This window comes from Polyodon spathula, chromosome 19, assembly GCF_017654505.1.
Source record: "Polyodon spathula isolate WHYD16114869_AA chromosome 19, ASM1765450v1, whole genome shotgun sequence".
Classification (NCBI taxonomy): domain Eukaryota; kingdom Metazoa; phylum Chordata; class Actinopteri; order Acipenseriformes; family Polyodontidae; genus Polyodon; species Polyodon spathula.
The window spans coordinates 33274437-33346177 of record NC_054552.1 but is presented as its reverse complement, the minus strand read 5'-3'; the positions used below and the strand labels follow the sequence as shown (position 1 = coordinate 33346177).

General features: G+C 41.5%; 4 protein-coding genes and 1 pseudogene across 5 annotated transcripts; 2 read left to right on the top strand and 3 right to left on the bottom strand.

The window, feature by feature from the left end:
• The first annotated feature begins 27681 nt into the window (after nucleotides 1-27681).
• On the top strand, nucleotides 27682-42370 carry LOC121294760 (zinc finger protein 710-like). 2 transcript variants are annotated; one of them, XM_041218836.1, is made up of 6 exons: nucleotides 27682-27774; nucleotides 28453-28548; nucleotides 36148-37638; nucleotides 38807-38998; nucleotides 39348-39522; nucleotides 39788-42370. In XM_041218836.1, the coding sequence occupies exons 3-6, from the start codon at nucleotides 36187-36189 to the stop codon at nucleotides 39979-39981; spliced, it is 2013 nt and encodes a 670-aa protein (XP_041074770.1). In that variant the 5' UTR covers nucleotides 27682-27774; nucleotides 28453-28548; nucleotides 36148-36186; the 3' UTR covers nucleotides 39982-42370. The 2 variants fall into 2 exon arrangements, with proteins under 2 accessions (XP_041074770.1, XP_041074769.1); XM_041218835.1 differs by lacking the exon at nucleotides 27682-27774 and having other exon boundaries at nucleotides 28356-28548.
• Nucleotides 42371-42969: 599 nt separating this feature from the next.
• Nucleotides 42970-52390, bottom strand: LOC121294761 (isocitrate dehydrogenase [NADP], mitochondrial). The gene is made up of 11 exons (XM_041218837.1): nucleotides 52158-52390; nucleotides 49160-49251; nucleotides 46789-46954; nucleotides 46488-46648; nucleotides 46062-46205; nucleotides 45586-45722; nucleotides 45341-45492; nucleotides 45125-45237; nucleotides 44165-44262; nucleotides 43623-43715; nucleotides 42970-43329 (listed from the first exon to the last, which is right to left on the bottom strand). The coding sequence occupies exons 1-11, from the start codon at nucleotides 52270-52272 to the stop codon at nucleotides 43242-43244; spliced, it is 1359 nt and encodes a 452-aa protein (XP_041074771.1). The 5' UTR covers nucleotides 52273-52390; the 3' UTR covers nucleotides 42970-43241.
• Nucleotides 52391-54976: 2586 nt separating this feature from the next.
• Nucleotides 54977-58317, bottom strand: LOC121294763 (transmembrane emp24 domain-containing protein 3-like). Its single transcript, XM_041218838.1, has 3 exons — nucleotides 57933-58317; nucleotides 56612-56860; nucleotides 54977-56339 (listed from the first exon to the last, which is right to left on the bottom strand). The coding sequence occupies exons 1-3, from the start codon at nucleotides 58098-58100 to the stop codon at nucleotides 56106-56108; spliced, it is 651 nt and encodes a 216-aa protein (XP_041074772.1). The 5' UTR covers nucleotides 58101-58317; the 3' UTR covers nucleotides 54977-56105.
• A 1622-nt stretch (nucleotides 58318-59939) lies between these two features.
• LOC121294762 lies at nucleotides 59940-63920 on the top strand (annotated as a pseudogene).
• Nucleotides 63921-65399: 1479 nt separating this feature from the next.
• Nucleotides 65400-69430, bottom strand: LOC121295017 (ankyrin repeat domain-containing protein 34C-like). The gene is made up of 2 exons (XM_041219289.1): nucleotides 69030-69430; nucleotides 65400-67533 (listed from the first exon to the last, which is right to left on the bottom strand). Exon 2 carries the CDS (start codon nucleotides 67480-67482, stop codon nucleotides 65863-65865), a length of 1620 nt encoding a protein of 539 aa, XP_041075223.1. The 5' UTR covers nucleotides 67483-67533; nucleotides 69030-69430; the 3' UTR covers nucleotides 65400-65862.
• Nucleotides 69431-71741: the final 2311 nt, after the last annotated feature.

Here is a 71741-nt window from a genome sequence, read left to right as displayed (position 1 = left end):
TTAGAGTCCCAGTTTGCCCAAAAGCCACAAAAAAGTATAAAGTATATGAATCACTGAAGCATCCAGCTTCCTAAGTAAGTACTATGTAAATACACAGCAGTTAGAGACACTTAATGTAAAATGCCGTACTGGAACCAGGACCCAGAACCAAAGGTCGAGAGAAGCCCTAAGCAAAGACACCTGCAGTCCGCTGTCCAAACGCAATTCCGTTATGAAGAAACTTTGTTTTTTGTTTTTACATTTCCTGCAACGTGTCTGTTTACTTTGTTTTTTCAGCTGCTTCTCAGAAATGCATGACTGTGACGATATTGAAAGAAAGGTCAGCTTGGTAGTAAGGAGAGAATGCCAACATGACCGATCGTGCCTAGCAGTGTACGTGTGCGGACGTGACCAGCATTAAAACAGGCTGTGCTCCTCACTATCATTCTTCATGTTTGAACAGCATTCTTAAAGGAAATCACAAGGTTTATAACAGGGCAGGCACATCGCTTTTGGAAAGGGGCGGATTGAATCAAACTGAATAGAAGCCAGATACACGAATCAAAGTAAAATCCTGTTAAAAAAAACACAACAGCAGCTTTTGCACAAATAACATTTCTGAATATTTTCAAATTTCTGTAATCATTGTCACAAAGCACTCATGCCAGGGGAGTAAGAGTACCCAGAGTGTACAGCTGATATATATTGTGACACAAAAGCCAATCTGACTGCTGGTATTTTTATTACCACTGCAGTTTTACCGTGGTTATACTATGCATTAGTTACCTATGGCTTTACCATGCTTTATTACACTCTGATGTGCTTCTGCGAGGTGAAACTTTTATAGATAGTTGGCAGGTGTGGATAACAGTGTTATGACAGGTGTTTGTCCGCCCACCCCCACCCCCCCTTAAACATTGAAAATGACTTTGCAGTAAAAATTAAAACAGAATTGCCTCTGACAACAAGAGGACATGCATTTTAACTATATAGCAAAAAAAAAACTAAACAAAAACTCATTGTGGTTTCTTCACCCTTCATTCCACAGAACTGCACAGAACAAAAAAACTGCTGAAATTGTTACTTCTCCTGGGAAACTAACAAGGTCAGTTTTGCCTCAGAAACTAATTTCCATGAATGAATATTTGAATATATTTGTAACACAAAATGCACTATTATGCTGTCAACTGCTGTCTGTAATACAAAGCTGTCAAAGTCTGTACAAATTCATTCTTTAAAAAAAAACAAACATCTGGGTTCAGCCAACTGTCTGCAGTAATAATGACACTGTCAAAGGAAGTAAGCTAGCCAATACATAACTGAATACCTTCTTTAAACTTTTACACAATGAAAAATATGCAGACAATAAACCAAACCTCTATTTGTGGTAGAAAGAAAAATGAAGACAACAAGCTTGTGACTTAACCAACAATACAAACAATGCAACAGAATCAAAGAGGTGACCAATATCGACTGAGTTCAAAGGTAACAAAGGCTACGAAACCATGATCAAAGTGAACCAGATGGAACAGGCAGTGCCGTCCAATTGCATTGCTGAGTTACAGAGGTGTGTACAAGCATTGTGTGAAACTGTAAAGAAACAAAGACCGTGGCATCCTCCGAGATAATAGCTCAATTACAATATAAACCAGTAAGCACACACACGCACACACCTACACACATGCACACACACGCACACACCTACACACACGCACACACACGCACATGCACACACACACACACACACACACACACACACACACACACACACACACACCACACACACACACACGCACATGCACACGCACACACACACATGCACATGCACACCACACGCACACCACACACATACACACGCACATGCACACGCACACACACACACATGCACTTGCACACACACACGCACACGCATATGCACATGCACACGCACACACACACACACACACACACACACACACACACATGCACACACACACACGCACGCATGCATGCACCATTAAATCTAAATTAGATCTATAGGTTAAAAAAATAAATAATCAACCATCCAGTGAAGAGTAGCAGGTAAAACTACAGAAGACTCGGCATTAGATCAGATCACCATTAATGCTTCATATGTTTAAACACCTCCCTGATTCCACCACCCCAGCGCTGGCTAGATGGGTACCACATATATACAGCTAGATTTTCATTACCTGTGACCAAAAATAAGAAGAAATCTAAGCACAGATTGCCCATACTTTTCATACTATTTTTGCCATTCGTGTGTTAACAAATCTGGTCAACAATTACCAGAGGAACACTGCACTAAACTGTACCTATAGTATATAACACTAAACTGTACCTATAGTATATAACACTAAACTGTGTATTCTTGTCACCTGTCAAGGAATTTTACTAGTTCCTATTAATATTTTTACACTTCTTTTTGCAGTAATTTGAAAGCAGTCCCTGGTGTAGAGTGGGGTTGATCCATTCCATCATCCTCAATTTGATCCAAACACACACACAAGCACACAGGAAAACAGAGCATTACAGCATGCATCCTTCCGCCTACCAGACACATCTGGGCAGGTCCAAACCCAGCCAGCTGATGTCAGCCACAGGTTACCTCAAGAACCCTCTCCACCCATCCAGGACCAACAAGACCTGGGAGGGAGAGATTCCAGGAAAACATGAAACAGATTGATCGCAAATAACAGGAAAGTTAAAAACAGACAATGGCCGAGGGCTTAGGTGGGACTGTGTGCTAATGCTTCAACACTACAGTTCTGCGCATCCAGTAAAGGAACCCTATAGCCTGGAGATCGAAGGTTCGAATCCAGGCTATGTCACTGCCCACCGTGACCGGGGGTTCCTAAGGGTTCCTAAAGCTTTCCCGAAATTCTGACTAACTGTCATTCTCTGCTTGAGGCACGCCTTATTGTCCCTTGATGGTAACCTTCAGAAACCTGATGCTTTTAAGCAGAAGAAAAATGAGCTTCAATCCACTCCATGTAAGCCCACTTAAGTCCACTACAATGGGGTAATCCCTCTGGAAACCACAGGTCCTTTGAAATGACAGAAGAAAGTGCTCAGCCAAACATGATAAAAAGCAACATTGTTTCATGACTAATACACGCCTGGTCTCACTGAGAGCTGCAGGGGGCTGTATCACTTAACAGGCTCTGACTCAGGTGGGTATTGTGTTTATAACAGGATGGTATGGTGAAAAACTAGAATGATTAACTGAAATGGTTTTGATAGAATTCTGCCATCATTATATATACAGAGGAACTATATGTGACAATCTATATGGGAAGCTAAGGACCCCTAAATTATTAACGAAAAGCAGGCCCAGCATCACTTTTACATGGCCCCAAATCACTATGATTCCTTAGGGCTTAAGCTATACTATATGGCCCTACACATTTGAAAAGTATTTTCAAAATGGTTATCAAATGGTTATTCAATCTTTCAGTAGCTGTAGCTGTGGATTCTGCTTTCTTTTCTTGGTTGGCATTCACAGTAACCCCCCACTCACACACACACACTGTCAAGATTCAGCTGTCTACAATGGCTTTCAAAGGTGAGGGTGCTGACAAGCTATACCAGAGGAACACGGACTAAGGAAGTGGCTGGAGAAAGTGTCTTGTAATTGTTTCAATCAAGAATTACCCAGTGCCTTGTAAGCAGAGCAGAGCATGCTTGTTTTAGCTTTGTCTGGGTGACTTATTATATTGCAGAGCTGTTTCTAAATAGAGTTCTTAATGCAAACCACAGTGAGAGCAGGGCACCCCAGTAAAGCTATGAGAGGACCACATCAAGCTCCGAGGCTCCTGTGATGTCAGAACAGCCACACGGTCCACACTGCTCCAGCAGAGACTGGGGGGTGCAGATACACCTGCAGGAAATTACAGGGTTCACATTTGTGTTTCTTTTTGTCTTCTCTTTTGTTTTTGTTTTTTGCAAGTCAGCCGATCTTCCATGGACCAGCAAGAGATCTGTCTGAGATCTGCTGTAAAATGGCTCGACAGCCTGGATGTGAAGAGAGCCTTATGGAACGTTTCACATCCATTGTATACCCCCAGGCTGGCATTTCATTCACAGACCCCTCCAATATTATAATAGATTGATATTACAGGTTATTTTCTCCAGTTGTTTAATGAGTAATATATAGAAAAAACACAGCTGCATGCAAATTAATAGCAAACTTTAAACTTCATCAGACCATCACTAAAGATACCAAGTGCATATATTTTTGTCTTCCTAATTCTCCAAATGAACAGTTAGCAGGATTAGGACACATACATCAAATCCAATTACAGTCATACGATTTGCAAAGATGCGATTAGAATCATTATTAGAAAGACTATCAAACTCTCACAACCTATATCCAAGGCAGACTTACCTGTGCCTTCTTGAAAGCCAGAAATTCCAGGCAGAGGTCCAGAAATTACAGGCAGAGGTCAGATACAGAACCACGGTGGCACGACTAGTTTCTCTGGACTGTTGCAGCTCACTGTTTCAGCTCAGCAAAGCAGCAGGTTGACCAGCAATAAACAGATCATCAGTCTTGTCAGCTAGCTTCTGAGTTGCTACACCTGAATGTGATAAGCTTCTTAAATCTGACATCAGAGAGATGGAGATGACAGGGAGTGCATACAGAGACGCAGTCTTACTCATCTAGCTGGCGCAGCAGTGATGTTGTAAAGACACGAGATAGAAAGCAGGCTATGGGCAGTTCTTTCAGCGCTATTTTTTTTTTGGACTGCAGCTGTGTAATTTACAATGGGTTTGTTAGTGGCACGGTGAGTCATTCCAGTTAACTCTTCAAGGTGTTCAAGGGCTCAACTGCTGGGAAAAGACCACAAGGTGGGTCAAAGAGAAACTGAATTACTCTGTTAATCTAATACAATAATGCAATACATTTTTACAATACAGTTTTGTATTCTGATGGGAGATAAGAGGCAGGGTGTGTGTTATGAAATCAGTTTTGTTAATGTTTTGATAAGAAATGCAGCTGCCTGGGATCAAAGTAGCCACGATAGCTGATTGCTATAGAAACCAAGATCCCCATGGTCGTGGAACATGCTCAAATGAATGTGGTATCCAGGAGGGATGGTCTACCACATACATGTATCCTCCCCCATTTCTTTTGAGCTTCCTTCCATCTGCATATTCCAACTAGACTGGGTCCTTTGATTCCCCTGGAAGGAGTATCATCCTTTGAACACCTCAACATTGGTGCTGATCAGGTTCACCCTGTAATGCAGAATGCAGGGCAACTTTCAAGACAATGGGGCCCTTCGCCATTCCAAAAAAAACCTAGACAGCTGCTATTCTCTTTTGTAATGATTGCACTCTGCTGGTAACGCAAGTAAAGTTAGTTCTATCATCAGTGTCATTTTTTAAAACATTTGTTTTGCAGAAGGTTGTCTAAAATATGACTTCATAATACCCTAAGAGTATTGCACTTCCCCTGCAGCTGCTTCAGACCATTTAATAAATGAAATGTGTGTTGAACAATGTCCATGCTAATGGTTTCTTATGCAAGCCAAAACGCATACAACATGGGGGTGTGTGCAGCTTTTAAGTTTCAGGACGTAAGATTCAGAATTCTCAACAGATCCCCAAAATGCTGTAATTGCTTAAAGGAGAGCTGCCCTAACTAGGATCTATTTTTTAAATCCATTTTCTCACCTTGTATAAGAGTTATCAACTTTGTCACTGGCCCCTTTCTCTCATGTTGAAGATCATGTGGTTCTTTGCTAGCTTAATTCTATATTTGAATTTGGGATTTATAGATTTTAAAAGGAACTTGTTCTGTATCAGGAATCAGCAGAAACCTTTATTTGTATTGCGTTGTCTTTGAAACTAACATTAACTACTAGAGATGCTGGTTTCCATGCCTCTGGTAGAGTCTTTGATTTTCAGGCTCTCAAAGGTTTGTGGGTACACTGTTGTTTAGATGATTTATCAAGACCCGCCCATGCAGCAGACAGGTCTGATAATCCTATAACTCTGAGCCACATTGCTTTGATGACAATATTGGCAAATCAAACTTTATTGCATTTTGCAATCAAGCAGGATCGTGTTACCACAGCAAGTCAAACAGGGTTCAGGGAGGCATATACAGTTACTGCTGCATGAAGGGAACTTCTCACAGCTGGCTGGGCCACCTAAACATCAAAAGGAATTAAAGAGTTTCTAAACAGAGCGGGATGGTTTTGGAAACAGGACTTCAAAGCTCATTTCTGAAAAATGAGACGAGCCAACGGGTGTATGGTAAAAGCACTGCTTTTGTTTTGATCACAATAATCTCAATTGTGCCGCACATGCCTTTTCCCTGGGTAGAATCCAGGTGGATAAGAAAAGATTAACCTGTGACAATTATTTGAAAACTTTACATGGATATTTAAAGCTAAGTTGCATATACCAAAAAAAAAATCTGTGATCTCATAAATGATCACTTTTTTGTAAAAATGTGTCTCTCAAGCTATGCAGCACGCTTTCTGTAGAACAGCAGAATCTCGCACTTCCCTATTCCTGAGAATCTGTTTTACTGTTTAAAATAAGCATTATAGCAAGTGAACTTTTTTAGAAAGGACATGTCTAATGTGCTTGTATAACAACAACTGTAAAATATACACACATAGTGAATTGTAACTTTGGTGTGATTTGCTTTAATGAATCATTAAGTGGAGTCTGGGTAACAACACTGCTGACCGATCCACTGTTCACACCTTGGTGCAGAGTATGGAAGAAACCACATCTGCTAGGGGCCTCTGCACAGTCCTTCAAGGGTGGCTGAACCAGCATCCTGTCGAGAGCACTTGTGAACACTTCAGGCTGGTCCATTAAATCTACCTGTTCTGTGTGATCGGAACTGTTACACTCCCTTGAGCCCAGCCCACAAGACATTCTTTGAATAGGTCAGTTGGTGACCGCTGCTGGGGGCCTGCATGCATTGCTCCAGTAATAAACCAGGGATGAAACGGTGGCTTGGACCTTCCTCGACACTGATGTGGTCCAATCCGAGCCAAATTGTTTCAAATGAGGGTACTACACATCTGTAAACTGAATGTATATGCACCTGCATAGTAAATGTGTAGTACAAGAATACGCTCCAAACCCATACATATATATATATATATATATATATATATATATATATATATATATATATATATATATATATATATATATATATATATAGTGTGGGCAATGCGAAGTAAAAAAAAATACTTTTTCATTTTTTTTTTTTCATTATGTTTTATAGAATCTCTTTCAACTGTAACATTCTCCAACATTTGCACCCAAAAGTCACAGTCCTTCTGGCTCAGCACAGTCGAATCATTTTGTATAAATGACACAATAAGCTAAAGCTCAAAATTTTGACAACCCCACTTCTCCCATCACTGACAACAAGCTGGCGCATGATACTGTGCTTCCTGCAAGACCTCTCTTCAGTGGTTTACACAGTTCCAGTAATGATTAAATCCAACAGGCAAGACAGAATTATCCTTTTCCACATTATCCTGAGTCACAGGGTTGCCTGCAGCCATCTGAGACTGTGGATCGTCTCAACCATTCACGACAACACTTCTAATGCTTTTCGAATCAATGGGTCCAGACGTTATGTTCTGCACTTACCTGGGCGTCTTAGTTTACTTATATTACCGGGAGCTTTTAGTCAGATGAACAGTCGAAATGATGTAACGCTTTAAATGCCTAATCGGAAAGAGCTGCTGTCTGGAGCTATGGAACAATGCATTGAAAAAGCTGTTTATTCAGGCTGCTTGCTGGGCCTGTCAGGAATGCTGCTTTCAGTTGACTCCCGTGATAGATTGCTGAAAGCCGTACTGTACTTCTAGTTTGTTATCTGTGCAGTGCTATTGTTCTTCATATAAAAAGCTGCTGTTGAAAATGAGCAGTTTACCTTGCCTGAATCACGTGTCCCTCTATAGTCTCATTCAATCAGTCCCCTTTGCTGTGTTTTACAATATGTATACCATGCTGCTTGGATAGGATTCACCATGCTTCCACTCTGCCTTATTACAAGTATTGACTTAATTAAATGCATTAACAGCTTTACTTTCTTTTATTTTTGAGGAGGGAGATAAAAAGGATGATTTCAATGAGAAGCTGTGTCCTTCATCTTCCAGAGTGGAGGATATTGATAAAAAAAATACTCAGTTGATTTATATTTTGAGATTTGTTAGACAGCATATTACCAGTGTTACCAGTTTGTCTACAGTACAAAAAGATCATCACAGCTGTCAGTGGAATCTGTCAGTACGCTGTAATTGTACAGTGCCTTGGGGTTCTCTGTTCACTAGATGTTCTTAAGACGCTAAAACTCTCTTGTGTTGTGATAGTGGCAGGAGTACATTAGATATGGATAACAGGTGTGCAAAGAAATCTCAGTACACAAAGAAGTAAGGTATAACTTGTGTCACCAGTATGAACCAGAGCGATAAGCTATTGGGTTTGCTGATGCATTACAGAAACAACGTACAATAAGATGAAGGAGTTGCCTGTACAATGGGGAACAGGAGCAGCACTATCTATTTATGTCAGTGCTCTTCGTGAGTATATTATTGTAAGGGTTATCAAGAAATCTGAGTTGGTTTATAGCATGAGCGACTAAGAGACAATTACAACAGAGAGGGTTATAGAAAAACAGGTTTTTGGTTTCATATTTGTGTATTATACATTAATGCTGCTCGTCACGCAAGCACAGAATAATAGCCCTCCTTGCATTCACTGTAACTGCATTTAACTGTGCTCATGCTTTGTGTCAGCTATTTAAAGTACACTATAGCACACTGCTACAGCAGTAATGAGCTGTACAGCAGGTCTTTGTACCGTAATTCCTATCTGTTGTGTGCACCATAATGCTCGTGACAAGCCACTGAGAGCATGCTACTACCCTGTGTGCTCTATGCAAGCATCTTGGTCCTCTCTGGCAGCCAATGAACAAGTCTTGTTTCTGAGCTCCTTTGGCACAGCTCTCTAAAAGGTCTTTATTAAGATGACGTCAAGAGGGTCTCAGTTTGTGTTTGTTCATCATCATAGAAAATAAGATGTTCCAGTGCAATGAGGGGGTGGGAGGTGGTTGGGTGCATGACAGGACAGGATGTACTGGAGGAAGTTCAGCTGGCACTAAGGCTTTCAAATCAAGGGCAGGGCAGTGTTCTTATACCCCAGAGGCCCAATACAGGGCTGCGCCTGACAGCGAACATAAATTAGCATTGCTATCATCACTATAACACTCACTCAGTAACTCAGTAAAACGTCTGTTTTTGTGTTTATGGGTATTGTGCAAAACAGATGGAGATTTGAAAACAGAGCACTCAGTTATGAGCAGGAAATATGAAACAAATGTGTGTGATCCTTATTTTATTGCTAATTGTGCTTTTATAGTAGTTTGAGGAAATATTCCCATGAAACTATTTGAATGACATAAAACTGGCAAAAGAACTACTCTGAACAATAATGAAAGTGCTCCTTCTTGTTGTTTATGTTGTTATAAAGGCTTCATACCTCCTACAGAACAGCTCCTCTGAACCATTTCTGTATCTTACAAAGCTTCACCCCAATCCAGCGGCTACCAAAACACAGCGATATACAGCCTGCAGCCGAAAAAACTTACTTTTTTGAAAGCGAACAGATTCTTTTGAATTCAATAAAAATAAACACAGCTCCTGTGGATTTACTGCCAGAGCTAAAATTGCTTCCCAACTACACTAGCCGTAATCCAGAACATGCTGTTTGATCAGTTCAAAGAGCTTCGTTTTGTATTCTTGGGAGTCTTACAGACAGCTGATACAGTATGTAGATGATGCTCCTCAACACACAGCTCACAGCCTACCCCTCCTGTCTGCAGACCTCCCCCCTCTGCAGTGTGATTTGAATGCAGCTCAATTCCACTCTCAAACAAACTCTAGTCTTCTGGTCTCACCTCTGAGCTCTTTCTCGTAATGAATATTGAAAGAATGATGAGTTTTTAATGAAACTGCATTGTGCTCTTTAAGGTAGTGAGGTCATCTTTTTTAATATCCGAATATTGCATCCGTGTATTCATATCTGTGTATACTCTTATCTTTGCAGTGCCATTCTCTCCTATTCATGGAGTGCAATCATGTTTTTTTTTTCTTTAATTACAGACCTTCCTCTGGGTTTTGTGCCTCAGTGAGTTTTCATATCCCTTTACTTTAAACTGAGTCATTTAGACTTAATTAAATGACGCTGCTTTTGCTCTGCGGAGAGAATTATACAGTAGCATCCTTTTTTTTCTGGCTGTGTACAAAACATCCTAGAATTGATCTCTTGCCTGCTCCTGAATGACTAAACATGATATAGTATATGTGTCACGAATCTTCTGTACCTACAAGTTAATGCCTTATGGATAAATAAGTATTGCACTTAGTTACCCCACCGATCAGCAAGTAAATGTCCCCTTAATTGTTTCACAGTCTGATAGACCCCATTCCCATTTCCACTGGCCACAGTTTGAGATGGTTTCCATTACAACAAGCCTTGAAGAAAGCTGTCTTTAAAAGGATTCCTGACAGTTTGCCTGCACAGTTTATCAGATTTCTGGTATGGGCACCGAGGCTGGATTCATTCTTCAGGAGTTTGTCTGGGTGCATTAAACAATCTGAGATCTCTCTTTTACCCACCGGGTTACACACATATCTGGAACTCAGGAGCTACTGCTACAGTGATTTTATAGCAAATTTTACACACAAATACATCTTTGGGGTGTTTCAACAAACCGCTGCAACACGCCCTGGAAAGATGTGATGCATTATATCCTGCAGGCCTCTGTGTACAAGCTTGTTAAAGGACAGAAGAGCTCAGTTTGATGTTGGCAGAGCTCTGGGTGATGAAAGATTACCCACCATAATGCACCTAAACTGGCGTTCCTATTGAAGCAGGTCTCTATTTTATTTCTTAAGAACGGGCAATTCATTTATTGATGATCAGCAGGAGGTCAAACACAAATCGAATCATGAGGCACTAAGCAAGCAAAGAGTAAAGGGACAAAAAGCTTTGCTTGGAATGTTGAAGCTAGAACTCTAGAACTCTCCAATATTTTCACTCCTTTTACAGTCGCACAGCCCGTCTCAAATCTGGTACTGATGGCTTCATCCACTGTTCCATGCTGATGATGAAAACAATCAGTTGAAAGTTGGGGAAAGGTTATTTTTTATCACAGTAGTGGCTGAGACACAGATACAGTCACAAGATGAAAGGAACCTGCTGTATTCACTGCAGACTATATTGAGTTTGAGAAGATGCCCGCCTAGAAGCGGTCACCCTGACAGCATTGCCATTGGTTACAGCTGCACAGGAATCCCACTGCAAGAAGGATTTGCATTTGTCTCTTTTCTTACAGAGTGCTCTATAAGAAGAAGCCAAGATGTATGTTTTTGAGGTGATTTACACAACGCGTGTAACGAGACAACAGTCCAGACAGACAGACAGACAGACAGACAGACAGACAGTCAGCCAGTTTAGTCAAGCAGATTACAAATCCCCACCACAACTTTTGTCAGCTTTCTGAAGCTGCTGGAGTTTTAGAGTGTGGTTGTGCTAGCAGATGGACTGTTATTCCAGTTATGAAAGCAATCCCTACCCTCGAGAGCGACTGGCTTCGTACCAGGGGTGTGAACCTAGGCCTATGCCAAGAGACGTACTGAGCACATTAGATACTGGATAGCTTAGAACAGATGCAGCAAGGTTCAGGGATTAAAACATTGACACCACCCTTCTTATAAGAGCTATGGAATTAAATGCCACAGTGACTTTGAATGGAGAGACAGGTGTGAGATTTGAAGGTTAAGCAACGGTCAAAGAAGTATGCAATTCCGTATAAAGGGTAAGTCTTAATTTCAGTTATTTAACGGATGAGCTTCCTCTTATATACTGGGTGAATCTCGGCTAGCAACAATAAAGCAAATAAAATCAGAACAAACTGAGTAACAAAAAATGACTTACGTGCACAAAGCAACAGAGCTTAACAACCAGAATATATCGTTTGATCCTTTGTTAAACAGACAGCTTGGTATATGCATGAACAGTGGATGAATGAAATACAGCAGTAAGAAATACCTTGTAGAATAAATGTGGTATTGCAGATCCACTAGAGGGCAGTGCTGGGATCAGGTCATGGAGGTGTGTGGCACAGGTGCGGTTAAATCTACTTAAATCTACCTAATCAGATAATTGGGTGCTAATTGGGGAATGGACCCCTGTATAAAATGGGGAGAAGTCCTTTGTTTGGTAGGTGTTTAAGTGAAGCCAGTGAGGGAGTTACTTAGCCAGTAGCACGTGTTGTGTAACTCTTTATTTTGGCCGTTGTGCCCTGTCAGTTTGTTTGTTTTGTTCTGTTTAATTAATAAATGTGCACTCCAGCACTTAAATTGCAACTTCCCAGAGGCTGATTCTTCTTCCTGCCAGTAACAGCTTGGGCTGTGACGCTATCCTGTTACATTTGTTGTCAGAGTAGGACAGTGCCCTCTGGAGACTTGGAGCAGGACTGCAGGTAAAAAAAAAAAAAAAAAAAAAAAAAACACAACAGTGCACAAGGGATAGATTTAATCCTATCCCTGCTGCCGCGTGAGTTTCAGCTAGAGTTTTAAAAAGTTGCCAGGATCTGACGACAAACAGAATATCATCCATATGATCCAAACAACAAGAATATAATAATAATAATAATAATAATAATAATAATAATAATAATAATAATAATAATAATAATAATAATAATAGTTAGGATAATTCATATCTTACCCATACCTTGCTCTTCAAGTAATGCATTTCTAGTTTAGGGATCCAAGGGCACTCAGAGGGACATGAAGTATATACCATATTACACATGTAAGTATCTGTAACGTGAAAATTATATTTATTCCTTCTTTCTTTTGGATCAGCCTCCATGGGTCTGACAATCTACCTGACAACCACCTTTTCAAAGAGCAAATTAAGCACACAGCATCTTTATTATGACAGCTTCTTCACTGATTCAATCTGTTGATTCAGGACCAGTCTCTGTACACTACCCTGATGTCTATGAATTAAATTGGGTTTGTTGAATAGAGTCCAAGGGATCCTTCAGATTCAGCTGCTCCTTCACACATTCTGCATGGACCATGAGAGAGGCTGTCTGATATATTCCATGTTTTAGTTATCATAACCTGATATTCATAACATCACCTGCTTGAATGTGCAGACTCTGAACAGAAAGAGCAACCCAAAGGGAAGTTTATTCAGCGGAGAATCCTGTTATTATTAGACATGACCACATCAACAACTGCCAAAGGTGTAATTGCCATCTTCATGAATAACAAAGGTGTGCAACCTTTTTATCTTTTTTGAGTAAGGACTTTGTTCACAGATATAAAGATAAAAGTTACATCAAAGGATCAAAGGTTTTAACCTTGAAGGCAAAACAGCATATTTTCTTTCACAAAATGAGGCATATGCAATGAGCTTTACCTGCACAATTCCTTCGATGAGACACAAGTTATGACTTCAAAAACTCCTCTCATTGCATTTTTATAATGTTGCTCCAAGACCACAAAGAAACTTGGCTCTGTTAATGTTAATTACCAACGCAATGATTTATTAAAAACACCAGTGAATGGATTCACAGTCCCAGATTAGCACCACACTGAGGCTGTCTCATCTGTCATAACCAGAAGATAGTCACTTCATCTGTTTGACATTAAAAAGCTCTTCAAAATGAAATAGGTCCTGCATGAAAACCCAACTGTGATATCATAACAAAACAAATACAGTACTGTATGTGAACTGTTTGTAAATATACAAATACTACTGAACACGAATACTGCTCATACACTACAGCACTGCAGAGTAGTAAGGGTTAATACCCTATAGACTATAGCGCAGCCTTCAACATGTCAAAACAGATGACCTCACCATGTCCCCAGGCAGCTTTGGCTCTCATGTACTGATGAAGCCTGCAGCTGAAAAGCTTGCCAAAGCCTCCTCCCTGATGCATGTGCACAGCACCCCCTTCTCCCTTCAGCAACCCCACTGTGTTCTTTGAAAGCACAGCCTTCCCATAGTATCACATGCATGCAAATGAGCCTTTCAATCCATCCATGAAACAATTCTATTTGTGTTCTCTATTCCTATATAATAATAATAATAATAATAATAATAATAAATAATAATAATAATAATAATAATGACAAGTGATAATAATAAAAAGCATGCATTGCAACAGCTATAAATGAACGTTCTTGGTATACGATTCAATATAGTAAGTGTTCGATGTGGCAAGCATTTCTGGCAGGGTTCCTACAGCAATATATTTTAATGAAGGGTGTTTTGAAATATATATACATTCTTAATTAAGAAAGGAGTGTGCCTCCCTGAAGCGATGTAATACTGACACCTTCTTCTGTTCTGTGTAACAAGCAGGAATAATGTGTTCTTCTGATGCTTATTGGAAATGTTATTGCCTAGAGCAGCAAACAACCACAGACTCAGTCCCTTTGGTGAAGATAAAAAGTCTTCCCCTACAGACGCATAGACTTTGTTCATTATAACTTGCTATGTTTGCTTTATTGAAATGTGGTGGCCTGTATTCACTGTATTATTGCATCCGTAATCTCCTTTGGCATGTGAAGCACAGTGAAGCTGGCATGCATGCAAATTGCTGTGCCCTTTTCAGGTAGGAAAGTCATGCAGAAAGATGAGAAATGCCAATAGGTGTTTGGAGACACAGTTCTGAGTCAGCATTGTGCTGATACGCAATTGAATGTATCACTGCCGTGACAGTTCAGTCTTCCACATTCAACAGAGTGGATTGGATTCATTCTGCAAAATATTAACGTTGGCCCAGCACTTTGCTTAGCAAGCTAGTCAGAAGTTAACTAAAGTTTTAGAAACTTGGCACCTGGTCTTGATGTGATCAACTTTTTAAGCATGGTTACGAATTCGAGTAAAGGGTTTGCTATAGTAAGAGTCACAAACACGACCACATCAAACCTCCACTGAGAACAACAGGGTTTAAGACAGGAAAGAGAAACACACCCGTTCCAGGAATACACCTGCAACAATAAAAAAACATTCCACCCACAAACTGATGTGCAGGATCTGACAGCCAGCACATCCCTCATCAAACGCAATGCCATTCAGTTTATTTTAATGAAACGTTTGCAATAAATGGAATGGTGGTGTGTTAAAAGGCATTGGTATACCAACCACTGAACTGCAAAAAAACTGACCGGCACTTGGATGGACCACCTCTAAGGAAAGCTATAGTAGGTTCTGTATGAAGTGGTGTTGGCAATGCACTGACACTGTATGTCATCAGTATAGAAAGCACTGTGCTGGTGCACTGCAGGTCATGCCTGAACAAGGAGATATTGGATCTCTTCTGGTTACATATCTTCAGGTTCAAACTGGTTTTTTTTTAACATGCCAAGGTATGTCCAGTACATGCAGGTTGCTCTGGGAAGTGTATTTTGCACGGTGTAGCCATTACTAAGCGTAACCCTAAACAAACACTAAACAAATAAAAACATTTACTGCAGAGACAACTCAGATTGTGCCCACAAAAAAAAACAAAAAAACAACTTAATAATAATTTCATGTCATTCTTCATTTTTTTAACTTTTGCAAGAAATGTACCAGCTACATGTCTTGAAATAGAATATTTTGTATTTAGTAACCAATAATTACTGCACTGTAGGAATATATACCTCAGAGTTATGAAATGCATAAAGCATGTCTGTTTTTAAAACTGAAGCCACGTATACAGAGACCTCACTGTGAGATAGCCGCTGTGAAGTCTAAGGGCAGCAGCCCATGTCTTGGGAAGGTTCCCTGGTGCAGCAATGTTAAAAACCTCACTTGGTTCCCGGCTGGGAGACCCGTATGGGTTAACGTTTTTTGCAAGATCTGTAATACAAAATGTTCTACAATGCTTTCCATAGCAATCAAAACCAGAGGATAAAAGAATAATAGAAAATGATTTTCTATGCTTCATAGACCAATTTTATATTGCCTTGACTTTTTACATATTTCAGCAATTGCTGGTATTGCAATTTTAACTGTAAATATAGATTTATTGTAGGATAAACACAGAATTGATGTGTGCTGTAGTTTTTTGTATATTATTGTTTGTTTGCTTTTCAGTAAATTTTGTACACCCTATAAAATTTCCTCCTTACACAGAAGCTTTTGTCTGAAGTTAAACACATTTTGCTGTCACTAAAGTGAAATTTGTATCTATTCATGGAAGTAAAATGGACTAGCTTTCAGAGTGGGACAGTCAGTACTACATACTTAGCTGGGATTTAATACCTTGCGTCAGAAATCCTGGTTGCCAAGGTAACTGAGATCTACTGTTGATGTGCCTTGGCGAGGAGTGACATTGCACACACAATACCTCAGCTATAGTTCCTGCTGCATGAACCTACCTTTTTGTTTTCTGCCTTGGAGTCTGTTCCTGTTCTCCAGGCAACGTGTCTGTGTTAAGGTAATATGAAGATTGGTCTATATGCCATATCAGTGCTGTGCACAGCTTTATCGTTTACAGTCTAGTCAATAAAAAATGAGTGATTGATACAAAGAAGCAAAGCCCCCTGTGGTGAAGGTGAGCAAGCTGCACCAGGACCCCGCTGTGTTCAAGGCTCAGTGCTCAGCACTCACTCTTATCGACTGGGTAATTAGCAGGGGGAGGCATGCACATGCTTGAAACATGCTCACATTCTGTGGACAAACAACTGCCTTGAGCTTTACAGAAATGCAGGTTAAAGGATACTCACTTTTCTAAAGTCTGTGCTAGCCAAACTCAATTCGCGCAGAGCTGCACAGCAAAGGTACTGTGGAGCTCAATGAAATGTCCACTCAGCGCTTCCAGTGTTCCGGAGGGAAGTACTTCTGTATTCATGATATTAGACAGAACGCATATATTGTGATAACCTTCCTCTGCCTTTATTCTTAAGGTTCCAACTTTTAGCCACCGGTAGAAATTGCTTTTCATCGTATTGACACAGGGCAACCCCGGTCTTTGAAGTGCTTCACATGGTCTCGGCTTTCAGTTGAGTGCAAATGAAGTCGGGCTTGGAAACGGTATCATTTTACAGCTGTGGGCTTTAGAATAAATTATAATTGCAGGCGACGTGCCCAACAGCATGGGGCTTGGCAGGCATTTAATCAGTTTCTGCAGCTTGTATTCTAAAAACTACAAGCACAGCAGCTTCTTAGATGTTTAGCTTCAGCAACTCATATTGCAAATGAACTGAACAAAACTGTGCCAGTGTTGAAGTTAATGTGCACCAAGAACAACTTTACCATGGATTCGGAGGCCACTTCTGAGAATGCAATATCCAGAAATATATATGAGCTTATATATGAGCACCCTGGGAATTGCACAGTGCAGGTGGTGCTGCTCAGTAAGAGGCATTGCTGCAGGCTTTTAACAATCTATCCACCCTCCTCCAAGAGGTTCTGCACTCCACACTGAGGGCATGCTCTGACTAAACTAAATAACTCCCTACCGCAAGACTGATGTCCTGGCCTGAGTCAATTGTGATGTGAACTGTTCTGGTTTTGTCCAAAATTTCAGCTACTGGTTTTTGTATTTATCTTTTCCCCCCACAGGAAGAAAAAATAGCTAGTGGCGATTTTTGCTTTTGCTCACCCTCCTACAAAGTGGGAATCAACACCAGATGAAAGATGTGATTAAAAAAAAGCTTTGAAACTCCTCTTTTGTACAAACGCCTGCTGGGTTTCTGGGTAATCAGGCGGAGTGTCGATTGTACAAAGCACATGAAGACATTCTCATGCTTGATTTTATCCATTAGGGCATTTACACATTCTGCTAAAGACAGTACGTTTCAAAACAAGAAAAACAGCAAAAGAGTTTGCAGGACAGAGCTGGTGGGACGGCATCAGCCAAGACCAACAGAATAGAACGTCCTTTACGAAACACTTTAAGCTCGCTCCTGCCAAGAGCAGTTATTCAGAAGATGCAGATCTGGTCCACAGCCTCTATATTATCGTGTAGTGCTGCTGGGTTAGAGCAGAGGTCAGGGGTGGTAACGACAAGGCAACAGCTGCAGGAGCTGGGTCATTGAGACGCTCCCATGTCTTCTGCACAGATACCTATCTGTTGCGAGCTACACAGCAAAAGCTAAACTGCACAGGAGGGCATTCCGTAGCTAAAATGCTGTGTGTTTTTTAAGCATTCAGGTTCGTAGATATTACTTTATAAAATACAAGACCTATGGGATTACAGGAACAAAGTGATTGGAAATAATAACTATTATTATAATTCTATTTGTATTACATGCCTCCTGTTTTACTGGGGTAATTTGTTTACAACAGTACTAGAGATCTGCCTACATGGAGACTCAGTATTGTGACTAAAATAACTTTAACCCTTTCTTTCCTGGATACCACTGCAGTCGCCCGGATGTTGGGTTTGGGCGAATCCTAATTCCCCATCAGTTTTTTTATACTCTAACGATAGATTAGGTTATAACTGAGTTGCATTAAATCTATAAAATAAAATATAACCGTAGGGCAATGAATGCAACTGAAATAAGCTAAACAACGCAGGGAGAGTATTTTAAGCACTTTGCGTTTGTTCTGTTAGTTCTGTCCAGTGGATTTAAAATGTTACTAAGCGGTAGTTAATTTTCCAAACCCATTAATCGTATGCAGCCCAATCAATGAATCAAGTGACAGCACAGACCCTCCAGCTCCTTGTTCACCAGAATGTTGCAAATGGCCCTTAACCCTGTCATGAGGTTCCTTAGCTGCTCAGCTGGTTAATATAGTGACAAAGAGGGGGTTACACACATAGCAGGGTTCAGGTGTTTAAGATAACACAGATACAAATATATTGCATGTACAAAACCAGTATTCAAACTTCCAGACAGCCCCAAACACACCCAAATCAGGAAGACACCTTGTTGAAAATGCACTATACTGGGATGCAACATAACATGAATCTGAACTGTACTACAGTACCAGGGGAGAGTCAGGTTACAGCCTGTACATTCTAACCCATTTGAACCTCTTTACTCCTCAGCATCAGTCGGTTTCCAGTTCTACAAGCTGCTACTTTCAACACTGCAGCGCACTGTACAAACCCTGCTGTAGGAGGCTTTATAGAGAGACAGATTCCTCTGGTTGGTTCAGGACAGACAGCCCATATAAAAACCCTTACAGCGAGCTTTACATGATTAGATGCCAACCCTCTTCAGGCTTGAAAAGCGAGGCTTGCAATGAAAGCTCTTGCTGCTTTTTACCATTCAGATGCTGGCACTGTGACATGATGGGTCCCCCTGCTATTTGAAAATAATTCCAGACGTCCTGCAATCCTGCTGGGGTTGTAAGAAGAGAATGCATTTGTCAAAGCGAGGTGACTAATAATACTGCCCCTTACCGGGGCACAGCGAGAGCTGACAGATCCTTTCAGTTAGCAGCCATTTCTCTTTACCAGGTCACTTCATCTCTATTCAAAGGCAAAAAAATCAAAACTTACAATTCAGAGAGAGAAGCAGAAAATGAGCTGATGTGTCATTAAACTGTAATCTGATGCTGAGCTGTGCTTTGACATGCAGTGCTTCATTCTAAATGACTGTTGCTCATAGGCTTTTTCGAAAAGGCATCTTTATTCTATCATACAGACCTCAGCAGGGGTGAGCACTAGGTGCCTTACTGGTGAATCATTTCTCAATCTTCCTTTTCCAATGCCACTGTATTCAAGCAATCAGACTTGGCTGGTGTGGGGGAGTTGCCAGCAGAATGCACTGAGAATCTTCGGGTTCTTCACTGTGCCATGCTACTGCTGCATTCTGGAACCTCCGCTCTCTTCTGGAACCTCTTCTGTAAGGTCTGATAGCATCTAGACCTTTCAAGTGAGTTTGAACTACAACACATGTGAAGAGATTAGGTACCAGTCAGCAGCAGCAACTTCTCACCTATAGCATTGAAATAGCTGAAACTGTAACTGTATCATAGAATACTGAAATAAACTGTTTGCTACATTTAGACAAACATCACTGTCTTCTTGTCGTCACATTTGTCTAGATTTATACACACAGTTATTTTTTGTATGTCTTTCGATTGAGTGTTTAAAGTAATGGTCACAGACTTCTTAAAGCTGGCAAGTGCAGTGCTTAATAATGTGTCGAACTTCTGAAATCCGTGTCAGGGTACTGGCAGAGCATCAGCTGATCCCCGGGATCACCAGGGAAGCAGCTTCAATCCAGAGAAGCTAACAGGGCAGCAAGTTCTCAACCAGGACTGAGGCACTGGATGCTTTTTCAATTTGTATTACTGTTATTATTATTTTATCATTCCCACATGGCTGTTCCAGTTCTGAGAGCTGGGCTGTGGGATAAAGGACTGGAATTAAGGCAGGAGATTATCTGCCAAATAACTCCTACTGGAATCTGATGGAGTGCATTACTAGGATTTCACTTTTTTTTTTTTTTTTGTAAAGATGATCTCCCTCACGAGTTACTTATTTTTCAATTTAAAATATATTCCCTTTTATCCCTGTTGAAACTGTACATCGTTTCCAAAGACTTTGTTTAAAATATGTTCTAAAATCTCAAGTACGATTTCTGTTCACCTTTGCTGTGAATAGCAGTCACTTTAACCTCATCCCTAACTCTAACTAACCTTACCTCGAACTCCAACCCTCTCACCCTCGCCCTAATTCTAATGAACCAGCTGGTCGCCCGTTTTAGAGAAAGGACTGAAGCTCTACCATTTAAACCAGCAGGACTGTAAGAACAGCCTATGCAACATATTTAATGTTATTAAAAATGATAAGACAAAGTTGAAGCAGGATCCACCACAACCCCTGACCCCTGGAATAATCAGGGCAGAAAATGAGCCTGTTAAAAACATCGATACTGTACATGCTTCCTTATCAACATGTTTCTAAACAACACTGACACAGCCTGCACTTAAAACAGAACACGACCTTCCTTCAGCAAACTGGGAATTAGTCCCGCCAGTCCTGTTATTTGCATATTTTAAGAAGCACTTTGTTACAGCTCTGAAATTGCCGTTGCCAAAAGCCGAGGTAATTGGTGCTACCGCTTGCATTACAAGTACAAGCTATAAATTGCTGTACAAGAGAGAACAGAGAGAGTTAATAATGTCTAGCTCTCAAAAAGACTTGCAGAACTGCATTCTCACTGACTGTTGCCAGTTTTGTCTTTTCTAGTGCAATCTGTGGTCTTCAAAGGATGTAGCTGATGCCCCTAAAGTATCAAATGCACAATCCCAAACATCCTCGATTAGTCCTGCTTGCAGCTCCAGAATGTGGAACAGTTATGGTGTGCCCTGGACTTGTTTTACGTAAGTCTGTTTAGTTTTATGTAAACAGCAAAACATGTTGCGTCAGCCACGCTGTGCTGCACAAATCAGCTTGAAACCTAGACAATCCTTACCAATTAGGGGAACTAATCTAAAGCACATACAGTTTACAACACAATCTAGAGCTTCTTTGCTACTCAGCAGCTGAGCAAGAGGTCTTGACTGGATCCTCATAGTCGCTGCAGCAGCACTTGTTATATTGTGAAATCCACAGAAAACACTCCTCTTAAACTGGCACTCGCAAAGACCAGCTGCTGAGTTGGATTTGTCAAAAGTGAAATGAATTTGATTGCTTTGCTGTTCCAGCAGGGAATCTGTGCACTATTCCAGAGGTGGAACCGCAGCAAAATCAAAACCATGCTAAAAAAAGTCACTGGAATCCAAATCAAAACCATACTAGAAAAATCACTGGAATCAAAATCAAAACCATGCTAAAAAAAATAACAGGAATCCAAATCAAAACCATGCTAGAATAATCACCGGAATCCAAATCAAACCCATACTAGAAAAATCACTGGAATCCAAATCAAAACCATGCTAGAAAAATCATTGGAATCAAAATCAAAACCCCTTCCAAGGAGAAGCCTGAGAGTATAAGATTAGATTACATTAGCACTCAGCAGAAGTCTGGTCACATTTCTTCAGTTCTTTGCAGAAGAATACTAAACATGAATTAGGTCTACTGGTAATATATTATTTCTGTTTACTTTAACACTCCCTCCTTAATGTTACCCTTTTTTAAATTTCTGTTTATTATTGTTATTATTATAAACCCCACAGTTCATGAGCATTGACTGGGTTACCAGTAGAGCTGTCATTATCCCACAGGTAGATGCTCTCCACAAAGCAAACAGAACTTTAAAATCTTGAGACTCGCTTTGAACAGCGACATCACTTTCAAGCAGCCCGGGCTGCCTGTGCTACAATAGAACCTCAAGACACATTTAGGAAATATCCTTGTGCACAAAGACATGTTTGTTTCATAACAGCCTCCGCAGTGATCATTACCTGCAGATACATGTCCTTGTCTTACATTAAGTGCCCTCGCCAACTAACTGTCAACGCATTCAACTATGTAGCAGGTAGTGCATCAGGCAGTGCTGATTAACTGATAATAATGTATCTCCAACATGGCAGATCTGCAGGCGCTCCCTCGCCTTCCTTAACTAGCCTGCCCCTCACTACACCCTCACAATGAGCTCCCATTGTGTAGAAGCGGGTTGGCTTTGTATTACCTCAGAGCTGTCAATCAGCGGTTTCTTCCAATGCTCGAGCACCAGGATAACTTCAGAAACATTAGCACCTCACTGCATGCATTAAAGACCCTCTGAACAAGCTAGCTGATGACTAATGGTTCCTCAATATATTCATTGCTGGATCTCCTGTTTCCTGTTTCTGATGCCAGCTTTTTGTTTTACATAATTAATGTGACAAAACTGTGCAGCTTTTTTAAGTGTTTGTTTAAGGACCAGGGGTTACGACTGGTTTAACCAATCAGAGAGCATTAACTGCTCTTACCTGCAAACACGTTGTTTCTTCCAAGTTCTGCTAGTACTGTCATTATCAACAGCAATATCCGCTGTCCTGTAAGTGCTGAGTTCAGATGTGATGCGTGCAGTACTGGGCTCGTGTTAGTAAGTTATTGGGCATTTCCACTCCCATAGGCTAAGGAAAAAATGGGCTTTCCTTTAAAGCCAATTGCTTTTGTCAGTCCTTCATTGGAAAGTAAACCCCAGAGAGGAGAAGAGGCAAAGGACTTCTCAGTTTCACACACATGTCTGTGCACCCATTATACAGGAAGCAAAATTCTCAACCAGTACATTTGTTATACTGTTCAGCTAACAAAAAAAAAAAACATTAATATAGTATTCACCAGGCTAGTTTGCAGACAGAGTTGTTCCTACTAGACACCTAATGGTAACAGACTGAGTTTGCCGTTCAAACCCTTCTGATGTCTCATGCTCAGGTCAAACTGAGCTCAACGAACTGGCTCGGGGAACGGCACTGGGAATACACAGTAGAATGTGGTTGGGGATCTTAATGAGACCCCCTGCTGTGCTGATTCTTGTTTTGGCAGCATGAGGCATAACTTCAAGCAGGCAGATGCCTTGGATGGTGCAAGGCCAAACATCCCATGTGCCACAGCTGAGTGTGTTACAGGGCAGCGGATGATCTAATAACACCAATCTTGTACTGCCTTGCCTTCACAGCCTGGTGTTTATAATCCCACAACGGGCGTGAATGTTTTAAAAAAGGGTCGCCTGGGGTAAAAACATGAGACACGCCAGGCTGACAGAGCCAAAAGGTGACACTGTCACACTATTTTAATGGAATGAAGAAGCCTGAGCCCGGCATTTAGGATTCTCCAGACAATTCAAAGACAGGTAAAGGAAGATTTCTACAGCAAAATGGAATTAACTCAACACAGAAACACCAGAATGACAGCAGCCACCAGAGGGCGGTAAGAGTGAGGTAAAATAAATCAAAGCAAACAACATGCCATTTGAGGATACTTACTGTTCAACAAAAGGGTTCCAGGTAAAGAATGTGTAGGGTTAAGAATCTCCAGTAGTCTTGTGACAAACCCCTACACCTCTGCTAAAGACTATACATTAACTCACCTAGCAACGCTCTGCTGTATACTCTAACAAACAATGGCACATAATAGACATGCAGAAATGACAGGGTGAGAGGGCTACAGTTCAGCTCTGAATTACAAAGCAGGTGGTTTGGGTAAATGCTCTACTGTTCTACTGTTTCCATGCAAAGATGACAACCACACACGCAGTTTATAAATGTTTCAACTCGTCACTTATTGCCACGGAAACAAGTAACCCTTTAAGGCAAAATGAATATATGTGTCCCACAAAACAAAACAAAAATGATGCTAGCTTTATTATTTTTGCAGTGAGGTGCACAGAACAGGTCCAGATTTCGTGACAGGTTGGATCTGCTCGTCCACATTGCCAGTGTCCTCCTTGTGATACTCGAGGCGCTCCCAGCTGTATTCTAAAGAGAAACTGTTTGAACAAGCGCTCAATTCCTTGTGTGGAAGGAACCAGCTCAACTTGAACACAGTCCTTTCAGGAGAACAGCACAGTAAAAACTCAGGAATTAGCCTACTGTACAATCTCACTTCCATGGAAGAGCTTGCTTTTTTATTGACTATAAGGTAAGGTCTATGAAAAGAGGATCTCATCTAGATAATTTCCCTTTTCAGAGATTGCACACACACACACAGCTGAGAATCATGGATCTTATTGCACAATTGCAGAGTTTAATGCCACTGAAGAGAGGAGGGATTATCAAACCCAAACCTATTACACAGCAGGTCTCTGTGGTAAATACCAGGGTAAATGCTATGAGTGTTGATATTTATCATAATCTGAAACTAGTCAGCAGAAATAATTCCACTTCTATCAGTGTTGTCTTTTTGTAAAGTTTCTTTGCACTGAAACTGTAAAAGTTTAATGTTTTTCTTGCCATTCAATTACGAAGTAAACTTTCGTACTCCCTACTAATGTACTGTCTCCACTTTCAATTCATGATTGTTAATGAAACAACAAGAGTGACAATCCTTCCCAAAGAGGCAAAGTGAGCGCAGCTGTTTAAGAGCCAACATGGCACACATGAACAACAACGATGTCATTGATAACCACGCTGTAAAAACACAAATACAAATGGAATAACTTACTCGCTTACAAAGAAGACAGACAGCCATGCAGTGTGGGTGTTGGATACATTCTGGAAAAAAAATACAGTTCGCAGAGTTTTATTAGCTAGAAAATATTATAACCCGAGTCTGTTCAGTAAACGGTTCATCTCAGTCGGCTAGGTTTTACTGTGAACCGCCCACAACTATTGATGAGCGATTAATGGGCTTCTAGCGCCCTCTAGCGGGAATGGATAGCAGTGCATATAGATTTTTTCCAGGTTGCAATTTTGTATTGATTGTATCCGTATAGTTATTTCCTTTTATTTCATAAAACAATCCGTACTTTTAGCAGTTTAGCGAATACATATTTTTTTTTGTATTGGGTTATTACTTAATTGTTTGCCTGTAATATTATATTATATAAAGCATTTAAATACAAACAACGTTTTTTTTTTTTTTTTTTTATGACACGAGAGTATCATATATCTGAAATATATATGATGAACATATATATATATATATATATATATATATATATATATATATATATATATATATATATATATATATATATATATATAATATATATTTATGCACATTATAAACAGAAATTCTTTTGATAAACTACAGATCCAGACAAATATATGTACTTGTTTTAACTGTTTCGTTTATTTACTTTGCAGGTCAGTTCTGTTTTTAACTGTTTCATGAAATATTAATATTAACATTTACGTGTGTAATTAATGTATATACATATTCACAGTGGAAAAAAGCACTGTACTATGCGATATGCTAATTGTTATAAAAAATAAAAATAAAACAAAATTGAATGGACCAAACATTTAACACAAATAAAATCTAAAGAATTAATGACGATCACTGGAACGTCATTCAGATAATCTGATCCCTTGTGGTTAAAATTAAAATAATAATAATAAAATATGTGTAGGGTACCACTCCCACCACAAGAGGGAGCGCACAAGTAAGGTTCTCATGCGACCTCGCTCATTTCTCTCCAAACACAAGGCTCGTTTTGTTACCAATAGCTGTTACATTTGTTTCCCCCTGCGAGTGTAAACAGTTATAAAACTTTATTTCCAGGTGTCTGATTGTAATGTCTGGTTCTCACTGATGAAGTTTGATAGCCAATTCAATGGACGCCTTTTTTTCATTTCATTAGTTAAGAAACGGCCTCAGACAGAGATTGTGTGTTGACCTTAAATATTGTATGAGACAAGACTTTTCGATGCTCTCTCTGGATGTTTGATAAAGTATAATTCTAGTTATTTATAATATCGGAGTAACAGTGTGTGATAACTTTATCAATACACGTATTGTGTGACGCTGTGTTGATTTCTGGTACCAGGTGTCAGGATGGTATGTTTCAGATTGGTTGACGGGTGAAATGGCTGATTTGGTGTTTTTGTAAAAGGTTTCACATGCCTTTTCACATGAGCTTTACATACACAGACAGAAACTTATTGGAATTAGGAGAGCGCATCCAATCCGGAGACTGCGGGCAGAGCGCATCCAATCCGGAGTCTGCGGGCAGAGCGCATCCAATCCGGAGACTGCGGGCAGAGCGCATCCAATCCGGAGTCTGCGGGCAGAGCGCATCCAATCCGGAGTCTGCGGGCAGAGCGCATCCAATCCGGAGTCTGCGGGCAGAGCGCATCCAATCCGGAGAGCTGCGGGCAGAGCGCATCCAATCCGGAGACTGCGGGCAGAGCGCATCCAATCCGGAGTCTGCGGGCAGAGCGCATCCAATCCGGAGTCTGCGGGCAGAGCGCATCCAATCCGGAGTCTGCGGGCAGAGCGCATCCAATCCGGAGTCTGCGGGCAGAGCGCATCCAATCCGGAGACTGCGGGCAGAGCGCATCCAATCCGGAGTCTGCGGGCAGAGCGCATCCAATCCGGAGTCTGCGGGCAGAGCGCATCCAATCCGGAGACTGCGGGCAGAGCGCATCCAATCCGGAGACTGCGGGCAGAGCGCATCCAATCCGGAGACTGCGGGCAGAGCGCATCCAGTGCTGTCTGTGGGGTGACGCGGGCCCCCGCTGGGGGAGTTGCGCAAACCCAGCACAGCTCTGACTGCTGAATCACAAAGAGGGGAGACAGAGCAGGGTGTAATACAAGAGAGTTGATCAATCATTAAATACTGAATCCTCCGTTTGTTTATTTATTGACAGTTTTATTAGTAATATCGGCTCCACGCCTGTAAGGATTGGCATACAAAATACCACATGAAATAGTCAATATTTAACAATTAAATATGTAGTATTGTGATATTACATAAATCAACGCCTGGGGTTGCCTCCACGGAGGTGCGGGTGTCAAAAATAATTCATTATAGCCGAGGTGCGGACATTCCTAACCGTATTATTGCGTTTTATGGGTTTACTTTATCCAGTATAAATTGTAATTTATCCATCATAACCACTATAATGTATTTAGGTTGCCCCAAAACCCCAGGGTGCCCCCCCCCCCCCCCCCCCCCAAAAAAAAAAAACCCAAAACAAATCGTAATGTACTGGCTGTGTGTTGCGTGTGTCAGGTGACACGTCAGGAATTTAATCTAGAGGTCTCTGTATGCGGATCTCAGGTATCAGGAGGCGCGTTTTTATACTAGTCAGCAGAATTACAACAGCCGGGTGTGACGTGCTGCTTTTATAATTTAGCGGACCTCTCTGATATTTCCTGGGTGCAGGGAGACGATGAAAAAGAAGTACCCTGTGCCCCAGGCGTGAGGGGCGCAGTCTGGCGAGCTAGCGGTGAGGTGCTGCTGGTTAGTGCACGCCAGTCTCCGGTATACGACCAGGGATTCTCGGCAGGGTATTTTGAGTGTTTTCGGGATTACAGAATGAAGCAATAGTAGATTAAAATGTTCTATAACTTTTCGTACCAGAGGGACAGCGGATCTCAGTGTTTCCACACTTACATGTGGGTTGTGTCTCCTATAGCCCTATACAGATCCACGCAATATAGCTGTTAGGAACTCCAAAACACATCTCGTTTGAATTGCAAAAAAACATTAGCTGAAGCTAGCAGGCAGTTCCTTTGTATACTAATATTCTTTGTTCTGCTTTACATGTACAATACACATGCATACAAGCATGCAAACGTTCATACAACACACGTGTCCTTGGTAGTTTCAATGAAGTAATCCCAATCTACAGGCCGATGTTTAAAGTAGTGTATCTTTTATAATATTTTGTTTGTAACAGTGTGTGGTAGTGTTTTTCAGTGCTTATAAACAAAGTTATATGAGTCGTAGCTGAATGAAAAAAGGCGAAGCAGTTTTAAAGGAAGCGAAAAACAAAGGAGATTAAAATCCCCTGTTTGTGTGTTTTCTCTTCTCTTCTCTTCTCTCTGCTGCCGATGAGGAGGAGCTGTTTATTCGTTCACGTCATCCTCTATCTCATTCCCTTCTTCCTTCCTGCAATACACAGGCAGAGAGAGAGCGTCCGCTTCGCTAAACGGGTGTGCATAATATCAGTAAAGCGAAGAAAGAGATTCCGAGCAGCGTTTCACTCCACCGGGACCAGGTGAGTTCAGTATCCTTACGGTTATTAATCATGGGTTTGATATAACTGATAAATCCAGCAAAACGGTAAAAAAAACGAGCCTGCTCAGTTTCGTTTTAAAGGAATATGCTTGTTTTTAATCGCCTTTGATGTCGATTTGCTCGTGTGTGTATTTGGGACGGTCATCTATACGATTTCGTGGTTGTTTTTGTGTGTTTTGTGGCTATTTGCCGCGTATATTTTCTATTAAAAAACGAAATAGGTCAGTCCATACACAGCCAACATGTCGTCTTTTCTTTCATTTCCACATTCCCTCATGCCACAAACAGATGGCGTCTGAGGAAAAAATGGAGAGAAGGAGAAAGAAGAGCAGAAACGAATGCAAGCTGGATGTATAGCCGACTGTACTGTACGCCGTGCTGGGCATGTCACTAGCTTCGTACCGCTGGGTGTTATATCCCAAACTAAGCCATGATAACTTCTGTTGACAAAAAAAAAAAAAAAGTTTGTTTCCATTTGAAGTTCATGTACAAAGTTTTTGTAATTTGTTTGTGCTTAAAATACGTTGTTCACATGAGTCACACTGAACTAAACGTTACTAACATGAATAACCACCCCAAGCGATCTACGAGTTTAGTTTCCAAATTTCTGTTGAACTTGTACTAAGTGTCAAGGGTCAAAGGGTGAACAGTTAGTGAGCACTTGAATCATGTTTTCTGTAATAAAACTACGGTATACAGCCAGGGTACCAGCGGTAATCAAGCACGCTTTACCTGATAGATGAAAAGACCAGAATTGCTGTATGTTTACTCTTAAGGGTTTTTGCTTCATGGCATAGTTTTTAAAAAGTATTTGATTTCTGAACTTGAGATTAGCAGGCTGTGAACTTGGGGTTCATTTTAAGGAGCTTCTGATCATCGCTGAAGGTGTAAGTCAAGGTCTGTTTGCACTAGCTAGCTTTGAAAGGTGAACCACAACTGGTAATTATGCAAACGCACCTTGTTCTTACTTTGCTGTAATTAAAATAGGTAACAGAAATGCTTTTTAATTTAGTTGTGTTTTCAGTGAAGTGGAGGTTATTTTATGCTTGTACTCCCGTTTAGCATGGGTCTCTTTCACTGACACATTATTCACTTGTGATTTCAATTCTTTCTTTTCAAAGCTTCTCTCTCTTTTTTTCCTCCGTTCTTTCTTTCTGCCTGCTTTTCTCTGCTGTTTTCTTTTCATTGGTTTTCTTCTCCTCCCCTATTCAGTTCCTCTTTCTTCTCTTTTCTGAATAGTTCTGGTATTTTAAGAGATGTTGGGGGAGGGGTTAGTTTCAATCACAGCTGCTGCAGAAAAATACTTTTTATGCCCCCACTCGCTTAGAGAAACCAAAATATTGAACGTGAAGTTGTTTACCTCCTTTGCGCACACTCCTCATTATAAAGTCATATTTTCCCCTGCTCCAATCCTTTTAAGTGCTGCCCCATTTGACTTATATACATATACCTATTTGTCCAGATTCCCATTTAAAGAATATTTTTCAGAACTCTTTTAAAAAACAAAACAAAACACAAAACAGTGCTCAAAGGCCTAAAGGCACCTTGCAGATATGTTACAGAAAGCCCTTGCTTCAGGCTTGTGAATAAGGTTCATCTCTTTTGTAGACCTCCCCCCACCCATTGGCCCTCTAGTCCAGAAAACAACACAGATCTGGAAAGAAGTCAAACAGGAGACTGTATTTCCACCTCAGCATTCAGCACTCTGAAAAATGCTTGCTTGATCCATGTACAGTACAATCCTGATCCAGTGATTCAGGAGGCTTAGTTATTCCATCAGCATTTCTAAGTCTATGCCCATCACTGCCATACAAGAGCTATGTTTTCACCTTGGGTTTTATCAAAATACTGCTGGTGATGTTCAAGATTATTTTGGGGCTTCTCAGACTGCCTAATCCTGGAATGCATGCTGGAAGGTGATATTAAAATTATTATTATTATTATTATTATTATTATTATTATTATTATTATTATTATTACTACCCGTCAACAAGTAAAGTATCAGTAGGGTAACTCCTAATGCAGATCAACCTGCATAAACGTGCTTCAACAGGGAATCACGTGGAAGTGAAAATGAATGCATTGAAAACGCTCTGTTTGGTTGGATAGGCCTTGTTTGGTTTACTGTATGTCTTGGTAGAGAGCACACATGTTTCCAAGTTTGTGTGTGTGTGTCTGGGTTTCTTCAGATGGAACTTTTACAGAGAAAACAGTATCTTGGAATGGGATGACTGAAGGGGAGAGAAAGGTGAAAGACAGATAAGAGGAGAGATAAAAGCTGGAATTGAGAAGAATAGGATAAAGAGAGAGAGGCAGAGATGAGAGACGAGGAAGATAAGAGAAAGGAGAGAGAGAGAGAAACGGAGAGGGGAGATGCTGTATACAGAGCAGAGATGAGTTTCCATGGAAACGGGAAGAAGGTACCGCCAGAGACAAAGCATTCCTGTTTTAACAATCTCAAGAACAAGTGATTCAAGATAAAAGTAGAAATACAGGCTTTCTCATTGCTGATGTCCACCCCTGCTGCCTGTAGTTACTGTAGGTGGTTATTAGTTCAGGTACTGTAGTTGGAAAGAGTTGGTAGCAGATAGTCTATTTCCTGGGGAGAGGGTATATTTGAGAAAAAGCAAAAGATGCTAAATACTGCTATACACTACACTCTGCATTTTATACATGTTTAGAACTGAGAGAAGTGTTGCATACTGATTTAGACCTGGTACCAAACCAATCCTGTTATTAAATATCACCAGCGCGACAGAACGCTTGGCTTACCTACTGTACTAGTGACAGTCTGGCGAAGGGTTACAAAGGATTGATGCAGCTGTGCAACAGTGGTATTTTACTGAGATAAAATCTTAACTATTAGAAGTTTTTTCCCCATTCACATTTAATTGAGTTGTGGTTTTGGATTTTGTTTTCACGTTTTCTGTCTCCTTTTAATTCCATTTGTTCTTTCATTGTTCTGCCCCCCCCCCCCCTCATTGTTGACTGCACCTTTTTCCTCTATCTGCAGCTATTCACTAGCGTTGGGATTTCTGAATCCCTTTGTAATCCCTTCAGGTAGATCTGTCTCTCTCTATGTCTGTCTGTGTGGTCTCTCTCTCTCACTCTCACAATCACACACACATTGTATGTGGTTTACAGTACAGGCTTTGATTGTGAATTCTGCATATAGTCATCACATTGATTTGCTGATTGCTAAAAACAGAATTATAACCACAATAGCTCACTGCTTTTTGGACCCTCTACTTTCGAGCTGTCCAACACAGTTGTTTTCGTCTTGCATACCGTATAAAGTAAGAAGTTCAATTTGTCATGTACTGTGTGACGTCTTTTAATTCAAGCTGTGGAGTTTCTTATTTATCAAGCATTCCTGTGTGTTTTGGCTTAATTAATTCCCCTACTGTAGCTGGTTTTCCTAGAGGAAAACTCAAACCATGAAGGAACTGTTCTGCAGTTTTACTGTTGAGACTTTTTTTTTTACCCAGGATAGCCCATGACCATTCACATATGCAAAGCCAAGATCAGTGCAGTGTCTTCGACTGTACCTTAGCGGTACTCATTAATGCTGCTTTGTTCAATAATCCTAGACTGGGCAAATGGAGCCTAATAAATTAGTTTGTCTTTGGATTGCATATGTAGACAATAACATTTCCAGTACAGTGCAAACTAAATAGTGTCCACAACACTGTTTCTACAGTCTTTCCCAGCACATCTTTAATATCAACATGTAAAAAATGTAATAGAGTGCACACAGATAATAAAGAGAATAATTTGCAAACCCAAAAGTGTTCTTCAAACAACTTCATTTCTACTCAGGACTGCCCGTAAGCAAATACAAATTTTGTATTGGAGAAAATACAGAATGTCTAATTATTATTGTGAACTCTGTACTAAACATACAGTACAAAGGGGAGCAGGGATGCTTCATTGGGGGGGGGGGGGGGGGGGGGCTTGCACCACCATCCCTCTCTTTTCTAATTATGTTTTGCTAGTACTGCCTTTATTCCCATCAGGTGGAAAATTGTGGCTGTAGGTCCAATTCAAATCTTATTAAAAATCTCTCCACATTTCTAGGCTATTTCATGGATTTATATATTCCTAAAATGCCTTCTCCTGGTTCAGTTAGTCGAATTGTCCCGTGTTTAAATACTCATTGTGTGTGTGGCTGTAAAGAATACTGACTGCAGCTAGTTTGTGTGAAAGATCAGCTAATAGTAGATGATGTTTTTGTTAAGGTAACGCTAAACGCAAACACGTCAGTTAAAATGAGAGTAATAATTATGAGTAAACTTACTGAAACAGCTGCTTTTTCTGGTCTTGCAGCACTTCAGTTCTTATTTTACTGAAGGTTTGGGGTAGACTGTTTCTGCTATTCTACATACAGGAAGGTACGATCTTGTTGTTCACGTGCTGTGAGTAGTCAACTTACAATCTGGCTGTAGTTGGGCTACCTGTACTGGTACACCGGCAGCTTCAAGTCTGGGAGTTCCCGAGAGAAGTAACTCTTTTTAATATGAGTCATGTTCCCTTTGCGGTTTCATTTCATTTTAGTTTCCTTCTCGCTTCTCTTTTTTTAAAAGCGAATAAGTTCTAAAATAAAAAATCTCCTTTTAATCTGCGTAAGAGTTCCCTGGTGCCTGTCATCGTTGTGCAGCTCTTAGTTTTCCAGATGTTTTCTTTCACTTCGGTGACGTCTCTTAATCCTGCTGTACACCCCTGTAGCTTCAAGGGGCTCTCGGTTTCCTCTCCCCATTCACTTGTATTCTGACAGGACTAGGTGGGCTTTACCTGAGTCAGTGTCCTGGAAAACAAAAGGATCAAAAAGAGGTAAGAATGTGAGAGAGAGATTTCTGAAGTCTTTACACCTATTTTTTTCTTTACACGAGGGGGGTTAGTTTCCTAAATTCCACTCCGTCCCCCTCTCTATCTGTGCTCCAGTTAAGATTTGGAGTGAACAGGTGTTAATATTTGCAGTGGAACATTGCCAGTGTTTTTGTTTTTTCTCACAGTAGTGTGTTATATCCATACCCCTTGTGGTTTCTTCTCCTACTTTTCTTCCCCTTTCATCTCTGTCTTTGTTTCTTCATTCTCTCTGCTGCCTCTCTCACCCCACCCATTGTATTCTCATCTCTCCACATTTACTCTGTACTTTCATTGATTATTCATTAATTATTTTTACAGCTATGGCCAAATGTTTTGCATCATTTTAGGATTGAAACATAATAAAAATGTGTGTGTGTGTGTGTGTGTGTAATGTATATATATATATATATATATATATATATATATATATATATATATATATATATATATATATATATATATTATTAATATAATTATTAATTAAGGTTAATATAGCGAAGTCCACTGGAAGCTGTAATAGTAGTACATTATTTCATGATTTTGAAATGCCACATTTTTCAATTTTGTCAGTTTTTTTAAGTATATGGAAAACTACAAAGTGGTATGTAATTTTAAATGGTAAAACGTAACATTATTCAGCAGGTTTCATTCGACTCTATGAAGCAAAATTTGTAAAATGTTATGGGGTGATGCAAAACTTTTGGCAGTAGCTGTACTCACATTTTATTTAGTCTTGAAATGTTTGGGAGTTAAGGGGTCCATTTTTTCCTTTACTGTCAGTTGCTCACCCCCTCCCTTATTTTTGTTCTCACCTTCTCTCTCATTCTGACCCTATCCCTTCCCCCTCTCTTTCCTTTTCTTCCTCCCCCACCATTCCTCCCTCTCTCTCCCCCCTCTCTCATTCGCTCTTCCTCCTCTCTTTGCTATCAATTTTATTTCCATTTCTCTCACTCCCTTTCTTCTTTGCTGTCTCCCTTTTCTTTCCATCTCCCTCTCACTCTCTCACTCACTCGCTCATCCCCTCCCTTTTTTCTTTGCTGTCTCCCTTTTCTTTCCATCTCCCTCTCTCTCCCTCTCTCACTCACTCGCTCATCCCCTCCCTTTCTTCTTTGCTGTCTCCCTTTTCTTTCCATCTCCCTCTCTCTCACTCACTCGCTCATCCCCTCCCTTTCTTCTTTGCTGTTTCCCTTTTCTTTCCATCTCTCCCTCCCCCCTCTTGCCCTCTCTTCTTTCACACAATCTCTCAGCCTCCTCTTTTCTTCTTCCCTCCCCTCTTATGTTATCTTCCGTGCTCTCTCTCTCTCTCTCTCTCTCTCTCTCTCTCTCTCTCTCTCTCTCTCCCTCCTCCCCCTCACACTTTTCTACCCTCCCTTTTCTCTGCTCTCTCTCTCTCTCTCTCTCTCTCTCTCTCTCTCTCTCTCTCTCTCTTGCTGTCCTTTTCTTTTTACCTGATAAGTCTCTCTTGCTGCACTCCTCTAATATACCTGTTTCTGCTTGCATGCTTACATTATTTATTTTGTTGTTGTATTGTTTTGCTAAATTATTCTTAATTCTAATTTCTTTGTCTTTACTTTCTGTTCTGCATTGGCAGAATATTTTAAGTGGCAGCAGTACAGAGAGCTAGCTGCACAATGTGCAGTGAGGAAGCCTCCTCCCCCACTGAGTGAAATGGTAGCTTCAAACTTGCCTAGTACAGTATGTGTGGAAGCACATACAGCCCTCCCTAATTATAAAGCACTGGGACCTCCTTCCCTCTTCCAAAAACAAATCATTAGGAACTCGTTTCTATCCATTCGTGTTGAAGGGGTCTTGCAGCATCATAGAATTTCAGAATGAGGAAATCCAGTGGTAAGGGGCAGAGTCTTGTACAGTATTATTAGATGGAGAAGGTTATATCACATCTACTTTTTAAAGGGGCAGAACCTAATAGAATACACATTTCTACTGCAGCATGTTCAGAAATACAGGCAACTACAGTATTACTGCTTTCAGGAACAACAATTCAGACGAGTCACGGAGTGTTCTGTATTCTGTCTACGGTTGACCAAACAGGAAGCAGGTTGAGGTTTTTGTCCGGGTTCTGTATTTGTGCTTCAGCGTTGCAATAATTCTCGTGGGATTATGCTAGGTTTTAACCCTTCACTATATTACAAACCTTCACTATGTAAGACTGTTGCGTTCTTTTTACAGATTTCCTGCAGGGAGGCAAAACGCCACTTATTGAGCTTTGCTTTCCCATGCTTCTTGTGCAGTTAACATTGACGTCTCATAGCATTTTAAACATATTTGAATAAGTTCATTATTGGTTGTGGCTGTTTACATGAGTCTTGGCTGCATTATTAAATGAACAGGAAGGCATCTGGATTTCTTAAGGAAATTGGCTTCCTGGTTGGACTGGGATTGTATTTTCATTTTTAGTGAGCAGGAAGGAAGGCCTAACCAGTCTCAGCTTTGTTCTACAGTGCTAATCAAATGTGTTTTCTGTTCTCCGCAAGAGAGACTCGATACTCATTGGATTACTGCTGCTGAGAACCATTTGATATTTATAATATAGCAATAATACACCCACAAGAACGTTTGGGGCATCAAACCCGATTTCATAATATGAGGGGGGCCTGAATTTAGTTAGTGTGGAGTGAACGCCTTTTGAGTTGAGAGTTGCAAATCTGTCTTATTTTGAGCCTAACCTTTTTTTTTTTCTTTTTGCTTGAAGGAGGAAGACTGTTGGCTGACTAGATGTTACACTAAAGTCATGGAACAGTTGATCAATAGTGGAACTCAGACGGACCCCGTGGTCGTGCTTTCCCTGGCGCAGGCAGCTGTTTTAGGCTTGATTTCTCAGAACGAAGTGTTTGGAGCCACCATAGCGCCCAATGGCTTCTACACCGGAGAACCCAAAGAGTCCCCTCCTCCACAGCAGGAGCAACTAGAATACGGTTTTACCGACCAGCTCATCGGGGCCAATGGAGACTACCTTCCAGAGACAGAGGACGGGGAGCCCCCGGATGCAGAGGAGAGGAGGAAACCCGGCCCGAAAGGGAAAAGAAAACGGGAGGAGTCCTCGGGGTCTGAAGGTCTGGACTCAGAGGAGGCGAAGCAGGTCAAAGGAGAGGGCCGCTCTAAAATAGACTGCAGCCAGAAACCAGCAAGCCCTTGCACTGGGGACGGGATGAAAATGATCAACCCGTGCTGCTTCAAAAGCAATCTTCCACACCTAGTCACTCCTGTAACACGTCACAAGCACAAGCAGAACGGGAACTGCTGTCCCAGCTGCAAGGAGGAGGGTAAAACCAGACGTGATGAAGAGGAGGAGGAGGAGGAGGAGGAGGAGGAGGAGGAGGAGGAGAAGAATAATAAGAATAAAGACCTCTCTGAACCCAGCGAAGAGAGCCAGGACAGCCCTGTTTTGAGCCAGTACTTCGAGCCCAGTGAAGTGGGGTACGAGTCTGGGGAGGTGGCCGGGCCAGAGGGTGAGTTTGATGAGAACAGCCAGAACATGAGCTGGCAGGAACAGACGGACAGTGAGGGAAACGCACAGCACAGCCGGCGGGTGCAGATCGACCGGCTGGACATCAACGTGCAGATTGACGAGTCCTACTGCGTCGACATGGGTGAAGGGCTGAAGCGCTGGAAGTGCCGCATGTGTGACAAGTCTTACACCTCCAAGTATAACCTGGTCACGCACATCCTGGGCCACAGCGGCATCAAGCCCCACGAGTGTCCACACTGTGGCAAGCTCTTCAAGCAGCCCAGCCACCTGCAGACACATCTCCTCACCCACCAGGGCACGCGGCCGCACAAGTGCGGCGTCTGCAAAAAGGCCTTCACTCAGACCAGCCACCTCAAGAGACACATGCTGCAGCACACGGACGTCAAGCCCTACAGCTGCTGCTTCTGCGGGCGCGGCTTCGCCTACCCCAGCGAGCTGAAAGCTCACGAGACGAAACACGAGAACGGGCGCTGCCACGTGTGCGTGGAATGTGGGCTGGACTTCCCCGCACTGAGCCAGCTCAAGAGGCACCTGGCCACGCACCAGGGCCCCACCTCCTACGAGTGCTCAGAGTGCAGCAAGTCCTTCCACTACCGCAGCCAGCTGCAGAACCACCTGATGAAGCACCAGAACATCCGGCCGTTCGTCTGCAGCGAGTGCGGCTTGGAGTTCTCCCAGATCCACCACCTGAAACAGCACGCGCTCACACACAAGGTGAGAGGCTGCTTCCAAGGCTCGGCTGCATGTTCCATGTAGTGGAGCTAAAACTGAAATGCTCTGCTTTTTTGGCCTGTTTGTTTTAAATAAGTTAGGAGCTTAAACAAATAGTTACTAAAACCTACTGCTAGAAATGCATGCTGCATTTTATAAATATGGCATTGGGTTTAGTATTTAATCATAGCTAATGATGTCTTGCCACCAGACTTTAATAGTGGTAAAAAATTGCTTTATTAAAAATGCTGGTAATTGATTACTGAGAATGCTTGTGTTGTACAAAGTATAAATCCTCCTCTTGCATTGTATGGTCAGTAGCCTGTGTGCCTGCATGGCTGGCTGGGCTGGCATCTGTATCAGAACGCAGTTTGTTAGCAGGTTTGATACTCCACAGCTGGGGGTCACTGTCCTGCAGTGGCGTGATTGACTGCCCCCCTGGGTGACTAGCTGGCCTGCATATTAAACTGACTGAGGGGCCCAGCTGTTCCCACTTGATCAGTTAATGAAGATGCTGCGTGGGGGAGGATATGTAGGCCTCAAGGAAACTTGGAGGAGGGGAGTGTGGATCAGATTGGTTTAATAATTATCATGAATGCCCTGGGAATGTCAAAAGAAAGCTTTGCATTTATTTTAATTGTTTTATTTTAAGTTCTACACACAACTTTAAAAAATAAACTTCGAACAGAACTATAAAACTACTGAGATCTCTAAACAAACGGGAGAAAAAAATAACACCTCTGTTTACTTTTTTTGCTAACGAAGATTTGGATTGTGGGAAGCTTCCTCTTTTGTTTTTAGTGTAGTCCCTTCCATTGCTGTTGACTAAGCTTGCTCCCCCTTGTGTCTTGTTAAAGTAATTGCAAGGGCAGATTCAGCACTCTCAAACACGATGGCGCCGCAGCCATGAGTATTCAAGGGCGGCTGCAGCACCATCCAGAACCCTGGCGGCAGCACTATTGTTCTGCATTCTAAATCTAGACTGTAACCCTGAGCACATACAGTTCATTAGTGTATTGTGCTGATTTGTTAGACTTCAGTCCAGTAGTCAAGGAATTGTCTGGTTTTAATTTACACTAACCATGATACAGTGCTTCTCTTTCTGTGTGGTGCAATTAACCTGCTTTTTACCTTTTTAAGACATCGGAACATTTGTGCTTTGTTGTTCTAGGGTGTAAAAGAATTCAAATGTGACGTGTGCTCACGAGAGTTCACGCTGTCGGCGAACCTGAAGAGGCACATGCTGATTCACGCCAGCGTGCGCCCCTACCAGTGCCACATCTGCTTTAAAACCTTTGTTCAGAAACAGACGCTCAAGACACACATGATTGTCCACTTACCTGTCAAACCTTTCAAATGCAAGGTAAGACTCCTGAGAATGAGACACAGCACTGTAACAGCCTGATGCAGTACATTTGAGAGCTTCAAGAAAGGGTTTGTACCCTAGCACTGACCTCTGTATGACCTTTAACAGCTGTGTTACTACGACACATGCTAACCAGGTATGACCAGTGTGAAAGGAATCCTACAGAACTAGGGAATACTAGATAGGGGCTGGGATTTAAGGGATCTGAAAATGTATTTATTTATTATTTTAACTTTACTGATGTTAGGAGTTAACGTTTTAGCTAAAAACTAGCCGAGCTAAGATCCCTTAAATAGACTAACCTATTATTTTTGTTGTTGTTGTATATCTATATATATTTGTATAGGTCTGTGGAAAATCCTTCAACCGAATGTACAACCTCCTGGGCCACATGCACCTCCATGCAGGCAGCAAGCCTTTCAAGTGCCCGTACTGCTCCAGCAAATTCAACCTGAAAGGCAACCTGAGCCGACACATGAAGGTCAAGCATGGCATCGTGGACATATCTCTGGACGGGCCAGGTGATTGTTACTGAGGAATCAGATGAACATCCACTGCAGCATGGGGATGATAATGTCTTGCTTGCGGAGAAATAGTATTAAAAAAAGAACTGCATGTGCCCCTTGCATGTCAGTTTCTGTAACGACGCAAGGTCGGACATGCTTTTAATGAAGTTGTGCTTTCCTCACAAAGAAAATATGTGTATGGTGCCTCTAGTGTTATTAAATGTTTAAAATCCCAGCTGTTTGAGAGTTAACGTCCGTGTTTGTTTTTTTTACCTTCTAGATCTGGACATGAACAGCTCTGAAAACCCTGACATGGAGGGTCAGGAAGACTATGAGGAAGATAATTCCTATGATTACACTGAATCAGAAACCCCTGACAACACACAAGACATTTCCAAACTGTCTGAGGAGGCCATGAAAGACATGGGGTACTATGACTTTGAGAAGGAGACAGACAGATACCCAATGGCTTGAAGGCTGCGATGCAGTGTTCACTACAGTGATGGGGATGGGAGGTTCAAAGAGCCTGACGAAGCTCAGGGCACTGGATTGGTTGGCTGTTGACGGCCCCATCACAGAACCCTACTGAACTTCCAAGAAGTGCCTGCGGTGAGACGTGCTTAACAATGCAGCTGTTCTGCCTCCAGGTCCCACTAGATTGTACTGAAACCAGGTATATACAGTAAGGAAGGCAAACGGTTTCACACCCCAGTTCAGTGGGTGCCCAGTGAAACCAGTGACTGTTTAATATTCCTGCAGAAAAGTTCTGGCACTGTCTAGCCATCCCTAGGGGGGGGGGCCTCTGGAAAGAAAAAATAAAAACATTTAGATGCAACTTTTTCTCATGTTTTCAAATGGTTGAAGTATTATTCGTTGATTGTGGTATAAATAGAACTTGTGGGAAAAAGTAGTCTTGCTGATGAGTAACAGCCAGGGTCAGAGAAAATAGCAAACAACGGTTTACAAACCAGTACTGCTAGAAAGTGTACAACCCTAGAAGTTCTTACAGTGATGGTTATCTAGGAGGCAAAATAACCCCCCAACGGTGGGTCACGATACTCTCATTCTAAAATGTAGGATATGGATCCTCGGCTAATACCCTACATTGTCCAAGGCAGGGTTGAGGTGTTTACATTGGCTGCTGCATAATGGGAACAGCATCCGTGCAGCTTGAAAAGGTAATACTATTTAGACGGATTGTTTCCTGCACAGAGACAGTTGTCAGGTTCACTGTTATTATGATTGTTTTATCAGTCCACTAGATGGCGACCTTTAAGTGCACTGTGCTTCAATTCCGAGTAGCTGCTGTTGATGCTTCCCTGTGAAATCCTAGTGTGTTCAAACCTCAAACAGGAATCAGCCCTGGGCTTCTAGGGTTTGTTTATTGACACTATGGTGCCAATAAAAAGATGCTACTATGTGTTAGTGATGGAGGCTGAAAGATAACATGCTGTTGCTGCCTCCACATGGCCAGCTTGGTGGAACGTTGGTGAATATGGATTGTCTCCTGAAACCCTTTGTATTCCCTGAATGCCAGGGTTTGAATTGGAGACGTCTCCAAAGTGAAGTCTCTTTTGGGCCGTGGGTGTGTCTGTAGTCAGGGCAGGGTGATGCACCGAACCCTGGAGTAAAGAATGGGAAAACAACTGAAACAAGGATTAGACATCAGGTGCAATTTGAATGATAACTTTTACAATAAGTGTTCTAAAGAAATATACTTTTTGCTAGTTCTTCTGGAAATGTACAGTTCACTTAGAGGAACAGCCTGTTTTCTCTTCACATGTTAACACGTTTATAGAGCATGGTTCTGCATTTGGCAATGCGTTGCTACATACCTGTTTTGCAAAGATACCAATAGAAGTTTTTTGACAAGCTGAAAATGTTGTCACAGATATATAAATCAATCTTTTGCCCATTAAAATGATTCCTGCTTGTATGGATTGAAGTATAAGCAGTTTAGTGATTGTATTAGTGCTTATTCATGTGTTCAAGTACACTAATCTGTATTGTACTTCTATTAGTTCTGTTCAATCTCAGGGCCTTTGTGTGTTCCTTTCATTCATCTGGTCACTGTGGACCAAAGAATTTGACTACTACCAAAAGAAAGACTTGAAGCCAAACAGTGCAGAAAATGACTATTATTCCAGCACCTGGAACGGAGCCTCTTGACGCATTGTACCACATTCTTACAAATCCTGGTTTTCTGATCAAGATGGGAAGACAACTATTGAGCAAGTGTGTGAAAGCTGGTCTTTGATTCTGACCTGAAATATTGCATCTGAGTTGTTGTAAAATAGCAAAACTACTTACGTACATTATTGCAACTTAGTGCACCAACTAGGACCAGTATCTGTGAAAACTCCTGCTGTATGTTCGTGTTAAGAGTGAGATAGTGTACTGTCCACGGAGTGTGCTGTAGCAGGGCTCCCCTGCCACCAGGAGGAGCTTGCTGAATGCTGTGCTGTGTATTGTGTAGAGCTGCACTACACTGCTTGGCAGTATTAACATGTAAATGCATTTCAGATATTCCTTTTAGGCATTAACAAGGATACATGTGGGGGGCAGATTCCCATGGAGATCTTTCATTATCCATCTCCACCACACTGAGGCATTTAAAAGGCTTTAGCCCTCCCTCTCATCTCCGTATAGTTTATAATACTTGAGTTTCCTAAAGAGCATGCCAATAACAAATACACTGGAGATACAATGACACTAATTTGCCCTGTGTTGGGGACTCTCTCCAGTAGCTGACAGAGGTTGAGTTGCTGTTGACTAAGCTGGCGTAACTGTGCACAGATAAGAGAGAAGATATTGCATTTCCTAACCTTCACAGTTAAGACACAAATAAAACCTTTTGAAAGGATCAGACCCGTTTTCATTTCTGTTGCATTGGTGTGAATATACTGTACATGTAAAATGCTGTGTACCTGACAAGAATATTGTAAATAATAAATTTATTTACCTTTAACAAATACTGATATTCTGTGTAAACATAATGTATTACCCAGTTCAGTGTTTGTAACTTGGCATTGGGTTTGGATAATGGGTCTTTGGTACTTCAAAACTCAAGCAAAATTCTGCGGTAGAGCTTGTAGGAAACTCAGGCAGGCAAATCTCCAGTTTCCACCCCAATAATATGAAGAGTTACTTAAGCTTGCAGAAAATAAAGAACTACCTTTTGATGTCTGTACTGAGCAGCTAAAGTTACATTGAAAAGAATTTCCAGTTTCATTGTCCAGTAGTTTGCTTTCAAACCCTGAACTGGCATTGTGCCGTTGTTCTGGATTGGGATACATAACACATTACAGAACTGGTGACTCTGTCGCTAGTTCAGAAATCAGCTCAATTAAAAAGAGAGAGAAGGAGGCCATGCTCAGAATATGCCAACTCTAAAACCCTTCATATAGAAAACGAATGAGACACAAATCACACCTCTTAAGTAGCAATGAAGTAACAAAAGTGGAGGTTTTATAATGGTTTTTATTGCTTGAAAATGTGGGAGTTAATTTCAGTCATTTAAATATCTGTATTACAGTGTTCGAGGGGTACTTCACATTACAAAACAGGGACTTGGAGGAGAACCAGCAAGACGGTTTACCCTGTGATGGTACGCTCACTGACAGCATGTACCTGCTCGTGTAGACTCAAACGTATTACATTTTCCCTTCAGTTAAAAATGAGGTAAAAAAAATAAAAGATGTAACTTCATTTCCAGCTTGGACAAGTTATGGAGTTCACTGCTTGCCCAGAGTTTTGTCAAGGTTGTTCTTAATAGCATCTAGGAAGTCGGTAGTGTTCACATAGTGCTCATTCAATTTGCATCTGTGCAGGGGAAAGAAAGATGAATTTAACAGTTAGGAACACAGTATAGTAAAGGTTATTTCAACTAGGAGTGAATTTAATTACCACTGTTTTAATATGAATATAGTGAACGTTTATGGTGCTCAATTGTAAGGGCACAGGCAGCCCCCACTCTTTATTACAGAACTAGTTCAAAGAAAGAATACCATTTTACTTGCAAGCCTCGTTCTCATGGCAAGTGTCCTGAAAGCAGCTTCCAATTACCATGTTGCAAAGGGACACAGCAGCGCAACACACAACAAACAGACACTTACTTGCTAAGGCCATGGATACAGCCTGCAAGGTCCTTGGTCATTACTCCACTCTCAACAGTTTCGACACACACTTTCTCCAGGAGCTGGGAAAACCTTTTAGTAAAAGAAAGAAAACATGAACGCAACTGTAAATTAGCTATATGGTTTGCTGCAGTCATCTATACTCACCCAACTGACAAAACCTAGTTTAAACACAAGCTGTTGAGGGGTCTGGTCTGCGTGGTCTTTTTCAAAGTGTCCAACAAGGCAATAGGACCCTGCATATACAAACAAGCAAAAAGCACACAGAAGCAGCACTTCAAGCACACGAGAAAAAAAGAGGTCAAAAGGAGGAAGAGTCGCTTGCAAAGCCATAACTGTCCTCTACAATGAAAGAAGAGAGCAGACCCATCCTCTACAATGAAAGAAGAGAGCGTGGAACCGTCCTCTACAGTGAAAGGAGAGTGTGAGGAAGGGAGACACTCATTCAGTTTATTCACACAACAGATCAGGGAACAAGCACATATACACAGCAAACAGAGCAGCTCTTCGGGACAAACTACCTGATCAGATCTGAGTTGCCATCTAGTTTGCCACGGTGTTCCAAGCCCCTGGTCCAGGCAAAAATACTGGCAATGGGATTGGTGCTAGTTGGATTGCCCTGAAATGGAAGCATGCAATATTTCAGACCAAGTACAGAGCAAAAAGTAATTCATACACACATTTGCATTAACTTCTGAAACACAAATTTGTGAATGTAGTAAACGACAATCAAAGTGTGGATCGGTTATTAGCAAACCACTGTGTAAATTGTCCATGTTTACAAAATGCATCTGTAATTTATTGTGTATCAATTATAACAAGCAGTAGTTTAATCCATTTGTAATACAAAACTTTTCTTTTGACTACGCAGGCCACCTGCTTGTAAAGTTTGGGCAACCTCATGTGTAACCTCAAATCATACCACAATGTAATGGCTTTGGACAGTATGTATTGGAGTACTATAGCTATAATGGGATATAAGAAAATATAACAGATAAATACATGAATGGTGAACCCTCCCTTATTCACTGGTAGTTCATGAACTAACTATCACTCATGAGAAGGGCTCCTCTAGTGGGCACTGGCACCAACAGGATCCCTCTCCTCAGCTCTATAGTTCTACATTCACCCCTTCAGACCAGGGATCAGATATACAGAAATGTAATAATTAAAAAGGCATGCACTAAATTAACTGGGCTATAACTGGCTTGGTTCCACTTGGAACACCAGACTATATGACGAATCAAAGATGCAACATCTGAGGGTTTCCCTGGTAAAACTAATATATAAAAAGTCTAACTACTGTACAGCAAGCACCCTAAGAACAATTAACTGGTTTAAAGTGTCCTGTCCGAGTCACATTCCTGAAACGTTTAGGGGGCGGGGTGCAAGGAGTGGTCATTTTCCCTATTGATTTGGGAAGCAGTCCTTCCAGAGATTCTTTGCCTCTTGCTCTCTCCTGCAGGGTCTCTCTCTCTCACCTTCTGGTGCTCTCTGAAGTGGCGGGTCACCGTTCCGTGGGCTGCCTCAGCTTCGATGGTCTTGCCATCAGGACAGACTAGGACAGAGGTCATGAGACCCAGGGAGCCGAACCCTGAAAGGGGGGGAAGAGGAGAGAATATGATAGAGAGAGAGATATAGATAGATAGATAGATAAAATTAACCCTTTAAACAAGGTACCCTGCCTGCAGCCATACCTTGAGCCAGGATGTCTGACTGCACGTCCCCATCATAGTTCTTACAGGCCCAGACGAAGGCACCAGAGGACTTGAGCACCTGAGCCACCATGTCATCAATGAGACGGTGCTCGTACCATATCTTCAGCTCGTCAAACTGGGGCTTGTAGTGCCTGTGGGAGGGAACGGAGGTCACATCAGGCCACCGCTGTGTCACAGCAACAGGCAGGTTTGAAATGATAGCGCTCGCGGTTTCAGGCTCTTACTTTTCGAAGATGTCTTGGAAGATGTCCTTGAAGCGCCCGTCGTAGGCTTTCAGGATTGTGTTCTTGGTGCTCATGTAGAGGGGCCACTTCTTCTGAATGGCATACTGGAAGCAGCTGTGAGCAAAGCCAGTGATGGACTAGGGACAGACAGCAAGCACACAGCCAGGGGAACAGTTGGTTATTTATTTATTTATTTATAGTGAAATAATAATCCGATAAAGAAACTGAAATTACAAATACATACATGACATTGTGGAGTATAAAAAAAAAAAAAAAAAAAAAACTCACTCTGCCAGCTTCCATACCCAGACCTATTATCTAACCAAGTTATAACATAAGAAATTGAGTCAAGCAGACACACTGAAGGAGGCACAAGCCGAAATGTCTGTCTGCTTCACTTAACATCCTAGACGCTGTACCTCAGCTGTGATTGAGAGTTTGGAAGTGATGGGGTGCTACCCTGCCTCCAGTCTCACCTCGTCTGTGTTGTACATGCCCATCCCACAGCCACCGCCAGGGAAGTCAAACACCTCCCACTCCTGAGCCTTGCTCCCGTCATTGGGGGTGAACACCATGTTGAATTTGCCAGGCTTGTCCACCACGAAGTCTGTCGCTTTGTACTGGAACAAAAAGAAGAGAAGTGTCAAATAAACGAATTGAGAAAGCTTAAGATCCATCAAACATTCTGCGTGAACAGCAAGACAAATCTGGGTTGCAGACCCAGGGATATGCAATATGCAACGTGAACATCATGAAACAAGGTTACTTTTTCTGGCAACTAGTTAAAATTGTCTCCATGTGAAGTGTTCATGCAATATCTGATCAAACTAGAATGGAGAAATGTGGGCACAAATTGTTGGTATTAATGTCACGTTGAGCAAGTTCCGTTCCAGACAGCCCACCTGATCTCCGAAGGCGTGTCTGCCGATGGTGATGGCTTTTGTCCAGCCAGGAACGAGGCGGGGAATGTTCTTGCAAATGATTGGCTCGCGGAAGACTGTCCCACCCAGGATGTTCCTAATTGTTCCATTCGGGCTTTTCCACATTTTCTTCAGTTTGAACTCTAAATGGGAAATACATTTTGAGGTTTGTATTAACAAAAATACATTTTGAGGTTTGTATTAACAAAAAAATTAATACAACAAAAAACACATGCATTGTTCTTGCATACTGATGGCTGAAACCGACACGAGGTAGGCTTACCTTCCACCCTGGCCTCATCAGGAGTGATGGTGGCACATTTAACAGCAACATGGTACTTCTGGGTGGCCAGTGCAGAGTCGATGGTGACTTGATCGTTAGTCTGGTCCCGGTACGGAAGCCCCAGATCGTAATACTTCAGGTCCACAGCCACGTTGGAGAGAATCAGCTGGATGCAAGAAAGAGTCAAGTTTCAAAATCAAGCCACCATGCAATTTACATCCATAATAAAGAATCACAACTACTAAAAAACACATGCACCGTTTGACTTCTTAGCATCAGTCTCTTAGCAACTCTAACAATACCAATACAATTCACTGCACTCCAGACGACATTAGAATCTAAATTGATTGTGTCCTTTTCACATCTTGGGCTCCCTTCTGGAAAGGGAAAGTACTTGGATACAGGGAAAGTTATTTAATGTGCTCCACTAGACAGCGACAAGGTAGAGCAATTTGCAGCATACTCACCAGGTGAACAGCCAGCCTTCTAGAGACTACAATTCAGATCCTATCAAACCTCCTTTGTAATAAATCGACTTGCACTAGGCAAGGGGACTGGTTTTAAAATGTTGAGACGTGCCTGAGATCCTCAGGGCATTTATCAACCAGACTGAACCTGTAGCACAATGTGTCCATCACTACTAGATTGCAGCTGAACAGCAACTAGTACTGCAGTTTAAGAACAGGTCTAAACTGTAATTACAAAAGGTTGCATTGCTGCTCAAGGCCACACTCCTGTGCAGTTACAACAGCATTGTAATGACAGAGTCCGTCCTGAGAGCTTACTTCAGTAGTGCAATGCTGTGGAACAAGGCACACTTCAACTGCCTTCCAGTTGTCTTTGGACCATGTAGTACTTATGCACTGGAACACTCAAGTTTAACAAGTAATTAAGTACAAAAATAAGAAGATCTAAAAGCGGCTGTACAATGTGCAATAGACCTCCTGAAACAGGCTGCCAATGTATTAGATTGCTCTTGACTGCAGAGAAACACACTGTACTTGGCAACAGCAGTTCCTCCCAGTGTCTGCTCATTGTACGTGCTCTCACTGAGTAAGCACTCCTTCCTGCTCTTCTGTTAACAATTGAACACACACACAAGTGAAGACTCGTCACCATCTCACTGGACTGCAGAGCCTCTACAACATTTCTGTTCATATCAGTCCTGATGACCAGCATGGGACACTGAACAGAATACCAAACATGGGACCTTTATTATTAACCCAGAAATACCCCACTATAAAATGTCCCAGAGGTTAGGCTTGATTAGACCCAATGCAGCATGGAGACACCGTGTCTGGAGCATACGAGAGCATGGATGCAGTCTGATTGGCAGTTCAGCAGTAGAACAGAGAGCTCCCCTAATGCAGAGGCTCCCATTCACCCCTACACATTGAAGAGCAGAGCTCCCCTAATGCACAGGCTCCCATTCACCCCTACACATTGAAGAGCAGAGCTCCCCTAATGCACAGGCTCCCCATTCACCCCTACACATTGAAGAGCAGAGCTCCCCTAATGCACAGGCTCCCCATTCACCCCTACACATTGAAGAGCAGAGCTCCCCTAATGCACAGGCTCCCATTCACCCCTACACATTGAAGAGCTGAGCTCCCCTAATGCACAGGCTCCCCATTCACCCCTACACATTGAAGAGCAGAGCTCCCCTAATGCACAGGCTCCCCATTCACCCCTACACATTGAAGAGCAGAGCTCCCCTAATGCACAGGCTCCCATTCACCCCTACACATTGAAGAGCAGAGCTCCCCTAATGCACAGGCTCCCCACTCACCCCTACACATTGAAGAGCAGAGCTCCCCTAATGCACAGGCTCCCCATTCACCCCTACACATTGAAGAGCAGAGCTCCCCTACTGCACAGGCTCCCCATTCACCCCTACACATTGAAGAGCAGAGCTCCCCTACTGCACAGGCTCCCATTCACCCCTACACATTGAAGAGCAGAGCTCCCCTAATGCACAGGCTCCCCATTCACCCCTACACATTGAAGAGCAGAGCTCCCCTACTGCACAGGCTCCCCATTCAGCCCTACACACTGAAGGGCAGGGCTCCCCATTCAGCTCTACACACTGAAGGGCAGGGCTCCCCATTCAGCCCTACACACTGAAGGGCAGGGCTCCCCATTCAGCCCTACACACTGAAGGGCAGGGCTCCCCATTCAGCCCTACACACTGAAGGGCAGGGCTCCCCATTCAGCCCTACACACTGAAGGGCAGGGCTCCCCATTCAGCCCTACACACTGAAGGGCAGGGCTCCCCATTCAGCCCTACACACTGAAGGGCAGGGCTCCCCATTCAGCCCTACACACTGAAGGGCAGGGCTCCCCATTCAGCCCTACACACTGAAGAACTCACCTTCTCTTTGATGAATTCCCAGATGATGCGGGTCATCTCATCACCGTCCATCTCCACCACAGGGTTGGAGACTTTGATGCGCTTGTCAGCATCTGAGAAACAATATATAGATTAACAAGAATAAATAAAACTAACACACAGGAGATGTCATTTTCAAGGGCAAGACTGCAGTCCCACTCCACCATTATATACCATTCGAGATCTTCCAAACTGACTCCAGTTGATTTTAGGGAACAATTAAAAGTTGTCTGATCTCAAGGAATGAATAGGAATATATGGAGTTGGTAGTTCTTGGAGAAAGAGAGTGGCCCTAATCCATGAAGGACCTTAAATTATTACAGCAACTTTAAACACAGAATCATGACCAAAAGAAACCCCCAAACTCCCCTCCCGTCCTAACCATGCTGCATCCGTCACTCCCTCGCGGTATATTACAGTGAAATAATACTGAAGAGGAGAGCATGGCTGAACTCCTGAGGTCTCTATCTATCTCTGTGAAACGCAGGTGACAGCAGGACGCGGCACTCCTTGTGTGGGAGTTAGTAATGGATTGTTAAATGACTCATACTGCACTGTACACCACACAGGAAAGTGTACACCTTCAATATACTGCACAGAGCAGTGTTGCAAACCTGCAAAGGTTTGAATTGAAGCCACACATGTAGCCACATTTCTGATCAGAACCCCAGATCACATTATAAAATGACTACAATGCACAAGCAGTCCCACCCCTACAGTGAAACCCTCTCGGTACTCAAGGATACCCTGGCAGCTGCCTGGCTCCTAATCCCTTATCGTTTATGTTCAAGACAGTTTAAACATAATCACCCACCTAATTTTAAGAGAGCTCCTTTACGTCTGTCACAGCAGTTACTGCTCATATAACTGAAAGTGCTGGCGCCTACAGATCACCTTGTAACTGTAATAAGAAGCTGTTATCCTTTTTTGACCGGCTGCCAGTTTTTTTTAATTACCTCTTTGGAAATTTCACAAGCAGACAGTACAGTATTTGCATGGCCTGTATTGCTCGTGTCTGTACTGTTTCACATTTAGAGCTCTTAGGAGTGCATGATAAAGTACAGGATATGGCCTATCCATTCGCTTCCTCTCCGACAGACTCCTGAACTACTGTAGGTCTGCTTAGGCTGTAGCTCAGCTGTGTAAATCAGCTTCATTCAAACCAGCTGTAACCAGTAAGGCACTGTTACCTTGAAGGTCAGACCCACTTTCCAGGTTACTGATAAAGCACTGTGATTTAATTCTTGTAATGCAGTTGCATGTAAACATGCTGGAATACACGGGTACTGCAAGAACAACAGCGTCACAGGCGAGTTCACTAAAACACACACAACTCTACACAGCATGACCTTCACCTAACCTATTTACCTACTAAGACCACAGCTACTGATTGCAATTCAGCACCAGCACCTCAATACCGGAAATAGTCCAAATGCCACAACAGCAACACATATATATATATATATATATATATATATATATATATATATATATATATATATATATATATATATAATATATATATTTAATTGTACCCCCCTATCACTCTGAAAGCCTATTTAAACTTATCCCAGGGGACTTTTGGTTGTTTTGACCTTGGTTACTATTAAAAGACCTGTAAGAGTTTTTAAAACAGAAAAAATTTTAAAAAATACATGTTTAATATGCATTTCCATGGGCACAGAAAACAGATTTTAAATGCATCACCCAAACACGCTTTTAAGTGGTGACCGGATTAACTAAAGAAGACAGAGCTGTTTGAAATGCTTTTACAATACTGCAATATTAAAGCAGTAAACTCGGAACCGCTCCAGTATTGTGTTTATATCGCACTAATATATGCCAATATCACAGCAACGCAATATCAACCCGACCGATGCGTGTCCTTTGCAGCCCTGTCCGAGTGGTCCTGGAATGACACAGTACAGAGAGGACCTCCAAAATGGACCACTGGAAGCAGCAAATAAAAAGGTGCGCTTTCACATATTGAGTTAGTTAAATGGGCTGTTTTGTGGATGCAAGACACGGGTATATAGTGAATACATGAAATAACCCTATCGCTGCAGCACAGCAGAAGCGCGAGAAGCGGGGCGGAATGCCTCGGATTTAATGGAACAGGACAGAATTCCGATCGTGAAAGAAAAGTTACAATGTTTCGCATAAACGCTAGAGGTTTCCCATTTCTCAGCCTCAACAGCTGCTGTATTTTAAAATGTTGCAAATTCTTAATGCAACAACGAGTTAACTTTTTGTTCTCCAGGGAGTTGGGAGGAGAGGTGTCACCGTACCGGCTCTTTAGCAAAATGGTCGCTACTCAAACTCTGAGACGAGTTCTACAACAGTGTGCTTCGAGTTAATTCAAAGATCGGCTGTATTCAGAGAGCAGCATGCCCTGGTTTCCATATCACAAGCTGGTTTTGCAATCGTGTCGACCCGGAATCTCAACTTCGAAGCGATAAACCGGCAAAAAAAAGTTTCTTAATTTAGACAAAACCCCGTCCGCCGCTAGCAGCAGCAGCAGCAGCAGCAGCAGACCGTTATGGCTGTGTTTTTTTGTTTGTTTGTTTGTTTGTTTTTTACTACGACTAGGTCAAATTCAAACAAATCGATCGCTTGTGACGAAAGCCTACAATCAAAACAAACAGTCTCTATCCTGGCTGTACAGTCTGCTCTGCAAATCTATCACCGGCATAGTATCACTATTACAATGAACAGAGCGCTTTGCTAATACATAAGAATATTCACATACAAATATCTGGATGAAAACGTTGTTGAACAAATAACAAAATGCACAGTGTTATTAACTATAATCAGTTATAAAATACACGCATTACATTTGCAGCGTAATAATTATACGGTACATTTTTTTAAATACAGCTTAATTAATCTGCCCAAGGATTCTGCTATTGCTAAAAATAGTTACACCATTACCAAAATAAAATAAAAAAAATAACGAGATTAAAAAAGCGAAGTTGCTCACAGTTCCGCTGCTGTTGTGATCGCTGGCGAGCGGCAGGTGCAAGCACAGCCGGGTTTTTAGCAGAAAGCACGGCAGCCGATTTGATTGAGTTGAGGACCTTCAAGTACCCTGCCATGATGAATACAGTTTACAGGCTCGACGCTGCTGTTAATCGGTTACACTCCGGTCGCACAAAAGGCCGACAGAGACTGTGGAGCCGACCAAATATGCAAAGCACCTCCCACCAGACCGTCAGACACGTACACCCGGCTCAGACACACGTCAGCGGCTTAGTTTCGACTGGAAGAAAAGCCGCCTCCAGCGAGCGCTGCATTGTGGTCTGGTATCGACTCCTCAGCGCTGACAGGGGTCGTTGCAGGATGTCGTTCATTTCTATCTTCGGCTGTGGGTAACCCTGCTGGGGGGATTCAAACGACACCCTAGGTCAACCAAATGTGAAAAATGACACTAGGTTGTAATTCTACACAAACCGTGTGTTTATTCAACATGCAGTCATAACTGGAACATACTGTTCTCTGTTCTCATTCGTTACTTTGTTCCTGTTGAAAATGTTCCGGTGAGAAGTCTGTCAATGATTGCTTATAGAAGGCACCAGCACTAATATATGAAGACAGGAAGTAATCTCCTGACAATGTAAACTACAGAACTTGAAAAGCACATTCTCATGAAGTGTTTACAACGTTTTCACCGGTATTCCTAAAATGAGAGACACCTTGAGAGCCCGATGCACTGCGCACTTTAAATGTCGGCTTTCTCATCTGCTGCATGCACATTGTAGGTGTGACATGCTGTCTGTATCCCTTTGAGAAGTAAATGCAGTCTACGCACACCACGAGTATTGGAAGAATACATTTCAGCGCGCAGCAGGTAGCACCACGGCAGGGCTGGCTATGACCTGGTCGCTGTCTTATGTGCTACTGGGATTGACTGTAGTTAGCTGAAGGGCAAGGTTCCAACTGTTCCTGTCACATTCTGTGCTGTGGTGGTGGTGGTGGTGGGGGGGGGTCTAATTTTAGACGCAGGCAGGGCTATAATGGGAAGAGCTGTCATGTGAGGCAGGGAGCAGAGCCAGAAGAAATTCCCTGTGCCTGGCTCACGTCAGTCACCTACAGCCTCAATGTTAAAGGGGCAGACTGATGAATTCAGCAAAGTTAAAATGGCAATGCAATAGGAGTCTCATGCACATACAGCACTAGAAACACCAACAGTATGTAACATACACTAGTAAAGGCCTGGCTGCTTCAGCTCTTTTGCAAATCGCATAGCTTGCATTCTTTTTTTTAACATAAAAGCAAGATCTGACAGATTTTACCAGGAGCTTGGTTGGCAGGTGCTTAAAATAACACATGGTACAGAATAGGCAAGCATTGTATAGCAAAGTGAAAGCATGGTACAGAATAGGCAAGCATTGTAAAGCACAGTGAAAGCAAGGTACAGAATAGGCAAGCATTGTAAAGCACAGTGAAAGCAAGGTACAGAATAGGCAAGCATTGTAAAGCACAGTGAAAGCATGGTACAGAATAGGCAAGCATTGTAAAGCACAGTGAAAGCATGGTACAGAATAGGCAAGCATTTTAAAGCACAGTGAAAGCATGGTACAGAATAGGCAAGCATTGTAAAGCACAGTGAAAGCATGGTACAGAATAGGCAAGCATTGTAAAGCACAGTGAAAGCATGGTACAGAATAGGAAAGCATTGTAAAGCACAGAGGTATGGTAAAGCATATTTAAAAACATAGCAAACCAGGTAAAGTACATGGTGAGTGTACAGTATAATCAAGGGAAAAAAATACCATGCAAAAATACTGTGGTGAACTTTTATAAGGGAGAAAATGTACGTGTGTGCAATATTGGGAAAAGACCCGTATAGTTCTCCCTCTACACTGTATCCCAATGCATTCCTGCCATCGCTGCCTATAGTACCACCAGTTAAACATGTGTCTCATGCAGACCAGCGCATACCACTCAGAAGTGAACGTGTTGTTTTTAAATATTGATCTTCTGAATCTCTTTGTCCGCTGAACCACATTGCTGGTTTTAATGACATGAGGAAAGTGACCTTTCTCCCACTTCACGCTGCCTCGGGGATTATGTTCCGGTGCCCTTGCCCCACTGCTAGGAGCAGATGCTTGGCTGTTCTGTGAAATGACTAACTAACTGGTTTCTGGACCCAGAATGCATTTCCGCTGTAGAACAAAATAAAAATAAGAAAGCACATTCTAAACATTTAGAATTACTTTTGTTGTCAATGCAGTGTCAAAAAATATAAAGGCAGTAACAGCTGTCAATACCTTTTCCAGCTGCCTGGGTGATTAGAAATTGCTATGCCACCTTGAATTGTGTTGGATTTGTGTGAATTGGGGAGTGTGTGTGCGTGTGTGCGTGTCCATCCAAGCATTCCCGGCTTCCATGCACCAGCAACAAGACGATTTGAAATATGTAACACAACATGATCCAGCGCGTTTGCTCTGTATAGAGATGAAAATTGCAGAACAGGGACGTCCCAGCGTTTCCTGGAGATAATGAGCCCTCTGCTGGTAGGAAATTATATTGCACTCCGTAGCAAATGTATAATGCAGGTTTCATAACAGACTGAATTATATTTGCTAAACTCAGTCATTTTGCCTAACTGTATGCAAATTACAAAACTGTCAGATTGTTGTCAGACTGGACTGAGTGGGTAACACTGCTTCCTGTATTTGTGGGGGAACTGGAGACAGTTCAGTTCACAGAATGACCTGCTGTGTAATCATTCTTACTAGCAACAGCTTTTTTTTTTTTTTTTGGACAAAAGCAATAAACACAGTAGAACACTGAGAATCCATTTTTGCAATGCTGTTTTTATTTCGTTTTGAAGTACATGTTCCCCTCCTGCCCTCCTCTCTAATTGTACCTCCTTGCTTTGCTTTGCTCACACAGGTCTGTCTCGCAGGGAACAAACAGTCACCACGTGGTTCAGTGTCTTGCCACAGAGCAAACGATGAACACATACTGGATTCCTGTCAAGGAAAGAAATGAGCTAAACCTGCCCCACAGGGCAGAAACATGAACCCACCAGAACCCAGAACGTAGCTCCCTGGCACACAATCACACACTGAGCATCCACAAAGAGGGTGGAAAACAACAGCTTCAAGACACAAGCCTCGACACAACCTTCCTGTTAATGGCCTGGGTCTCAATACCTTTAGCAGATGCTTCTCGAGGAATGTGGAACTTGCTGAAATGCAGTCAAGACAAACAGGATACAGGAATGGATGACGAGTGGATAGTGAGAGGAACCTGATGCAGTTTTGTAAGACCAGAGAGTTATATTTAACATTTACTGCTTTTGGTGTCAATTATAGTACACCAAGTCCAAGTGCTAAAACAATGTCCAAAAAGATAAAGAAAGTAACAGCCAAGCTGTAGAATCAGGCGCACACATTCCACACGGGCTTAGGCAGCACCTGCCTTTACCATGTCCACAGGGTTAGCGTGGAATAGAACCCGATTTTAGACTCATAAAGCTATTTTCCAGCAGCTTGTTTGATGAGAAAATGTTGCTACTCCTTAAACTTTTGCAATTTAAAGAATGTGCTGTCTGTGTGTGTGTCTTTTTAAAGTCAAATCGATAAAAGATTGCAATACAGATAAATATTTATATATCTTTTTTCTAAGGCTGGGTGCCAAAGGTTTCAATTAAGAGCACAGTTCCAAAGCTTAGCCTGTTTGTGCGTGCATTTCCAGGGGAAGTAAAAGGACATTGAGGCATGAAACAGGAGGCACTTTCTCATCAATCATAGTGTGTGCCTTGAAAATCGTTAACAATAATTAAAAAAGAAATGCAACAAAGAGCATGGCATGAATATAACATACTGGAGGAGACACTATGCACCAAAGAAAAGTACAAATTTGAAAAAGATTGTGTACCTTGATACACACCCTGCAAAATGGAAGAAAACTCCCATGTCTAGGAGCTGAGTCCTGGGAGGGGCTTCTTGTCAGTGAAGAAGCTTTTGAGCATCACCACCTGGCTGATGCTGACCACAAAGAGGATGAGCGTCTCCCCGACTGACCAGTACATGACGTGCTCGTGGATCTCGTCCGCCCTGATGCGGTCAATGGCTTCCCTCAGGCGGTAGTGAGTCTGGGACTCGGAGATGGTCTTCAGGATCTCGTGGATTAAGACGCTGGAGGATTCCATCTGAAAACAAGGAAGGCATTGCTATCAGGGTTGTGTGGAGGCTGAGTTCATTATATTTTAATTGCAGTACGCTGCTGCCGTCGGGCAGCTGCTCTTAAGTAGTACCAAAACACACAAAACAAACCCCAAAAGGAACAGCCTAAACATAACCACAGGGCAGGTCCAGTGAAACTGGAGAAACCCTTGACTCTGTCTCAGATTGTATCCACTCCTGCACTTGGTAAAGCACCTTCATGAAGGGCTGCAGAGGAAGAACGGCCTCTGGGACTAACCTGGGTGAGAGCGGAGACCCTGTTATGCATTTCTGGGATAAGGGCAGGCTCCTCCCCGGTTTGCAGGTCGAAGTACACTGTCTTGTGCGAGAAGGTGGAGAACTCATTGCTGAAGCAGACCTTGTACACACCGGTCTCCTCAGCCGTGTGGCTGAAGTGGTCGTACTGCTTCTTACTCTCTTCGTACAGGACCTTCGCTCCTGGATCCACGATGGAACAGTCTACGTCATAGTTACCACCTGTAATTACCTGCCAGGGACAGACAGCATGAGCACGACAAGCAGGCCTTCAGCTTGAACTCAATACAGGCAATACATTTAAAATCAATCTCACACTTCAAAAATATCAACATGCATTTTATTCCTAAAAAAAATATAATAAAAAGCACTTTGAAAAAAGTCACAAGTTAATCATGTCATGTTCCTCCGGTTGATTATTTTAAAAATACAGGAGAGTACTTGTATTTGTTTTCTCTTGCACATTTAGCAATGCAGCCCACTGTATCACAGAAGAGATGTCTGGGGATAGTTTAGAATTATAATGCATCAACTGTTTATTTGTCATTTTAAAGACTAGATGCTTGAGGAAGCCTCTTTAAAAAAAAAAAATAATAAATTTACTAGATTTTAAATGATATTAAGAAAATGCATTTGTAGCTTGTATTGACATAAGTGTTACATACATTCAATTGTTCTGGGCTACTCTAATATTAGCTGTTTCAAACTGTTTCAGACTATAGAAACTGCACATTCATACCGTTTTTAATTGGAACGGCTAATCATGCCTCCTGGTGGCAATATGTGTGTACTACATTACATCTTTCTACATTATACTACATATGATATATAATAATAATAATAATAATAATAATAATAATAATAATAATAATAATAATATATGATTATGAATACTTTGAAAACTTTTTTTTTTGAATTAGGCTCTCATCACCCTCGTCTCCTAATAGTTTACAGGTGCAAGTAGTCCATTAGTTACCTTACTTTCAACAATGCATTAGCTTACAGACATGTCAAAAAAAAAAAAAAAAAAAAAAAAAAAAAAACACAAAACTAATACGTTATAATACTTCTGATCAAATATTTCAATCAAAATACGCACAACATGCATGCTTACTCATTTTTTTTCATTTTTGGTCTTGTTTTCACTATTTGTTGCAAACTGCTGCAGAACTCAATGGCAGTGCTTGAGATCACAGCGGCACAGGAATAATACCGCACATCCACGTCCAGCTTTGAAAAACAGCATCTGCACAAGCATGCGGGGTACAGAATTCTGTGCAATAACGGTACAGAAACATACTTACTTGATAATCTAGTGAAAACTTTTCTCCTTTTTCAATTTCTTCAAAGAAGCATTGTTTGTCGTCATCAGCCAACTCAAACGTCAGCTCAGTCGCGGAAACCAAATGAAAAACTACAACAACATGAAAGAATAAGAGGAAGCAACGGAACAAAGGAATCGTGACTGTCATGATGCACGGCTTATCACGGGAGACAGTGGATTACCGAAACGCGCTAATACAAAACGAAGAGGCTCAGGCTGTCCTTTAAAACTCTGTCCACTGGAGATGCTCGGTATTATGGATGCAGTCTGGATATGACAGTGATGGTGTTTATGTACCGGTAAAAGCCTGACGTGGCACCAGACAGGAGCGCTTCCGGGGCTGCAAGAAGACGTAGCGGTGAGGAGGAACAATTCTGTGGAGTCGGGCACAGCTCAGTGTACCACATACAATACAACACAGAGCTTCTGTTATCGGTGTGTTACTGTACTGCAGGCTCTCTCCCTGTGAACAAACCCACCACAGATCCCAGGCCGTTCACATATAAATACACTATATATATGGATATATATATATATATATATATATATATATATATATATACACACACACACACACACACACACACACACACACACACACACAGTGCCTTGCAAAAGTATTCAGACCCCTAACCAATTCTCTCATATTACTGAATTACAACTGGTACATTGAAATATCGTTGTTTGATATTTTATTTTTAAACACTGAAACTCAGAAACAATTATTGTAAGGTGACATTGGTTTTATGTTGGGAAATATTTTTAAGAAAAATAAAAAACTGAAATATCTTGCTTGCATAAGTATTCAACCCCCACATATTAATATTTGGTAGAGCCACCTTTCGCTGAAATAACAGCTTTAAGTCTTTTGGGGTAAGTATGTACCAGCTTTGCACACAGTGTCGGTGTGATTTTGGCCCATTCTTCTTGGCAGATTTGCTACAGGTTGTTCAGGTTGGTTGAACGACACTTGTGGACCACAATTTTCAAATAGTCCCCCAGATTCTCAATGGGATTGAGATCAGGACTTTGACTGGACCACTGTAGGACATTCACCTTTTTGTTCTTGAGCCACTCCAATGTTTCAGATGGTACTTTTTGAGTAACGGCTTCTTTCTTGCCACCCTCCCATACAGGCCAGTGTTATGCAGAGCTCTTGATATGGTTGACTGGTGCACCGTTACTCCACTCCCCGCCATTGCACTCTGTCGGTGCAAACTGGGAGCTTCCACAGCACAGGGGTTGAATACTTATGCAAGCAAGATATTTCTTTTTTTTTTTTTCTTAAAAATATTTCCCAACATAAAACCAATGTCACCTTACAATAATTGACTCTGAGTTTCAGTGTTTAAAAATAAAATATAAAACAGAACGAAATTTCAATGTACCATTTGTAATTCAGTAATATGAGAGAATTGGTCAGGGGTCTGAATACTTTTGCAAGCCACTGTATATATATATATATATATATATATATATATATATATATATATATATATATATATATATATATATATATATATATATATATAACATGGTCCTACATGATACTCAGGATTACTATGAGATCAAATAAAACCTTATTCTAAACGCACAATGAATCACAAGCTGTACTCGTGCAGAATTAGTTTCCCCTCCATTGCTCTTTTGTGAACAGAAAACAGCTGCTTCGTTTTACTCAGCACTGCAGAATCGACGATTTATTTTTGAATGATCCTGTAATAATAATAATAATAATAATAATAATAATAATAATAATAATAATAATAATAATATTTTAGTAGTCGTAGTAACATTAAACCATGATGAGACTAAACGCTTGAGAAAATGGCACGTCTTAAAAAAAGAAGAAATAAGAAAGTTTCATGTTAAACATTCAGACCTTAAAAAAAAAAAAAAAAAAAAAGAATTGAGGGAAGGGAGGTTGTTCTGCGCGTATCCCTATTCTAACACTGCAATACCCGCAAGCGTGCCCACGAATCCCGTGAAGAACACCCGAGAAAGAGCCGTGTCCTATTAGCAATGGCCAGCTCATCTAAACACATCTTATTAGAACTCATGCGTGCAATGAACCAGAAAGACGGCCGGATTAAAACGTTGCTATAATTATATTCAGATATAGATAATCAACATAAATTATGCAATCAATGGCAAAATTACAAAATAAATTAATAAAACAAAGACTGTGTGTAAACCGGTAGTTCCAGAACGTGTTTGCAACGCCGTACCAGGAAGTGGAAAGAAGAGCAGATTGTAACACCGAGAACACACGGATCTAGATTCAAGAACACGGCTTCAGTATATTAATTATTCAGAGCGCAGACTTTCAAATATACTTTATAAAGATTAAAGTTGCTGCATTGAAAGACATTCGACACAAATAGATAAATAAAACTACCGCAAATTGCAATTTGATTCAGTGACATAAACAAAACACTACGCCATGTCAACAGAGGGAATTGTGGTGTTTTTTCAAGACCATGCGACAGGAATCGCTGCTGCGGCGGTTGCCGGTGAGCGAGTGCAAAGTGAACTAAACACTGTGTCCTGTTCACTTGTGAAATAACACTTTGCAATGCAATGTCTTCTGTATGGGCAGGTTTGAAATAGGGTCATGCGTACCCGGGACGTTGCATACCACAGCCTGTCCCTAAGATGTTATCTTTGTGAGACTGCTGTCATTGATATTGAAAGCTTGCTTTCTTCCTGTCAGGAATGAGTCTGCTCGCACTGCGGAAATGGTTTGCAAGGGGAGTTTGCAGGAGCAAGGCGAGGCTGGACGGGAAGACAGTTTTAATCACCGGTGCAAACATAGGGATTGGCAAGGAGACTGCGCAGGACCTGGCACGAAGAGGTGAGCTTTTGAGAAGTGACAATGCAGCCCTGTTAGGAAGTGTAGGGAAAATAACTGGCCCGGATCACATGCAAGTCTCTATATACTCTCTACAACTGGCTTTCATATAAACACTGAAACTATTGCATTACTTCTAGTGGGATTGTATTGTTTTCAACAATACTGCCCTGTAGGATTGAATAATAGCATTGCAGCCCTTATAGAAACTACTATAGCTGTCAGCAATTCTTTAATGAGCACGCTATAAAAACGCCAGCAAACATCTGGTTCTCTCTTTGACTCTTGCTCTTTGTTTTGTTGTTGCTACTGTGTAAAAGCTGCTGTAAGGATAGCTGTGATGTCATTCTGGGGTTGCTTACTGAAAGAGTTCAGAGTTGCAGTGAGGGTTGCGTGCCTTTGCAGGGGCGCGGGTCATCATGGCATGCAGAGATATGGACAAGGCCAGCGAGGCAGCAGAGGAGATCAGGCAGAAGACTGGCAACGGTAACGTGGTCATCAAGAAGCTGGACCTGGCCTCCCTGGAGTCCGTACGGCATCTCGCTGAGGAAATCCAGCACGAGGAGGAACGGCTGGACCTTCTCATCAACAATGCAGGTGAATAACTGGACACTCTTCTTCTTGGGTTGCATTTCATACTCTTACTAGAGACCTCAATGAAGTCAAAAAGACAGGTCCCTGCTAGTCAAGCAAGTGCGTCAAAGATGAATCTTAAGAGAGGGTTTCACTTTTTAGCCAGAAAGCATTCTTAATCCATGGATCTTTAATGGACACCACTTGTTACCATGACTAGAGCTATTGTTAGTAGTGGTCATTTACTGTAAGCTTGGTTGACGGATAGTATTTTGTGATATTCAAAATCCAGTGGAACCTATTTTCCACTGTGCTCTTATGGTAAAGCTTATTAATGTATTTTTGCTGTTAAAGTTGTCATACTTGCACATTTTTACTTTTGACTGTACTCATAAATGATATGTATTGCATGATTCTCTTTTCTAGCTGATTCATTAGACGCTGGGCTTACTAACTATTCCAACAAATAAATAGAGAATCTCACAAAACACACATGCTACTAGGACACATTCTTGTGCTGTCTTGTATTTGTACCACATGTTAATGTGTTATTCCAGGGATTATGATGTGTCCAAAGTGGAAGACGGAGGACGGGTTTTAGATGCAGTTTGGTGTCAATCACCTGGGTCACTTCCTGTTGACAAACTCTCTCCTCGATCTGCTGAAGAAGTCCTCTCCCAGCCGCATCATCAACGTGTCCAGCTTAGCTCATGAGAGAGGTCAGTACGGAGCTAACTTCCAAGTAAAGGGATTTTCTTATCCCTCATGAGCATAATGTGAGTTTTTCTGAAGCTTGTTTAGTTTTCCAGGTTGTATTTTTACATTGACTCTTTTTTTAACCTGGCCTGACACTGTAAATCCATTCCCTGTGTTTTCTTATTTCTTTGCTGTAACTTCTGATATACTTTTGCAGTGCTCTCCCTAGAACACACATGCAAGTGTAATAGCCTCATGGGACAACTGGGAGCCAGGACTGTAACCTGCCCCACGGGATAATGGGATGCCTTATAAAGAGGGAGCACTGTAGAAGGCTTGAAGACCACAAGTGACAATAAAGTGATAACTCACTGATGGTGACACTAGACTTTATGCAGAGTATTTTCATGGTTATTAAGAGTTGCCTGATCAATCTCAGTTGTTTTATTCATTCTGAAGGCCAGATTCACTTTGATGATATTAACCTGGATAAAGACTACGACCCTTACAAAAGCTACAGGCAGAGCAAGCTGGCTAACGTCCTCTTCACCAGGGAACTCGCTCACAGACTGCAAGGTGAGTGGAGCCACCGCTGTAACTGAGCCTCTCTGGAAAGGGCACACGACCTGTGGAAGTACCCTAAGCCAGATCACAGCAATGGCAGGCAATTCAGCACCTTTACAGGTATCGCCAAAGACTGGATGAGCTTGCAGACTGAACTGCTGCCATTCCCTTTCCTTTCCAGGGGCAGGTTTGATGCATCCAGTGCTTGTTGTTTGTTTCTCCTGTAACTTCAGTTACACTGTGTGAAACTGTTCTCTTATTCACAAAGCGTTTAACTCCTGTGCTTGCTGATGCCTTGATCAATCTAAGAAAGTGTGGACAATCGTGATAGCCTGTTCCATCTTTGCAGGTGCAGGCATGACTGCTAATAGCCTGCACCCAGGAGTGGTGCACACTGCACTCGGAAGACACATATCGCCTACCATAGCTTTATGGAAGAGGATTATATTCGCCCCATTTATCCTGCTCCTGTTCAAGACTCCATGGCAGGGAGCTCAGACCACTATCCACTGTGCCGTGGCTGAAGAGCTGGAGCACACCAGTGGTTTGTACTTCAGGTAAGCGCGTGTCGGGTGCTAGGTTTGTTTTCCAATATCTAAACAGACTGCTTGAAATGAGGCGAAAATGGCCATGTACACTTTGAGTGTGATGTGTCTGTGTCCTTGCCAAGCGTTAAGCTGAGGGAACACGAAGACACTTTGTCAGGAACAGTGGCTTAAAACCTGGCTCCAGGAAACCTGCCTTGAGGCAACTTTGCTGTATCAAACCCCAGGTCTCTTCTAGTGTGCCATGCAGTGGCCTGAAACCCAGTCTCCTGAATCCCAAGTTCCAAGCCACAATCCACAAATGGCTTTGTGTTCCGTCAGCTTTGCATGCATATCTCTGACTGTATTGTGATGGAGTCCTGTGTATCTTTCCTTGTTGCAGTGACTGTGCTCCCAAGGAAGCTGCAGCTCAAGCTACAGATGATGAAGCAGCCAGAAGACTCTGGGAGCTGAGTGCACAGATGGTGGGCCTAAAGCAGTGATTTGGGGGGGGGGGGCAGCGGCTATTACCAAAGCAGCAGAGTTTCGAACTTTAAATATTCCTTTCAGAAACAAACCCTTCCTTTCAGAAAAAAAAACCCTTTGAAAAGGTGACCAGCAAATGATACTAAAGTATACAAATGGAATAATCAGAATGGCCAGCGTTCCATATTGCATCTTTTTCAAAGGCAATGCAGCTGTCATTCTGGGACTTTGAATATATATATATATATATATATATATATATATATATATATATATATATATATATATATATATATATATATATATCTCTTTGTAATATATATATATATATATATATATATATATATATATATATATATATGCACACACACACACACACACTTTAAGTGCCTTTTCACTATATAACTTTTGTTTTCCTTATTTCAGATTGTATATACAGACATTTGAAGAATAAAATAAATATTTGTTGTATGGTTCTCATATATCATCCTATATGATCTTTACATATAACTCCTATTATACCATGATATTCTGCACTGTAAACTAATGTTCAAGATTAAACATGCATTTCATGGAACGGATTTCAAATACCCTTTAATAGTTAAAAACGTGACACAGTAATGTGTTCCAGTACATACAGGATCTTCTCACTCAATTTCAATGAAATTAGTTTTGTATGATTTGTGTTTAATTCTTAAACTGTGTTTTTTTAAATTGTAGTGTTAGTGGTTATCCCTCTCTGATACCTACTCCAGTCTTTCACATCTTGGAGTGTACACGTTAATCAGTATAATCACGTTAATCACAACACATTTATTAAGAACACAGAGAGATATATGAACATACTCTACACAGCATGTAACAACATGTGCTCAATCCTAGTACAACATTTTACAGCTAATTGACAAGGAAGCTCAGAATAATACTGTAGCACTTGGATTCTGATAGATTCGTCCCACACCTCTAATATAATAAGGACAACATCCAGACACACTTGCTGTAGGACTCGGTCCACCAACATGATGCTCTAAGCAAAAGAGCACTAAAAAGCCGCATTGACCACTACATTCAACTGTAGGGGCCTACGTTAGCTCACACAAATGATATGTAAGGCGCTTTAATACACTTGATAAGGAGCAGAAGCAACTGGACTTCTACAAACGCTCATAACATACTTCACTATATTTAATCGATACATAATAAGGTATTTAATATACTTTTTTATATACATGTCTATTCTCTTAACTTTTGGAATGCTTCATAAGTAATGGTGAAACCATGTCATGATTTAGTGTAAAGGTTGTGAGTCGTTATGGACATTCACAGGCTTGTGAAATATTGACATCTGTTTACGTGAGCAGTGGAATGGATATATATATATATATATAGAGAGAGAGAGAGAGAGAGAGAGAGAGAGAGAGAGAGAGAGGGATATGTTGCATATATTTATGATTCCAGGTGTCAAAATAGAAAAGGGTATTTAAAGTGAATTATACCTTAATTTATTAACTTTTCTTTCAAAGGGAAGGCACCATTTATAATTGCAGAATTCCGGTAGCATTACACATGATCTACTCGGCTTTTAAATGTACCCTCAAGTAATCTTTCTTTTAAATGTATCCTTGAGTAATCTCCTTTCTTTTAAATGTACCATCAAGTAATCTCCTTTCTTTTAAAAAATACCCTCAAGTAATCTCCTTTCTTTTAAATGTATCCTTGAGTAATATCATTTCTTTTAAATGTAACCTTGAGTAATATCATTTCTTTTAAATGTACCTTTTGTTCCTGTTTTGTTTTGTTTTCACTGGCACTTTAACTGCAGCTTTCTTGCCTCTGTCTCATTATTGACACTGGCCTGTTACATGATTCTAGACCATTTTGTTCACAGGTAATGCAAGACATTTTCTAAATCTTAAACGTCATGATGGATCGTAGAACATGATGTAGTACTAATTCTGCTGACACACTGACAGGCCCTGTTTTGAAGTGTGTGCAGAGGCATACACTAGGACATTTTCAGAGATGAACAGCCCAGACACTCCAGAATGATAACTGAACGACTCCTTCCTCTTGCTGGGTTGTTTGTTGCTAGTTTTATGCTGCTACAATTTTTTATCCGCCTCGGTGGTGCCTTTGCACCTGCTTCAAAATATGGCCCTTTGGTGTTAAAGTGGGCAACACTAAGCTGTTGTGAAAAAGAAAAGGAGTGGGCACTTTCACTCAGTGTTCAAATCCGTAAGCTGCTTCATTTGTTCCACTTGCATAGAATGTCTTCTCACAAGTTTCTTTTTGGACTTGAGGTCCGATCTCATAGGTGAACTGGGTGCTACTGGTACTATGGACCGGATGCAGGTAGTAAGCGGGGATGAAGGTTTGCTACATGTGCCAATGTCTGGAATGGGGGGTTGGGGGTTGACATTTAAAGGGGGTAGGCAGCCCGGTCGGGTATGGGAAATGTGGTCCAACAGAATTGTTCCTGAGCCTCTTCTTTCCAAAAGCCCGGGTGCCCTGCGTCGCACAGCCCCAGGAGAAGTGCTGGGGATGCTGTCCAATGACTCCCGGGAACTTGTCAGCAGAGTTAAGGGTGAGGTGTTGTGCTTTCTCCTCTCCAAAGGAGCTTTCCCCGAATCGAAGGACACTGACCCAGAGTCCGAATACAACTGGGAGTCAGAGTCATAATGGTCGTTACCCAGTCTTCTTCTGTAGACCGTATCACGCAGGCTGGCTGGGACTGAAACAGAAATGCTTACATTATCTTGATCAGCGGGTACGGTGCTCCTTCTAGCCAAGGGCTGGTGCTGTGAATGAGATTTCTCATAAGATGGCTTTCTGGAGGCCGGGGCTGACAGTGTGGACGTTATCTTAGAAAACTGATCACCTACAGATGGGAAAGTGGGCCCCCCTTCCTTGCATTCAAAGCTGTCATGTCGCGATAAAGGTGGCCGTTTGGGAAGTGACAGCCCATTGATGCCTGAAATGACCTCTTCCTCTGACGTGGCTCTCTTGGAATCTTCTGCATGTGCAGCAGCAGCAGCAGCAGCAGCTAAAACAGAGGGTGCAATCAAACCCCAGGGCTCAGACTGGAGTCGTTTCAACTGGGGCAGCCTGGCCCGCTTGGGGTTGCATGGCTTTCTAGTGGGAGAGCCCTGTTCGTTGTGTGGTTTGGCAATAGCAATGGTGGTATTGGTGCTAGGTCTTTTGGTCTGGAAGCTGAAGATGCTTTCATGCTGTTTGTCGTTGTTTGGAGATGGGGACGTCTTCAGTTCGATGTCGGAGGGAGACATGCACATCACTGGCGAATATCTGTCCTCCACTTCCGGCGATGGTGGGACATTAAGGTATTGCTTGGTGGTTTTTGTCCCTGACGGTGACTTGTCAGTGGTTATGATAATAACTTCCTTGCCTTTAGCCTTGCAAGCATCAAGCAGGTGTTTCAGAGTCGCTTTGTCGTCGGCATTGATGGCGTACACAAGAGCTGAGGCTCCAGAGTGGTCTTCCAGACTGGGATCCGCTCCATTCTCCAGTAACAAAGACACCACCTCCTGGCCTGCTCTCTCGCTACAGGCGTGCATTAGTGCACTTTTGCCTGCCTTGTCCTGGATATTTGGATCCCCTTTGTTGTCCAGCAGATACTTAACCATTTTGGCTTTGCTTACACTTTGTTGGTCCGCATGTTTAGACATGCAGGCTATCATAAGAGGGGTTTCTCCTCGTTCGTTGCTTTCGTTAATGTACGCACCACCTTCTAAAAGCAGCCTGGTAAGCCTTAGCCTCCGCAGCCACACCGCTTTTAAAAGGGAGTTCCCATCGGTTCTCAGCTCCGTTGCTTCATCCATCTTCTGGGCGAGTATGGGCAGTGCTTGTCACTGAGAAGCCACCAGAGCAACCTGTCAACAAAAGAGTGGGGAGGGAATCATGAACACGTGCCGTGCACCCTGGCCAGTTAACACCCCAAATGTTAAAGGGTTGTGCATTTTAACAAACACGGTCTACCTTTATGCGCATTTAAAAAAAAGATGCTTTCAAAAAGTTTTCTTTCGATCAACAGTGCCAGGAAGAACCTACGGCTTGAAACATGTTGTATGATATTATTTGATCCCACCAGATGGCGATCTAAAATATCTAATACCGAATTGTTGAGTGGACTATTATGAAGAGGAAACATATTTTTAAGATCCTTTTTTTGTTTTGTTTTTTTAGGCTTATCCATTTTGTTTAAAATCTATCATGTCAATAAATTACTATGACTGACGCATTAGATATTTTTAAGGTTCTGACAAAACAAGTGTAATACGTAGCAGCAATACTTGTGCTTTGTCGATCTGGCGACTGCACCGCGTCCGTTCAAACGTCCACAAGTTGCTGTCCAGGGTACTGAATCAAAGCCAAGCGCGTCTGTGCGTACGAGGGTTTTTATAATACATCACTTTAGACGATTCGTTTGAGGTTCATGCTTTTGCCGCTGGTATAGCTGCGTGATCTAGTTTAACCACATTTATGGATCACCCATAACTAGCATTAAACTAATCAGTGTTGCTGAATTAAGAAATAGTACAATACACTAGAATTCAATGACAAGCGTTTCGAATGGACGTCTTTTTCAATGTCTTCCAATGAAAATATTTCTAGTCGAGACTTGTGTTGAAAGGTCGTGTAAGGTCGTGTGTTAAAAAGGTAGTCTATACACGCTCGTTTTCGCTTGGATTTGTGTATTACCTTTATTAAAGCAGTCTGCTTTCTTTTAGCATATGTATGATTACCAACTACAAATAAATCCTTTATAAATATATATATATATATATATATCTATATATATATATATATATATATATATATATATATATATATAATATATATATATCAATTCATATCAGTAAACCTCGAGCTATTTATTTATTAAATATCATGTGTGTATGTATTTATTTTATTTAAATGTTCAAAATGCTAAACTGCAGTGTATTAAAAAGGTGCAAATAAAAAAAAATGTATTGTAGGTCTACAAAAATGTGACTAATTGATTAAAGATATATATGCGACAACGTTTCAGACTACAAGCCGTTCTTCATCTGGATACATTGTTTAGGTACACATTAGTAAGTTGTATTTTCAGCAAGCGAAGTTTTATATCCTGTGCATGCATGTTTATGCGCGGTATGTTTTCTCCGGTACATTTAAAAAAAAAAAAAACGACTTTCTTAGTGTAAAGAAAATGACGTGTTACATGTATGTGCTCACTGCTGTATGTGCAGGTATGTGCTCACCACCAAGGGTTAATCAGCCCCCCCCCCCAACTTAGAGCGACAGCACTTTATGTAATCTGTTTATAAATGACTAATACCATCATAAGCGCAAGCACAACATTCAAACAAAATATTTAACTCACCCCTTGAGACGAAATTCTCTGCAGAGTGAAGACTTCAGTATCCATCATCCCCAATACTTAGTGCTAGAATAGGGTACAAGACCTAATATTTGAAAAGAAAAAACGAAGAATGTATTTTTTTTTAGTATCGCCTCGTTGGGGTTCTTGATAGTTAATCCCTTTTCAAGATTTGTTTTTCCACCGATATCCCAATGACATCCAAATTCGAGCATTCTAATTCTAATGCCGCTGTAGCTGAGTTCCAGCGTGCTGTCCCTTTCCCGAAGCACTGTAGACTAACTGCACAGCTTTCGTTAGGGTAACGCTACAGAACAGCTCAATAGCAGCATTCTTATTATTTCTCACAGTGGGTTTATAAATAACATATTCTTCGCTGGTGAAGGAAACGTGAATGTCATTGACGTCAGCTTTACAGAAATAACCAGCGCGTCTAATGAGAACTTTCTTTTTTCTCCAGCACCAATGATGAAAAACACTAAGCCGGCACTTTCCACTTGTGAATTCCAAATGGGGAACTGTTTTATTTGGCACCTATCACTATTATGATGAAAACAACAGATGTATTTATAGGGCCACAAATACGTTACTGATAAAAACACATGTATTCTTCTTCTTCTTCTTCTTCTTCTTCTTCTTCTTCTTCTTCTTCTTCTTCTTCTCATTATTGTTATTTTAAACGCAAATTACAACGTGTACCGGATTGCAGTATGTAAAATGAAGTACGATGCCAATGTAAGAAATCTAATGTAGTCATTACTTGTGTGGAAATCTTATAGAAACGTAGTTGCTTTGAGATTTGAAACAATACTTAACATATAGGCCTAGAGTATATAAGAACTGGCAAACCATATTTCACTTTATTTTATGACTTGACAGCCATATTGCCAATGAAGAAAAAAAAAAACAGATCGTGTATTTTTTAGTTTATAATGAATAGTGTTTTGTTAAAAGAACAATTTGCTTATCAAAAATAAAGTTGGCTGAAAAGAAACAGTAACCAATTATGCATGAGCCTCTGCTCAATTAGTCACACAAACTCACAAAAAGGCGAAAGCACTGTTTTTGTAGGTGTGTATAAGTGCATTATTTATTTAGTTCGCTAAATTATAAAACAAAGATGCTTTGGCGATTTGTCTTAATGCACACCGGATATCATTGAGTCTGCTCTACAGTTTCACTCAGACGCAAAACAATTAAAGTTGACCACGCGAATCCTCAGCGGTTGTTGCATTGACTGCAGAAGGGCGTTTAATAACAGTGTTGTTTGGGTGTTGGCGTGTGGCTCATACCTGGCTGAAAGAGGCATTGTTTGTACAGCTGTTATTCTGCCAGGTCCTGTTAGAAATGTCTAATCATTTGTGCTGAAGTCATCATTTTCCTCCTTTACAGAGGACTATAGGGATAGCTGTACCTGTCAGATAGGCCTACGTTAATGCGTGGTATAATCACTCATGTGTTTATAAAAGTGTTGTTATACCTGATGAGACGAGACTTGAAGTGATTTTGAACGCCACATCTAATGATAAGATTAACTCTTGTACCCCTTGACGCACGCCGTTCATGCAATACAATGAAGTATTTAAAATAAAGCATACATTTCTACATCAAGCCGTCGTGCCATCTGATCTGCTTTGTGTGGGATCCAGCTCTATCTAACCCCGACATCGCAGCTGTTTATGAATGCAGGGCTCATTTATTTAGCAACCCTGGAAATCTTGCATGATTATTATTATCCGCACCGCTGAAATAGCAATTACTAATGGAGAGAGAGAGAGAGAGAGAGAGTGTTTAGTCCTGGAGTTGACACTATCTAAAAAAAAAAAAAAAAAAAAAAAAAAAAAAAAAAAAAAGACCAATTCGGACACAGACGAATTAAGCGCTCTCCTGTTAGAGGAACCTTTCAAGGCACAGCAGACAATGATCAAGCCGCGATCAGACACTAAGACCGAGCATAAGCATACCTACCAGGACACAGCAGGTAATATACAGAGCTGTATTTCAAATATATATCATTAATTAACGTACAAAAAGAAAGAGCTGGAAGTATCCCAGCACAATAACAGGGGGCTGTTATAATGTAAATAAAGGTATATGTGTTGAGAAATTCAGTTAAAACGATTGGTTAGCACTCCTTTATCCACATTTTTCTTTTAAAAAAGAAAGAGGGGCAAATTAAAGACCGGAGTAAAGGATTATTACCCCGAGTGCCAGGCCTGTCCCGATACTTGTAACTCTTCGTGTGCAGAAAAATATGAAGCTTCTCAAACTTTCATTTATTAAACAGTAAGGTATTAATACGGGGTTCTGTGTAACCATGGCGACGCATCATTGACTGCCCCTTCCACTGTTAGCAATTAGAATAAACATGTCTAAAAACACAATCAAGAGCGTGTATAATCTTTTTGTATTTTGTATTTTGACCAACTACAACTGACATGAACTGATAAGATTTCAAAACAAGCCCAACAAAATATTAATAATAATACAAAGGTCTTCCTTTATGTAGGTTACAATGTAACATGGGAAAAGGCGTGCTGACATGAACAGAAGGGTTTTTTCTTGTTTTTGCAGGGAATCCACGATATAGATAATACTTTATCGACTTGTCCATGGTCACCGCTTTATAACCCGAAACACAAGTGACGTGCTGTAAGGACCTTTCATTGTAAACAATCCCTTTTACGAAGCTGATTTTGTCAAGCGCAAACATTG

What these genes read in the sequence shown, in the direction of transcription:
- LOC121295017 (XM_041219289.1), bottom strand. Translation starts at nt 67,482, where the DNA reads ATGGATGAAGCAACGGAGCTGAGAACCGATGGGAACTCCCTTTTAAAA.
- LOC121294760 (XM_041218836.1), top strand. Translation starts at nt 36,187, where the DNA reads ATGGAACAGTTGATCAATAGTGGAACTCAGACGGACCCCGTGGTCGTG. An exon ending in TCAAACCTTTCAAATGCAAG is followed by an intron (nt 38,999 to 39,347) that starts GTAAGACTCCTG and finishes ATATTTGTATAG; the next exon opens with GTCTGTGGAAAATCCTTCAA. An exon ending in CATATCTCTGGACGGGCCAG is followed by an intron (nt 39,523 to 39,787) that starts GTGATTGTTACT and finishes TTTACCTTCTAG; the next exon opens with ATCTGGACATGAACAGCTCT.
- LOC121294761 (XM_041218837.1), bottom strand. Translation starts at nt 52,272, where the DNA reads ATGGCAGGGTACTTGAAGGTCCTCAACTCAATCAAATCGGCTGCCGTG. An exon ending in GCATGTACAACACAGACGAG is followed by an intron (nt 45,723 to 46,061) that starts GTGAGACTGGAG and finishes GTCTGTCCCTAG; the next exon opens with TCCATCACTGGCTTTGCTCA. An exon ending in ACTTCAGAGAGCACCAGAAG is followed by an intron (nt 44,263 to 45,124) that starts GTGAGAGAGAGA and finishes CTTCCATTTCAG; the next exon opens with GGCAATCCAACTAGCACCAA.
- LOC121294763 (XM_041218838.1), bottom strand. Translation starts at nt 58,100, where the DNA reads ATGACAGTCACGATTCCTTTGTTCCGTTGCTTCCTCTTATTCTTTCAT. An exon ending in AGTTTTCACTAGATTATCAA is followed by an intron (nt 56,861 to 57,932) that starts GTAAGTATGTTT and finishes TGTCCCTGGCAG; the next exon opens with GTAATTACAGGTGGTAACTA. An exon ending in GGGTCTCCGCTCTCACCCAG is followed by an intron (nt 56,340 to 56,611) that starts GTTAGTCCCAGA and finishes CCTTGTTTTCAG; the next exon opens with ATGGAATCCTCCAGCGTCTT.